Source organism: Salvelinus sp. IW2-2015, linkage group LG21 (assembly GCF_002910315.2).
Source record: "Salvelinus sp. IW2-2015 linkage group LG21, ASM291031v2, whole genome shotgun sequence".
Taxonomy (NCBI): Eukaryota; Metazoa; Chordata; class Actinopteri; order Salmoniformes; family Salmonidae; genus Salvelinus; species Salvelinus sp. IW2-2015.
Window position 1 is genome coordinate 852,964 of NC_036861.1, and position 72,089 is coordinate 925,052.

The 72,089-nt window shown below is 42.1% G+C and overlaps 3 protein-coding genes across 3 annotated transcripts in view; all 3 read right to left on the reverse strand.

Annotated features, from left to right (window-relative positions):
* Nucleotides 1-1,636: 1,636 nt before the first annotated feature.
* LOC139022718 (bMERB domain-containing protein 1-like) lies at nt 1,637-35,294 on the reverse strand. The gene is given in 7 exon segments (XM_070433785.1): nt 1,637-1,787; nt 1,789-1,834; nt 2,457-2,527; nt 2,882-2,996; nt 3,867-3,940; nt 22,214-22,334; nt 35,119-35,294. Coding segments are annotated over 7 exon segments (579 nt in total). The 5' UTR covers nt 35,204-35,294; the 3' UTR covers nt 1,637-1,720.
* A 928-nt stretch (nt 35,295-36,222) lies between these two features.
* LOC111982456 (phosphoinositide 3-kinase regulatory subunit 6-like) lies at nt 36,223-51,807 on the reverse strand. Its single transcript, XM_070433789.1, is given in 19 exon segments — nt 36,223-38,017; nt 40,244-40,350; nt 40,570-40,622; nt 40,962-41,052; nt 41,319-41,389; nt 41,543-41,645; nt 42,157-42,264; nt 43,382-43,504; nt 45,258-45,357; nt 45,774-46,266; nt 46,804-46,901; nt 47,501-47,637; nt 48,592-48,799; nt 49,029-49,098; nt 49,297-49,429; nt 49,987-50,055; nt 50,564-50,655; nt 51,520-51,621; nt 51,747-51,807. Coding segments are annotated over 19 exon segments (2,379 nt in total). The 3' UTR covers nt 36,223-37,857.
* A 12,707-nt stretch (nt 51,808-64,514) lies between these two features.
* LOC111982464 (phosphoinositide 3-kinase regulatory subunit 5) overlaps nt 64,515-72,089 on the reverse strand; it is a 32,617-nt gene continuing 25,042 nt past the window's right edge. The window contains exons 11-19 of the mRNA XM_070433788.1: nt 69,415-70,240; nt 67,600-67,722; nt 67,367-67,498; nt 67,126-67,219; nt 66,664-66,740; nt 66,440-66,533; nt 66,196-66,281; nt 65,537-65,652; nt 64,515-65,357 (exon numbers count right to left, since the gene is read on the reverse strand). Of these exons, the coding sequence (XP_070289889.1) occupies nt 65,210-65,357; nt 65,537-65,652; nt 66,196-66,281; nt 66,440-66,533; nt 66,664-66,740; nt 67,126-67,219; nt 67,367-67,498; nt 67,600-67,722; nt 69,415-70,240 (1,696 nt within the window). The 3' untranslated portion in view covers nt 64,515-65,209. The remainder of the gene's footprint in view (nt 65,358-65,536; nt 65,653-66,195; nt 66,282-66,439; nt 66,534-66,663; nt 66,741-67,125; nt 67,220-67,366; nt 67,499-67,599; nt 67,723-69,414; nt 70,241-72,089) is intronic.

Consider the following 72,089-nt stretch of genomic DNA (forward strand, 5'->3'; position numbering starts at 1 on the left):
TGTTATACAGGAAAGACACAAGTGGAGTCTCGGGCTGAAAAGTTATCATCTCCATGGAGAGGCTTGACACTGAACTGTGGTTCCGTGTTGACACGGACTGCCTAGTAATTACTGACAATTACTGACACAGTTTACAGTAGACCTATAAAGTTTAACATGTTGTCAGTAATAACATGCAGTCAGTAATAACATGCAGTCAGCAATAACATGCAGTCAGTAATAACATGCAGTCAGTAATAACATGCAGTCAGTAATAACATGCAGTCAGTAATAACATGCAGTCAGTAATAACATGCAGTCAGTAATACAGTGTAACAATGTTAGCTGCAGTGAGCTGCAGTTCCACTCAAAATGACTGCTGTTACGGTGGAAACCTTTTCTGCTGATTGGTATACTGTACACTAACCTCTAGTGTGTGTAAAGTCAGCAATGTGGAAGGACGAGTCATTTTGTAGTCCCATAAAAGATATACTTTGAGTGTATGTGTTGAATAACAACAACAACAAGAAGAAAGGAAGCGAGCGATGAGTCATCTGTTGAGCTCTGTCGTTCGGTATGTTCAGTCACTCCTAAAGGCCTCTTCATTGGACATAGTTGTCAAGTCTGTGACTAATGACTTATTTTTAGTGAGTTGCTTAAAGTCTGACGTTAGTGTCATGTTATCATSAAACCATAATCTTATCACGAAACGTTAATTAGCCCATCAGTTGCATGTCTGGCTAACGTTGACCTGGCAGCATGATTAGTCTGCCATCAATTAAAGCTGACTATGAATTAGTGAGCCAGTGGGAAGTCTGTTCAAAGGCAACTACAGTCATTTGAAATGTAAAAGAGTTAGGGAGGCTAAACAGGGCTTAAAGAGATGTATGTATGATGTTCCAMTTAGAGAATACTGTACAGTACATCTTCACTGTTGGGTTTAGTCTCATGCATCATAAATCATCATCTATACCGGGGCAGCAATATGTAACATCTGTCACTGGTAGCAGCGTCATTTGATAGCAATATCTGACTYATGCAAATTACGTTTACATCCAATCTCCATGAAGGGACAGGTTCTAGGTATAAAGGTACCAAAGCCAGTGAGATAGTCCAGAATGAACTGCTCTGAGAGCATTGGTGACACCACTGAGAGGCTGGGAGAGGCAGTAGGAGGGACTCTGACAATGATGAATGAGAATAGTCTGATACAGACGACGGAAGATCATTGCACAGCCTCATGGGGGATGAGCCTGATGCGGAGAGGGGACACTGGGTATAGAACCCAACTAGAAGTGCAGATAGGACTGGAGCCCTAATGATGGAGAGATAGATAGATAGAGAGATAGATAGATAGAGACAGAGACAGAGACAGAGACAGAGACAGAGACAGAGACAGAGACAGAGAACAGCCAGACCAAGACAGAAACAGAGGACCGAGAGAGAAGAGAGAGAGAGAGAGAGAGAGAGAGAGAGAGAGAGAGAGAGAGAGGAGGAGTGGACACGTATAGAACAGGAGAGAGAGACAAGAGTGAAGAAGAAACACCACCCACGACGGGATGCAGCATAGACTGGAGAAAAAACACCACCAATTTATCCTGGCGACATCTCCAAACTATCTTGAACATTCATCACTGTGGCGTTTCTGTCTCGTACTTCAAGTGTTACCGGTTGGAAAGCTGAAAACTGTGATGACAAGGGTTCTATTTTGGCTCCATGGTAGAGCCCCTGAGGGCCCGGCCTACATGATGGAGCAGGTGAAGCCACAGCACTCCTTCAGCAGGGACAGGCCTGTCTTGGTGAAAGACGGAGGTCTGCTGGGCCCTGGACGTTAGCCGTCTGGCTGGAATCTGACCTGGGGAAGAGGAGGTGGAGTCAGTCAGAGGATATTGGGATGTACCAAAGTGGTGGGAAGCACTGGTATATGCTAGTAAGTAGGATCAGACATAATGACACCACACATTCAGACTCCCCCAACAACAGAAGGTAGCAGTAGCATGACCATGCATGCACACACACGTCTGATATGAGGTGAATACACACTGATGAAATCAGAATGTTGCCCTCGGTGCGTGAGCCAGTTCCAAAGATGTATGCATTTGTGGGTGAAAGTCCATAGTTTCCAAAAAGAAATGCTTACAGTAGGGAAGAATGAATTTAACAAGAAAGAGGCGCCCAAACTGTCCAAAAAATCGTCCATCAAATCTAAGGTCACTGACTATTCTGATCATCAAAAGCGAAAATATCTTGAAAACGTTGCAGAACATTAGAAGTTAAGCATTTGATGGAAAATAATAACTCCTACTGTACCCACACACCAGTGTAAAACCACTCTAGCACACCACAGTGCGCACTATCACACGAAGCACACACACCACACCAACACACACACACACACACACATGCACACGGCAATACACACACCACACAACCACACACACACACACACACACACACACACACACACACACACACACCTTTCTTCTTGGAGTTTCTGGGGAACTTGGACTGGAGGAAATCAGCCATTTCTTTGTCCTCCTCCCTTTCCCTGTAGAGGAGAGAAAGATGGATGAGTGGAACTTGAAACGCTMCATTTCTGTCTGTTCCTGCTAGCGATGACTAAGACTCCATATCCTCATGCCCTTTTCTCCCTGGGTGTCTTCACGTGCCTCAAAAACAATCMATTATTACCTCGTATTATATTTGTATTTCTGACAGGATGTCACTGAAGACCAAACCAATAAGGGGGAGGGACAAGACAGACGGAACAGAGTTCTGTAACATAGGTGGTTCAGAACCACGCTCCYGTGAGGACCTGGTCTGAGACCTGACGACATACTGTCGCTAACAGTGTTCTGGTCAGCATGACACCTGGTTTTGAACCCCAGTCGGTCACACTTGCCTTAGCCTCTCAAACTCCACATCGTCAACAAGGAAATCTCTGGTCTCCACCAGCTTGTGGATCTGCTGGAGAAGATCCTCCTCTTTCTGTCTRTCCTCGTTGGACTTGTCATTGTCTGGAACAGAAAGATGTGATGAGTTTGATCAGTTTGGTCATGATAACGTATGATTACACAGTGTCTCATTCCCCAAGTTGAAGATAACACATTGTAATCATTATTGACACATGACATACATTTTGTGCTTGGTGAAGGATTTAATGATCACACTTACGACTGGTTTCAGTCTGTAGTGCTGAAGAGCTGCGCTACAGGGTGATAGAAATTTAAAGGTAATGTTCCCGTGTTAGATGAGACTGCATTCACGGTAAACGCTGCATATGGCTCAATAGGAAATTACCTTTACCTTTAAATTGCTCTAGAGCGCTGAACTTCAGCGATACGGATTGAATCCAGCCTTAATCATTATTTTACAGCACTTACAACCCATGAAAAATCTGAAATCAGAAAATCCACAACAATTTACACATATCACAGGATACAAAGACAATGTCAGTTTCAGTAAGCACAAATTAATTTACCCTGCGTGAGAAAGGCCCCACATGGTCCCAGCTGACTATGAAAGATAGGTATTGTTTGTCGAGAAGTGTTTATGCTTATGACACAACGCCACTTCCTGATTCTGTGTGTACTCTGAACCTGTAGAGGGTGTGGTGTTGGACAGAGGTCAGGAAGAGATTGTCTGTCCAATCAGAGGCAATCTTTACTKCCATTGACGGCAAGTTTTACAGTATGTCTGGAATTTAACCCTCTACACTCCACTGCACCTTAGTCTGCAGTTCAAGACCTTTCAGTAGTTGACCTCTCCATCCAAAACACTATTCTCATACTCATTGCCCTAACTAAAGCGAAGAAAACAATATAAAAAAATAAATAATAATAATAAATAAATAATAGTTGGGCACACAATGTAAACATGCATTATACCTGGTATGGACACCAGTTTCTGGAGCTCCTTCTTGAGGCGAGTGATTTCCTTACACAGCTGAATGTCATCCATCCTAAAGACATAAACATTGAATTATTTTAAAACCCTGCATTATTCAGAATGATTCAGCAAATGGTCCAATCTAAGTTTACATGTATTTATTACATTTTTTTGTCATTTAGCAGACGCTCCTATCCAGAGCGACTTACAGTAGTGAGTGTATACATTTTTGATACCGGTAACCCAGTATCACAGCATCACAGARCCTACAGACATCCATCACTGTCAGCTAACTGAGAGCCTCACCTCCTCTACCTTTCTACTTGTCAGACAGGATGAACAGGGACCTGCGKTGGGCAAGGTGCAGAATCCCACCCATGTGGCTTCCCAAGCTTCAGAGAACAGCCACTAGACTCAACAGGATTCATCACACTTGGACTGTAACGTTGAACTCTAAAATCATTCCATGAGTTAGAGTTCTTTCAGGTGTGTGATAGAATAATTTGTATGTTTAAGATAATGACTAAAGTATTCCACCCTGAAACCATATAATTGTATGAAATGTGTTAGAGTCATAATCCAATAATGAGTGTGACTAGACTTTTTAAAGACTAGGCCATTGTTACTATTTCGCAAATATGAGCAGGGTATAGTTGAGACATTCAAGGAAAACTGAACTGTCGACTTGTGATAACGGTGAAACTAATAACTGGAAAGAGGCCTCCCCACCCTAGGGAGGAGAAAAACTGTTAGAAATGGCTAGGCTTGCAGAAGATGATGAAACATGTTGCAGAAGAGTGATAAACAATGTATGTGAACTTTGGAAAAATACAGCCCACCTAAAGAGAGATGGAGTTTCTACTGATGTGAGTTATTTTGTGTGTGTGTGTACTATAAAAAGATTGTGTTCTCATTTTGAAGACAGAGCGCTCTCTGAATAAAGTATTGATCTATTGCAGACTGAGACTTTGTCTAATTCTTCATTAACCAGAGCCTTACAACCTCTGGGAATTGGTCAAAGCTTGAGTGATAGTTGAGTTCAACCATTGAGATAGCAACATTCTCGTGACAGTGTGACATAAGACTTCTCTGATATTCTCTATAGCGCCACATCAAATACCATTACTGCCTCTGAGCAGCCAGCCTCACATCTCTGATGTTATTTAATGTCAATGGTAGAAAGTCCCCCCCCCCCCCAGCCTGTTTTCAGCTGCCTTTCTCTCTCCCACCACATTATACTGAACCCACTGGCACAGCTTTAAACAGAATGCCTGACTTATTAGATATTTCAGATTCTAAACAGTGTCATCAAAGGCTTAAAACAAGATCCATATATAAAAAAAACACTGCCGAGCTTCCATACAGTCCCTGTGCCAAAACCTCTCTTCTCCAATGAATGAGGAAAGGATTATCTCGCTCCCTCTCTCTCTCTCTCTCTCTCTCCCTCCCTCCATGTAACACTTTCCAAGCATTGCAATACAGGGAGTAGGACAAGGCGCTCTGCTCCATGTGGTTAGACCAGGGATTCTTAAACTTTTTCAGCCTGGGACCCAAATGAGACATTCTGTGTTTTCCTGGGACCCAAGTTCATGAAAACATGCAACTATAGGTACATATCGGTACATTTCATTGAACTTACGTTTAAAACAAATGCAACATAGACAAAAACAAATGACAATGAAATTAAATACCCATCTAAATAGCGATTCATGTTTATTTTTCCCCATTAAAAACACTCTTACATATCTGTCTAGGTTGGAATGGTTGGTGTTAAAATACAATAAATCATTTTCATTCTGAACTGGAATAAATTGATCATATCACAGTGAGCACACACACTGCTCAAACGAACACAAGAACAAAAGCACGCACACACACCACATTCCGCACACACACAACACACACACCACACCACACACACACCCACACACGATTTTCTTTCACACTACGCACCACAACACCACACACACACACACACACACACACACTCACACACACTCACACACACACACACACCTAATGAGAGGTGTGTGGCTGGTTGAAGTTTTCATCAAGAATGTCTATTCTGGGCTCAGTTTTTGACAGTGCAACCTTAAGGTCATGCTCAGCATTGAGTCTGTTTCTGTACTTGTTTTTTAAGAATGCCAGAGTTGAGAAACCTGACTAGCATAGGTATGTGGTGCCAAACTGGATCAGAACATCTGCTTTCTCAGCCAGGCAGGAGAACGCTTCCTACTGTACTGTAGATGAGCAACCCAGAACTATGTGAGTGTGTTTGCCTCAAAAAGTATCTTGCTTCAATCTGTTCATTCCAGAATAGAAATTATTACTTGTATTTTAATAGCAACAGTTCCAACCTATACTTTTTTTCAACAGTAATTTCTACAGTAAGATACACAGTAGGTCTGATAATTTTTCATTTTCATCTGTACTGTTACTTAGGGTTGCACTAAGTACAGTAGCTAACTAACTTGCTTTGGCTAACGTTAGCTAGCTATTAGCTGTGTACAAGGGGATTGTTTGAAAGAGAAACTCACATTTACTGCTATGAGCGATAGTACTCCCTTATATCTGCTTATCATCACCTGTTAGAAAATGACAACAACGCTAGACCAAGGTAAAGACAGTTTCAAGAAGGATATTCGACGGATATTCGCGCTTTCAAAACTCAATAGCTTTCAAACCACTTGAGCCACAGACTCCAAATAATTGTCATGATGTTGGAAAAATTGGCCACAATATTGCACAGGTCTTATTTTCACGCTTTAGACATTAATTAGCTTTCCAAAGCTAATAAACATGTGGAAATGTGAGCAGCATTTTGTATTCCTAGTTGAATTAGTTAGGGAGAGTAAACAAAGTATTATTTAATAAAAATGACACCGAACAAAACAATAAACACTACAAAAACAAACCGTGAAGCTAAAGGCAATGTGCCCTAAACAAAGTAAACTTCCCACAAAGACAGGTGGAAAAAAGAGCTACCTAAGTATGGTTCTCAATCAGAGACAACGATAGACAGCTGCCTCTGATTGAGAACCACACCCGGCCAAACACAAAGAAATAGAAAACATAGAAATTAAGAAACTAGAATGCCCACCCTAGTCACACCCTGGCCTAACCAAAATAGAGAATAAAAGCCTCTCTATGGCCAGGGCGTGACAGCACTGTCATCTGTGATCTTTGTGATATGACTTTCTTTAAGCACGTACTGATGAAACTGTCACTTAATATTTTTTTCTTAAAATCTACAAACGCTCTACATTTATTCACTCTGTGATAGGGTTGGATCCTATATGCTACTTTTATTATTCTCCTCTAAATGGTTCAGTGCCTATAATTTATTCTGTGTGTATAATGGGGCATAAAGGAAATTACCTCTACTAATAAATTACTACTAGATTATAGTAATAAGGAAAACAGCATACAAATTTGGCTTGTGTATTTATTTGCCTATAACTAATCATAATTCCATTATGTTTACATAAAACAGAGAATACTTCAAATTGAGAAGATACTGCCATGGAAAAGACAACTGGGCGGACATAAAGTGGAAAGGAGGGGAAATAACTCACACCATGCAGCAGGACACCTTCAGCTGTTGGGTCTTTGTAATGCAGGTTTGATAGTTATATTTTCAATAATGAATGGTTAGCTGTTATGTGACAATTAGGTCAAAAACTGTATTTTATTTTTTGGTGTAGATGGCCAAGGAAGTTGCACAGAACTTCCCCAACATCCCCTCCCAAATTGATATGGAACCTTCAAAACCACATGGAGCAACTGCGAAAAGAAATGGCTGAGGATTTACTAAAAATGTCTGGTATGTAATGACATTTCATTCAAATGTAAATGTAAATTCTTTATTTTTATGCGATAAAGAACCTGGATGTGGCCCAAAGACTGACTGGGTTAGTAACTTTATTTAACATGTTTATAATCTTTTGACAACAGTGACGGCATGTAAGACAATTTATGATATAACACAATGGATGGCTAATTCGTCATTCGTCATACTGTATTGATATTTGATATTATTTATAACGTGTTACGCTTTGTTTTGTTTTGATTGAATGTTTTGCATGCCAAGGGTGGTTCCATGTGCTGTAACTAGGAATGAAGACAAACGAGTTCAACAGAGTAAAGAACACAAACTGAAAGTGCAGTCTTTGTTGTTGAAAATGTATGCTATACCCCATCCACACTGAAGAGGCTCTGAATGTACATCAACCAGGGATAAAGAAAAAGTAAACACTGTGAAATGTTTCATACTTAATTGAAGTTAAGTGTCTGTTGACATGTTGGAAAAGATTAAAGGTCTACAATTTCTGTTTAATTTGTCAATATTACATTTTTATTCATTGATTTACTGGCCACCATTACTGTGGTTACATGTTAAGTATATGTATTGACCAGCAAACCCACTGCAGTCTACCTCACTAGCTCACTCTTCATCCCTGCTTTGGACAATTAATAGCATGACTATCGTACTTTGCAATTTTCCTTTATGGTTGATATTAACGACGAAAGGAGATATTATCTGTCTCTCTCCTATTGTGTTCCGCTTTTAAATACTGTGGAAAAATAAAAAAAACTGGGAAAATAAGTACTTAGAACTACCAATTAATGTAGATAAATATTAAAGATAAGGGTAAACACAACACTGGACTGAACCCCCTAATTGTCAAACTAATATTAATGTGCAACAATATAGAAGACACATGACCAGAGGTTATGCAATATGGGTGTATATCCACTGCATGCTTCTTAGGTGTGTAATTGACAAGACTAAGGAGCTATTGCAAATTTGAAACTATGAAAAATGCACGTTACACCGTGTGATTTTACAGTACACAAACAAGAGTGTGTAATATAGAAGGGTAGTCAGCGGACATTAGGTCACATGACCAAGGAGCTATTGAAATTTTACATTTGGAAAAATGTATGTAAAACGATGTGAGATAAAAATGGACAAACTAAAGGGTGTGCAATGTGTAGGGGCACTGAGTGGACATTCTGAACCTTGTTTGAAGTCACTAGATCACATGACCACGGAGCTATTGATATTTTACATTTTGAAAAATGCATGTAAAACCATGTGAGATGAAAATGGACAAACTAAAGGGTGTGCAATGTGTGTCTATGCCATCGCGTTAGCTACAACCAGTTTTAAAAGTGTTAGGAGTAATGGTTAAAGAGCTATTGAAATTTTTTAAATTTGATTTGTCACTATGTTGACGGTCCCTAACTGCTGTTGGTGGACGTAAGGAAAACTACAGGCGAATATCCAACCTGAAACTGTCTTTACCTCGGGCAACGCTAGCTGACTTACTTTTCCACTGTCGAAGCACTGTGCCCCGACAAAAAAAGTGGAGCCGTAACGTTATACCCTGTCAGAAATTGTAAATTGAGCTTCGTAGTATTCAATACCCTGAAGAAAGGTGAAGTATGAACCCACCCACACCCGTGTACACCTACGTATCACCTTGCACCGTATTCCCATCATTCTCCTGATCCTCAAACCAGAGCTCAAATGAGACTGATGTTTCTGCAGATATATTTTAACCACAGAATTAGATTGTGATTCTAAASACAGAGGTTAGAGTCCTCTTATCCACGAGAGAAGTCTGTTCAGTGAAATACTGTTTCTTCAATCGGATCCTTCATCTCCTTAGTTGTTGTAATTATGTTCCTATTTATCCTTTGAGAAGCCTTTGCTGCCAAACGGGTTGCGTCAATTGAACTGACTTCAACAAACGTGGAGTGACTGCACGGATGCCCTTTGATGATAATTTAAGTTCGGATAAACTTGCTAAGGCAATAATTAAACTTTGGGCAATTGATGTTGTTCATAACCACTTTTGTAGGTGTTCTGAAATAACTACCTGGGTTTACCGTCATGCTGTGAATGTTTGATCAGGACGTGTCGTTTTCATTTGTTCGTTTTGAGCTACTCATTACTAAGCACTTCCCTGCACAAAACACATTGTGGGCGCATCTCGTTATTTCTCAAAGTTTGTATGAAACCAAGCGAGTGAGAATGGCAAGTCAGTGGCTGACAGCGCATCATCTGCTGCTGAACCACAACCCTGCAGCGTGTGAGTCGCGGAGTGATCTTCAATAAAACTGCAGAAAAAAGATCTCGTAAACAAAGCACAAGGCATCTCCCTCCCACTCGCGCAGCTGGCAAATTGAGCAGAGACACAGCTGCTAAGCAGAGAGCGCACTGAACAGAGAGTGCAGTTGCATTTGGCAAAATCAGTTCCAGTAATGAATGAAATAATTATACATTTACTCTGACACGTCGTGACCCACCATTAACAGGTCATTTAAAAAAGGCTGGGTTAGACAAACATCCAGGTCCTCGTCAGAAGAGAACAAATAAGTAGTGCCGCTGCCGGGAGGAAGACAGAAAAGAGGAAACCACCAGATATTCAGTTCTCTTACTGGCTGTTAGCAGGGTATCAGTGTTTACACATGCACTTACTTGCACACCTGTAGAATGATGCAGGAGAGGATGGCTGATATTTTACGTGCTCCTAACCAACTGTGCTATTTTAATCATTTATAGCTAAGCTAAGGCTAGTTTTTTCATGCAGAAATTTGCATCCTGTTGCACAAACTCAAAAAAGTTCTGGGACACTGTAAAGTCAATTGAGAATAAGAGCACCTCCTCCCAGCTGCACTGAGGCTAGGAAACACTGTCATCACCGATAAATCCACTATAATTGAGAATTTCAATAAGCATTTTTCTACAGCTGGCCATGCTTTCCACCTGGCTACCCCTACCCTGATCAACAGCCATCCACCCCCACAGCAACTCGCCAAAGCCTTCCCCATTTCTCCTTCATCCAAATCCAGATAGCTGATGTTCTGAAAGAGCTGAAAAATTTGGACCCCTACAAATCAGCTGGGCTAGACAATCTGAACCCTCTCTTTCTAAAATTATCTGCCGAAATTGTTACAACCCCTATTACTAGCCTGTTCAACCTCTCTTTCGTATCGTCTGAGATTCCCAAAGATTGGAAAGCTGCCCGCGGTCATCCCCCTCTTCCAAGGGGGAGACACTCTAGATCCAAACTGCTACAGACCTATATCTATCCTACCCTGCCTTTCTAAGGTCTTCGAAAGCCAAGTTAACAAACAGATTACCGACCATTTTGAATCCCACCTTACCTTCTTCGCTATGCAATCTGGTTTCAGAGCTGGTCATGGGTGCACCTCAGCCACGCTCAAGGTCCTAAACGATATCATATCCGCCATCGATAAGAGACATTGACTGGAACGAACTGCAAAAATCACTGAAGCTGGAGACTCATATCTCCCTCACTAGCTTTAAGCACCAGCTGTCAGAGCAGCTCACAGATCACTGCACCTGTACATAGCTCATCTGTAAATATCCCATCCAACTACCTCATCCCCATACTGTATTTATTTATTTATCATGCTCCTTTGCACCCAAGTATCTCTACTTGCACATTCATGTTCTGCACATCTACCATTCCAGTGTTTAATTGCTATATTGTAATTACTTCGCCACCATGGCCTATTTATTGCCTTACCTCCCTAATCCTACCTCATTTGCACATACTGTAAATATACTTTTTCTACTGTATTATTGACTGTATGTTTTTTTGTTCCATGTGTAACTCTGTGTTGTTGTATGTGTCGAACTGCTTTGCTTTATCTTGGCCAGGTCGCAGTTGCAAATGAGAACTTGTTCTCAACTAGCCTACCTGGTTAAATAAAGGTGAAATATATACAGTATATATATWTTTTTTTCAAAAGTTGTTTGTAACTTATTTTTTTACTTATTTTGTACATAATGTTGCTGCTACCATCTCTTATGACCGGAAAATAACTTCTGGACATCAGAACTGCGATTACTAACCTCGAACTGGAAGAAGCTTTTTTCTTTAACATGTCCGACGCAAAGGATATACTGCTTTCTCGGCAGCAGGCCCAAATCCCTGTCATTTGTGTGAAGAAAAGACAGAGAAAAAAGAAAAGACGGAGAAAAAGGAGGCGGAGGTCGGTCTGCCTTCTGGGAATTCGTAGGTGAGCGAGTAAACCCCCAACTGCCATCTGTTCTATTGGCCAACGTGCAATCATTGGAAAATAAGATCCTACCAACGGGACATTAAAAACTGTAATATCTTATGTTTCACTGAGTCGTGGCTATTATGACGACATGAATAACATACAGCTGGCGGGTTTTACGCTTTTTCAGCAGGATAGAACAGCGGCCTCTGGTAAGAAAAGGGGTGAGGTTTTAAGTATATTTGTAAACAACAGCTGGTGCACGAAATCTAAGGAAGTCTCAAGGATTTGCTCGCCTATTTACCAAGAGAGTTTTCATCTATATTCTTCGTAGCTGTCTATTTACCACCACAAACCGATGCTGGCACTAAGACCACACTCAATGATCCGTATACGGCCACAAGCAAACAGGAAAATGATCATCCAGACCCGGCGCTCCTAGTGGCCCGGGGACTTTAATGCAGGGAAACTTAAATCCGTTTGACCTMATTTCTACCAGCATGTTAAATGTGCAACCAGAGGGAAAAACCTCTTGACCACCTTTACTCCACACACAGAGACGCGTACAAAAATCTCCCTCGCCTTCCATTTGGAAAATCTGACCATAATTCTATCCTCCTGATTCCTGCTTACATGTAAAAACTAAAGCAGGAAGCACCAGTGACTCGGTCAATAAGAAAGTGGTCAGATGAAGCAGATGGTAAGCTACAGGACTGTTTTGCTAGCACAGACTGGAATATGTTCTGGGATTTTTCCCATGGCATTGAGGAGTATGCCACATCAGTCACTGGCTTCATCAATAAGTGCATCGATGACATCGTCCCCACAGTGACCGTACGTACATACCCCAACCAGAAGCCATGGATTACAGGCAATATCTGCACTGAGCTAAAGGGTAGCGCTGCCGCTTTCAAGGAGCGGGACTCTAACCACGGAAGCTTATAAGAAATACCGCTATGTCCTTCGACGAACCATCAAGCAGGMAAAGTGTCAATAAAGGACTAAGATTAAATCATACTACACCGGCTCTGACGCTCGTCGGATGTGGCAGGGCTACGAGCTGCCCAGTGACACGAGCCTACCAGACGAGCTAAATTACTTCTATGCTCGCTTCGAGGCAAGTAACACTGAAACATGCATGAGAGCATCAGCTGTTCCGGACGACTGTGTGATCAAGCTCTCCGTAGCCGATGTGAGTAAGACCTTTAAACAGGTCAACATCCACAAGGCCGCAGTGCCAGACGAATTACCTGGACGTGTACTCCGAGCATGCGCTGACCAACTGGCAAGAGTCTTCACTGACATTTTCAACCTTTCCCTGACTGAGTCTGCAATACCAACCAGTTTCAAGCAGAACACCATAGTTCATGTGCCCAAGAACACTAAGGTAACCTGCCTAAATGACTACCGGCCCATAGCACTCACGTCTGTAGCCATGAAGTGCTTTGAAAGGCTGGTCATGGCTCACATCAACACCATTATCCCAGAAACACTAGACCCATTCCAATTTGCATACCGCCCCAACAGATCCACAGATGATGCAATCTCTATTGCATTCCACACTGGCCTGTCACACCTGGACAAAGGAATACCTATGTGAGGATGCTATTCATTGACTAAAGCTCAGCGTTCAACACCATAGCGCCCTCAAAGCTCATCACTAAGCTAAGGACCCTGGGGCTAAACACCTCCCTCTGCAACTGGATCCTGGACTTCCTGACAGGGCCGCCCCCAGGTAGTTTGGGTAGGTAACAACACATCCGCCACGCTGATCCTCAACACAGGGGCCCCTCAGGGGTGCGTGCTCAGTCCCCTCCTGTACTCCCTGTTCACTCATGACTGCATGGCCAGCCACGACTCCAACACCATCATCAAGTTTGCCAATGACACAACAGTGGTACGCCTGATCACCGACAACAATGAGACAGCCTATAGGGAGGAGGTCAGAGACCTGGCCGTGTGGTGCCAAGACAACAATCTATCCCTCAACGTGATCAAGACAAAGGAGATGATTGTGGCCTACAGGAAAAGRAGGACCGAGCACACGCCCATTCTCATCAACGGGGCTGTAGTGGAGCAGGTTGAGAGCTTCAAGTTCCTTGGTGTCCACATCACCAACAAACTATCATGGTCCAAACACACTAAGACAGTCGTGAAGAGGGCACGACAAAACCTATTCCCCCTCAGGAGACTCAAAGGGTTCTACAGCTGCACCATCGAGAGTATTCTGACTGGTTGCATCACTGCCTGGTATGGCAACTGCTCGGCCCCCGAGAGTAGTGCGTATGACCCAGTACATCACTGGGGCCAAGCTTCCTGCCATCCAGAACCTCTATGCCAGGCCGGTGTCAGAGGAAGGCCCTAAAAATTGTCAAAGACTCCAGCCACCCTAGTCATAGACTGTTCTCTCTGCTACCGGAGCGCCAAGTCTAGGTCCAAAAGGCTTCTTAACAGCTTTTACACCCAAGCCATAAGACACCCAAGCCAAAAAGTGTATTTTATTTTAATTACTACAAAGACCTACTTTGATCTTCACCAATACAGCCAAGAGACTGCTTCTTAAGAAAATACTAAGTCTAAATAAAGAGAGATGTACAAGAAGCTAATATTTTAAGAATTGGCTGAAGAACTTGTAAAGGTAGATTGCAAGAAAAATGTCTCATAGACAGTTATTTCTCTCCTTGTGAACACATCAACGTTGTTTTAGTTACGATCCTGAACCTACGTAGGAACACACTAGGAAGTAAAGTGACCCTGGCCCGTATCCACAAAGCGTCTCAGAGTAGGAGTGCCGATCTAGGATCAGTTTAGTGTTTTAGCTCATAATGAGTAACATTACATGGACAGAGGGGACCTGATCCTAGATCAGCACTCTGAGACGCTTTGTGAATAAGGGCCCAGGTAGGTATATATGTGCTCTCAACCAGCAGCCAATTTATCCATTGACAGAGGGTCATAAATCCATAACAGTAACATGTAGGAGCCTTGCTGCCTGTCCCAATCTAGTTTATACCCCATGTTCCAGTCATTAGGTCCCATTATATTTACATTTACATTTAAGTCATTTAGCAAACGCTCTTATCCAGAGCGACTTACAAATTGGTGCATTCACCTTATGATATCCAGTGGAACAACCACTTTACAATAGTGCATCTAACTCTTTTAAGGGGGGGGGGGGGTTAGAAGGATTACTTTATCCTATCCTAGGTATTCCTTAAAGAATACCYAGGTGGAGGTGCTGATGCTGAAGCCTTGTTTTCAGATCGCTGTGCAATCTGCCAATCACTGATCTGATCCTCCTTCACAGGCCAATCATGACGTCATCCCAACGCTGAAACACACAGGATGGGGGGAAATCCCAGATGTGAGAAACCATGGTAAACACAGATCTCAACGTGCCAATCACCATGGAAACCACGGGTCTCAAAGTGCCAATCACCGAGGATACATCAGGTTGACCTCTGACCCCTATCCTGGTAGGTTAACTCAAAGCAGCCTGGGTAAAGGCTGAAGCAGACTGAATATAAACGCAGACACATAGTCATTTCCTTACATGCCACACGTTGTCAACCACTGGTCAAAATACTAATATTCCTCTAGAGCAGGGGTGGGCAACTCCAGTCCTCGAGGGCCTGATTGGCGTCACACTTTTTCTACATCCCTAGCAAACACAGCTGATTAATCAAATTGCATTCTAAACTGAAGATCATGATTAGGTGATTATTGGAATCAGGTGTTAGCTGGGGCTGGGCCAAACTGTGACACCAATCAGGCCCTCAAGGACTGGAATTGCCCACCCCTGCTCTAGAGGCTGGAGAGGGGTGTCAGACAGACAGGGTACATCATCCATGACTAGGAGGATGAGACATCAGACCATAGTGAGTTCTGGTCTCCTGCCACATGACACATTTCCATTCTGAGGAAGTGATGACTCATAGGTCAGTGTAGTGACGTACTGTAGAGCAGAACATTATTCATACTGTAGTGTAGATAGAGCAGAACATCACTGCTGAGTGAGGGGGTCAGCTACAGTGTCATCATTAGTAAGCTACATCATTGTTAATTCAGGGCTCAGTGGCAGCGGTATAATTAGAATGTTGTGGACATGGCTACTGAGCGAGGGGTCAGCCAGGTGACATCATTAAGAAGGGACAGCACTAGCTACTTAGTAACGGTGCTTTCAAGACAACTGGGAACGCTGAAAAAAACGAGGTCAAATCATGACGTCCTGTGGTCTTCAGGTCGGAAAGTTGGATCCAAGTCGGATCTCGTTTTTTCAAAGTTCCCTGGTTGTCTTGAACCACTGAAGTCTGAAGTCAGAGATTTCCGAGTTCCCGTCCTAGTAACATCACTAGCTACCGAGGGAGAAGGTCAGTTTAGTATCATTATCAATAGGGAAGATTATAGGGAAAGTTGTTTTTCACTACAGCTGAGAGGGACAAAGTCCTAAGGTTTATAAAAGCATCTGCTAAACAGCATATATTATGTATTGTTATATTACATGCAGTAAACAGTTCATTGTCGGTTTACAGGTTGCCTAGATGAAGCTGAATCTTGACCTGTACAGTTTATAGTTTGAACCCATGCTACTCTATTCTTCATCTAAGACAAAGAGAATGGCAGGGCACTGTTCGTATGGTTCCCCCTGTCTGTAGGACAACTGTAGCCCTCTGCTAACCCAGTTTCACAGCATTACAGTTGGGTTGCTGAGCCTAGACATCCATCACTGTCAGCTAACTGAGAGCCTCACCTCTCTACCTCATCTACCTCTCTACCTGTCAGACGGGATGAATAGGGACCTGCGGTGGGCAAGGTGTAGAATACAGATGATGTATGACCTGAGAGGAACCACACTATTCTATTTAAACAGATTATACTCCCTTCTATTCTATTATAATGAAATCGTTGAGGCAACTTTGCTTCTATTCTTTGTTATTATTGTTATGAGTGGTGTGTTGAATGGGTTTTCTATAAACTTGATTTGATCACGGATATAAGATGCTACTCATGTTCCTGAATTGGCAACATACAGGCATTATTATACTAACTACTTACACTTTATATGCTCAGTCATACTCATTAAGGCCTAGTCTGATTAGATTACTGTGTATGAAATGAATCACAGCTCTTTCCCTGTCTTTGTGTCACAGTAAGGAAGGCGATGTCACTATAGTGCATTCTATTGGGTTATGATGATGGTGGGTTAATTGGGTTATGATGATGGTGGGTTAATTGGGTTATGATGATGGTGTAGCACCAGTAAAAATGCAGTATAAACATGCCTGTGTATAGACATTCCTGGATTCCTCTCCTTCCATTCTTCTCTATTGGATCACCTTGTCTCTTCTAACAGTGTACATAACTGTGAACACACATATGTGTCCCTGTGTTGAGTTTAACCCTGACCCAAAAGCCTGGAAGGGATGAGAGAGCCAAGGCTATGGGTTCGTAGCTTCAACCCTGCAGCACACACACACACACACTTACACTCACAAACTGATTAATGGACTGCTGAATGTTTTATTTTTTGCTCTCTTGCTTTGTTTGTTATTTTCCATATTATGTCTATCTCTGAGAAGCTACCCAGGAAAGTGCTGAAAATAGCCCATATTAATAGAGGTAGCCTTAGAAATAAGGTTCATGTGTCACGATCGCCGCCATCGTGGAAATGACCGGACCAAGGTGCAGCGTGGTGAGCGTACATTTTTCTTTATTATAAATGTCGCCAACAAAACAAGAAACACCAAATACGAACGTGAAGCTTACTAGGACTATACAGGCCACTAACAAAGACAACTACCCACAAACATCAAAGGAAAAAAGGCCGCCTAAGTATAATTTCCAATCAGAGACAACGATAGACAGCTGTCCCTGATTGAGAACCATACCCGGTCATAGAAACAAAGAACATAGAGTTTCCCACCCGAGTCACACCCTGACCAACCAAACATAGAGAATAAAAAGATCTCTACGGTCAGGGCGTGACATCATGAAATCAATAACTTGCTAACATCAGATAACATTCATATATTAGCCATTTCTGAAACTCACTTAGATAATTATTTTGATGATACAGCAGTAGCAATACAAGGATATAACATCTATAGAAGAGACAGGAATGCTTATGGGGGAGGTGTTGTTATATATATATATATATATATATATATATATATATATATATATATATATATATATATATATATATATATATATATACAGTGGCAAGAAAAAGTATGTGAACCCTTTGGAATACCCTGGATTTCTGCATAAATTGGCCATAACATATGATCTGATCTTCATCTAAATCACAACAATATACAAACACAGTCTGCTTAAACTAATAACACCCAAACAACTATACGTTTTCATGTCTTTATTGAACACACCGTGTAAACATTCACAGTCCAGGGTGGGAAAAGTATGTGAACCCTCAGATTTAATAACTGGTTGACCCTCCTTTGGACTAATCGTTTTCTGTAGTTGAGTATCATACCTGCACAACAGGCAGGAGGAATTTTGGACCATTCCCCTTCACAAAACTATTTCAATTCAGCAATATTCTTGGTCATGCCACAGCATCTCAATCGGGTTGAGGTCAGGACTCTGACTGGGCCACACCAGAAGTCGTATTTTCTTCTGTTGAAGCCTTTCTGTTGTTGATTTACTTCTGTGTTTTGGGTCGTTGTCCTGTTGCATCACCCAACTTCTGTTGAGCTTCAATTGGAGGACAGATATCCTTACATTATCCTGGAAAATATCTTGATACACTTGGGAATTCATTTTTCCATTGATGATAGCAAGCTGTCCAAGCCCTGAGGCAGCAAAGCAGCCCCAAACCATGACGCTCCCTCCACCATATTCTACAGTTGGGATGAGGTTTTGATGTTGGTGTGCTGTGTCTTTTTTTCTCCACACATAGTGTTGTGTGTTCCTTCCAAACAACTCAACTTTAGTTTCATCTGTCCACAGAATATTTTGCCAGTAGCGCTGTGGTACATCCAGGAGCTATTTTGCGAACTTCAGACGTGTAGCAATGTTTTTTTTGGACAGCAGTGGCTTCTTCCGCGGTGTCCTCCCATGAACACCGTTCTTGTTTAGTGTTTTACGTAKMGTAGACTCGTCAACAGAGATGTTAGCATGTTCCAGTGATTTCTGTAAGTCTTTAGCTAACACTCAAGGATTCTTCTTAACCTCATTGAGCATTCTGTACTGTGCTCTTGCAGTCATCTTTGCAGGACGGCCACTCCTAGGGCTTCACATACTTTTTTCAACCTACACTGTGAATGTTTAAATGATGTACTCAATAAATAATTTGTGTGTTATTAGTTTAAGCAGACTGTTTCTCTATTGTTGTGACTTAGAGGAAGATCAGATCATTTTTTTGACCAATTGATGTAGAAATGCAGGTAATTCCAAAGGGTTCACATACTTTTTCTTGCCGCTGTAGTATTTGAACTTAGATCTGATTAAGTGACATACAGTTGAAGTCGGACGTTTACATACACCTTAGCCAAATACATTTAAACTCAGTTTTTCACAATTCCTGACATTTAATCCTAGTAAAAATGCCCTGTCTTAGGTCAGTTAGGATCACCACTTTATTTTAAGAATTTGAAATGTCAGAATAATAGTAGAGAGAATAATTTATTTCAGCTTTTATTTCTTTCATCACATTCCCAGTGGGTCAGAAGAAAACATACACTCAATTAGTATTTGGTAGCATTGCCTTTAAATTGTTTAACTTGGGTCAAACGTTTCGGGTAGCCTTCCACAAGCTTCCCACAATAAGTTGTGTGAATTTTGGCCCATTCCTCCTGACAGAGCTGGTGTAACTGAGTCAGATTTGTAGGCCTCCTTGCTCGCACACGCCTTTTCAGTTCTGCCCACACATTTTCTATGGGATTGAGGTCAGGGCTTTGTGATGGCCACTCCAATACCTTGACTTTGTTGTCCTTAAGCCATTTGCCACAACTTTGGAAGTATGCTTGGGGTCATTGTCCATTTGGAAGACCCATTTTCTTTAATAGTAGCCTCTCTAATATCAAGTGTCAGCAACCACTAGCAACCTCTAGTGTCAGCAACCACAGCTAATGAAGTTACTAAAACCCTTAACAAGGAGTTGCTTACTAAAACCCTTAACAAGGAGTTGCAGTCAATTTTGGAATGGGTGGCCGGTAATAAACTGGTCCTGAACATCTCTAAAACTAAGAGCATTGTATTTGGTACAAATCATTCCCTAAGCTCTAGACCTCTTCTGAATATGGTAATGAATGGCGTGGCTGTTGAAACAACAACAAACCGTCATTGTCAAAACATGTAGATTCAATGGTTGTAAAGATGAGGAGATACTGACTGCATCATTTCCTCTTTTTATAAGAAACATTCATGTGTTGAAAATTCCTAATTGTTTGCATAGTAAACTTACACACAGCTCTGACACACACACTTACCCCACCAGACATGCCACCAGTGGTATTTTCACAGTCCCCAAGTCCAGAACAAATTCATGAAAGCGTACAGTATTATATAGAGCCAATCCCTTCCATCTCATATTGCTCAAATGAACAGAAAACCTGGTTTCAAAAAACAGATAAAGCAACGCCTCGCGGCATATTTTACATTTATGTAGTTCTGTCCTTGAGCTATTCTTGTCTATTAATGTTCTGTATTATGTCATGTTTCATGTTTTGTGTGGACCCCTGGAAGAGTAGCTGCTGCTTTTGCAACAGCTAATGGGAATCCAGATAAAATACCAAAAAAACAATTGTATCTTCCTCCCACCCACACACAAAGGTCCCTGCACAGACCCCCAGCAACCTCCCTATTCCTTCTTCTTCTTCAGTGTCCTCCTTCTTGGCTATTTCCTCCTCCCACACTTCCAGCGAAAAGACTTCCCTCTCTCTAGGGCTGTGGCGGTCACGAAATTTCATCAGCCAGTGATTGTCAAGCAAATAACTGTCGGTCTCACTGTAATTAACCGTTAATTAACATAAACACATCTTCTGGCTTCCACACATAACCTACAAGCCACTGATGCAGACCTTTGGAACATCTATATTTTAAAAAGTAAAATAAATACATGTAATATAGCCTACACCTTCACAATAAATCCATTATTTATTTTAGACAGGTCTAAAAAAGCATGATATGAAGATAATGTAGTCTAGTTCAGAAGAACAGAATAGCATACTCTGAGTTGTCCTTATGTTAGGTCCTGATGTGGCTATGCCAAATGGGTGTAGGCTAAACTAGTTAATTTAGCAGACAAGATTTCCTTAGAATTCCGTGGCATTATATTTGATATTATTTTATTGAATGAAGAATACAATTGAACACATATTTTCTCCAAACGATTTGAGGGAGTGCGAACATGCGACTATTCTGTTTCTTATGCTGGGCATCATTCACAAGTGATAATATATAATTCACAAGTGACAGGCTAATATTGTCACCCATCAGACTATTCTTGATTTAATCTTGTGTTTACATATAGTAAATAATATATGTATGAAATTTGTTTTGATTAAGAATGGACCATTATCATGCACCTGTCTCGAAACAGGGGCAGTGGGAAAAAAATACACGTCTATGCACTTAAAGAGCGAATGGAGGATGCTTTTCCTGTGGTTCATTTCCAGACAGGCAGCCTATACTCCTGTTGTAAAGATAAACAATGTGCTTAATATTAGGTACGTTGAGAAATAAATATAGTAGGCCTAGTCTATAGAAAGCTGAGGGGAACCTCCTCTTTTTAGTAGAGGCCATCACTCTGTTTTCTCGTACAATTGCAAAGTCTATAAAAATGTTGTGGTAAATGAGCTCATGGGCTCTCATGAAGTGTTTGATTAGATTTTTGGTTACATTTGCGTTGATGTCAGAGTGATTCAAGGGACAATAGAGTGCTGAGTACCAGGCAGTTAGAAGGTTGATAGGCTACTAATGACCATCAGCAGCATCAGAGCTTGGAGAAGCCTAATTACCGTGACTAACCGGTCACATGGAATATGATGGCCTTCATGACTCGTGACTGCCGGTGTGGCGGTGATAAAGTCACCGTAACAGCCCTACCTCTCTCTCCCCCTCCTTCATTCCTTCCTCTCTTTCCACTCTCCCTCCCGTGTAGCATCCCAAGCTTCAGAGAACCGCCACTAGATTCAACAGGATTCACCACACTTGAACTGTATTGTTACACACACACACAAGCACAAGCACACCACCCTGCTATTCAGAATAATACATGACAATACACTAGAGATATCTAGACTAGAGATATCCAGATTAGAGATAACAGACACAACATACTCACATGTATCTGAGTTCTGACTCTCTTCTGACCAGCACATCTCGAATCCTGTCAATCTTGAACAGCTCTCCCTCGATGTCATCTATGGTGATGGTGGAGTCTGCCATGGAGACGATGTCCTCTTCTGATCAGAGAGAGGGACAGACAAACGTTCCGTTTTTCTATTAAACTTTTTCCAGTTCTACATTTTGGAATGATATGGATATGGTAGAATAGGTAGGCAAACGTGTGCTCACGCGAAAACATGCACACACACACACACACAGTCGCACATGCACACGCACGCACACAAGATAAAGCTCGCATATGCATAAAGATGGCTGTATGACACATGTCCTACTGTAGCATCATGGATAAGGTAGCTTGGGACAAGATCATCTCCTTTGTATGCTGCCAAGCAAAACATTGATTTTGTCTGGTTCAATGCAGGCTAAGGAATTCAATTAGGGTTTGTTTCAGGCTTAATCAAATACATACAGTTGAAGTCGGAAGTTTAAATACACCTTAGCCAAATACATTTAAACTCAATTTTTGACCATTCCTGACATTTAATCCTCGTAAAAAATCCCTGTCTTAGGTCAGTTAGGATCACCACTTTATTTTAAGAATGTGAAAATGTTCCAGAAATAAATAGTAGAGAGAATGATTTATTTCAGCTTTTATTTCTTTCATCACATTCCCAGTGGGTCAGAAGTTTACATACACTCAATTAGTATTTGGTAGCATTGCCTTTAAATTGTTTAACTTGGGTCAAACGTTTCAGGTAGCCTTCCACAAGCTTCCCACAATAAGTTGGGTGAATGTTGGCCCATTTCTCCTGACAGAGCTGGTGTAACTGAGTCAGTGTTGTACGCCTCCTGCTTGCACACGCTTTTTCAGTTCTGCCCACACATTTTCTATAGGATTGAGGCCAGCTTTGTGATGGCCACTCCATAACCTTGACTTTGTTGTCCTTAAGCCATTTTGCCACAACTTTGGAAGTATGCTTGGGGTCATTGTCCATTTGGAAGACCCATTTGCGACTAAGCTTTAACTTCCTGACTGATGTCTTGAGATGTTGCTTCAATATATCCACATCATTTTCTTTCCTCATGATGCCATCTATTTTGTGAAATGCTCCAGTCCCTCCTGTAGCAAAGCACCCCACAACATGATGCTTCACCCCCGTGCTTCACGGTTGGGATGGTGTTCTCGGCTGCAAGCCTCCCCCTTTTTCCTCTAAACATAATGATGGTCATTATGCCAAACAGTTCTATTTTTGTTTCATCAGACCAGAGGACATTTCTCCAAAAAGTACGATCTTTGTCCCATGTGCAGTCGCAAACCGTAGTCTGGCTTTTTTATGGCGGTTTTGGAGCAGTGGCTTCTTCCTTGTGAGTGGCCTTTCAGGTTATGTCGATATAGGACTCGTTTTACTGTAGATATATATACTTTTGTACCTGTTCCTCCAGCATCTTCACAAGGAACTTTGCTGTTCTGTGATTGATTTGCACTTTTTGCACCAAAGTACGTTCATCTCTAGGAGACAGAACGCATCTCCTTCCTGAGCGGAATGATGGCTGCGTGGTCCCATGGTGTTACACTTGCGTACTATTGTTTGTACAGATGAACGTGGTACCTTCAGGCATTTGGAAATTGCTCCCAAGGATGAACCAGAGTTGTGGAGGTCTACACTTTTTTTCTGAGGTCTTGGCTGATTTCTTTTGATTTTCCCATGATGTCAAGCAAAGAGCACTGAGTTTGAAGGTAGGCCTTGAAATACATCCATAGGTACTCAAATGATGTCAATTAGCTATCAGAAGCTTCTAAAGCATGACATCCTTTTCTGGATTTTCCAAGCTGTTTTAAGGCACAGTCAACTTAGTGTATGTAAACTTCTGACCACTGGAATTGTGATGACAATCTACCTGTAAACAATTGTTGGAAAAATTACTTGTGTCATGCACAAAGTAGATGTCCTAACTGACTTGCCAAAACTATAGTTTGTTAACAAGAAATATGTGGAGTGGTTGAAAACGAGTTTTAATGACTCCAACCTAAGTGTATGTAAACTTCCGACTTCAACTGTACACAGCAAAAACTGAAAAACAGAGAGATATGCTTCTTTAAAAAATAAATCTAGCTGGTGCCTAGCACTTTTGCTCTGATGAGAACAATTCATTAAGTCACAAAATCCACGCTTTGGCAGCAAGTTGGAGGCCTCTTCCTCAGTCATTGTTATGAGAAACGTCGAAGGTAAAACAAATTCAGCCTTTGAGTACCAAGACCTTTTACCAATTTCCCAGCGTGTGAGAAGCACAGGTAGAAGAACTGTGTTCCTTGTAATTACTGTTGATGGTCTGAACCCACGGAGACTCTGGGGAACCATTTGAGAAAAGAGTTGACTGTCTGAGTGCTCTGGTGCAGACTGGCTCACACAGTGAGTGAGTGAGTAAATGAGAGAGAGAGAGAGAAAGTTTGCGCACGATTGAGTCTGCCTCTGTGTCCTACCTCCCTCACCCCCAGTGGGCTTTGAGCGGAATATAAATCACCAAGAAAAATACGTCTAAGTATGAACAGCTACTTATGGGGTTTTACAACAGTGGCCAGACATCAGCACAAGGAAATAACTAACAGAATGACATTATAATAAATACTTCTGTTTATGTCAATGTGCATTTCTTGAATTTATGCTGGGCACACCTTGCCAGGCCATTTCTTTAAGTTGCTTTATAACATTTACTTGGCTTTTTACTACTTTGGTAACCAGAGTGTAATTACTACGGGTAGTATACCATCCTTTACCACTATTCCATGATTCCATCTCACCTGCTGTTACACAATGTGATCATAGATAACGTATTATAAGCATCGCCACATCTCAGCCGCTATATCGAACCCGTTTGTCTGTCTGCCCCGAGCTGTTAACATCAAGCTTTGTTTTCCCTCAGAGTCCCAATAACTAGTGTGAGATGGAGCCAGTTCAAAGCATTTCAGCTTCAGACCCACTGCAGAATTTCAATCGAGCCAAACACTCTGCCATGAAATCAAACATTCCACTGCGTCCACCTCCCCAACTCCCTATTGCTTTCACAGATTTATGCCTACTAGTCGCACAAAAGAGAATTATACATTTATTTTACCATCTGATCCTAGATCAGTATTTCTTGATCAAACGTTCAACTGCATCCACCTCCACAACTACCTATTTCTTTCGCAGATTTACACGTACAAGTCACAGTAAAAACAGATTATACATGGATTTAACTTTATTTACTGATCCTAGACCTGTCAGAAAGATCAGTAATTCCTTGTTGAAGGCGTATTGAGGTATGCTGATGAGTGTTCTGCGTGCCAAAAGACTGTGTTAGCTTGCTGAGCTAAAGGAAGTCAGAGGTTCAACAGTTCAGTCAGTCTGCCTTTTCTTCCTCCGAGTCTCTTCTGAGTCTCGTCTGCTGGTGTCTTGGTTCCCTAGCGGCTCTGCTAACTAACTCTCCCCCGCTGTTGAGCTGCTCTGTGTGGAGCCCGACTAACTGAGACACCACCTGGGCTGGGGATTGAGAAACCTCACACCACCACTGACTGAACAGAGAATCTGATAGTCTCCCTCTTCCTCCTGAGGGATGAGACTGTCTACTTTGATACCCTTTACAATTGCAAATACATACAAGATGTGTGTTTTGTCTGAAAGTCAATTGAAAATTAAGCAGAGAGAGAAGGGTGGGGGAGAGGGAGAGAGAGACATCCTTTTGTCCTCCTCACACATAGGCTATCCCCAGGGATGGCAGGCTAGACTGGGCTTGATGTGCAGAATCCTTCTCCTTGTTCGGGCGGCATTCGGCGGTCGACATCACCTGTCTTTTAGCCATCGCCGATCCACTTTTCATTTTCCATTTGTTTTATCTTTGTTTTCTACACACATGGTTTTTATTCCCCAATTACATGTTCATTATTTAACCCTCTGTTTCCCACATGTTAGTGTGCGTGTTTATTGATTGTTCATGGCGGTACTTGTCGGCTGGTTATGTTTGCCGGGTTATGTATTTACGGCCGTTATTTTCGAGTGGCCGGTATTTCTCCACATTTCGAGTGGCCGGTATTTTGAGTATTGTCTGTATACTGGTGCTGTCGTGGAATTAAATACCTTGTACACTCATTTCTGCTCTCCTGCGCCTGATTCACTGCACCAGTTAACCACCGCCTGACACTCTGGTCCCTGTCTCCAGTTCCACGTCTCATCATCCTGCTACTCTGTCCTGGATTCCCCACTCTACTACTCCCTTGGATTCCCCTCCGGACCTGCCTACCTTGTCCCAACCCCTCTCACTCCAGCCTCAGCCTCCACACCTGGTTTCCTGCAACCCGCCCAAGCTTCCCCTGACCTGCACCCCATCTTCCCCCTGTGTTTTAATAAATACCTTGGTTACTTCATCCCAGTCTCCTCGTCTTAGTCTGCTCTTGGGTTCCCCTGTTCCACTCCACGCAACATGCATGGGTAAAATCACTGGGGAAGCCAAGCACCTGTCCTCTCATTCCCCMAAAAAGCCGTAATACAACCTATATAGCATGTACAGTAACAGACAGTTACATGACCTACAAAATGGTCAAGCTAGTTAATGTTTCTGACATTTTCGGAACACTAAACAACTATTGATTTAGAACCACAGAGAGTTACCGCAAGTCACAATTTTGAAAACAGGAGCTGCCTCCACTATTATAGCACCATTTCAACTTCAACATTTCAACATCAACTAATCACCTCTGCTTAGTCTAATCGAGTGACAACTAAAAGATACCAAAAACAATTTAGTCCAATCAATGTAAGCTAAATATGATGTGGCTGTCCATGGTTCTGATTTCTGTGTGTGTGTGTGTGTGTGCATGTTTGGGTAAGTAGAAAAACATGTTGACTCACCCTACTTGTTGAGAAAAGCCAATGCCATCCTCCTCTCTTTGATGTTGACGAAATGGTCGATCACTCTGTCATACAGTACATTATTTTCATTTTTGTTGTCCTAGGCTACCTGGCTAGAATGCTTGCTCGCTAGCCTAACTTCCATTGATGGGAAACTTTGGCTAGTTAACATTAGCCTTCTACATCTAGTTACATATTGAACGTGTATCAAATCAAATCAAATGCTATTTGTCACATGCACTGAATACAACAGGTGTAGACCTTACAGTGAAATGCTTGCTTACAAGACCTTAACCAACAATGCAGTTTTAAGAAAATACCCCGCAAAAAGTAAGAGATAAGAAAAACAAATAATTAAAGAGCAGCAGTAAATAACAATAGCGGGGCTATATACAGGGGGTACCAGTACAGAGTCAATGTGTCAATGTGAGGGGGCACCAGTGTCGAGGTAATTGAGGTAATTATGTACATGCAGGTAGGGTTATTAAAGTGGCTATGCATAGATAATAACAGAGTAGCAGCAGCGTATGGGGGGGGGTGCAAATAGTCTGGGTAGCCATTTGATTAGCTGTTCAGGATTCTTATGGCTTGGGGGTAGAAGCTGTTTAGAAGCCTCTTGGACCTAGACTTGGCGCTCCGATACCGCTTGCCGTGCGGTAGCAGAGAGAACAGTCTATGACTAGGGTGGCTGGAGCCTTTGACACTTTTTAGGGCCTGACACCACCTGGTATAGAGATCCTGGATGGCAGGAAGCTTGGCCCCGGTGATGTACTGGGCCATGCGCACTACCCTCTGTAGTGCCTTGCGGTCGGAGGCCGAGCAGTTGCCATACCAGGCAGTGATGCAACCTGTCTCAGGTCAGGGGCACAACAATGTATGAATTCATGGTTGGATCAGAATTGCCATTATAATCATTGACCAGTACGGAGAAAAAAGTAAAAGCACAAGTACAAATCCCTATCTCTATCCATGGCTAATTTAGGAAAGGGCCAATTTTAGCTAACTGGCTAGCTAGCCAAAGGAGGACAACAACACAACGAGATGCAGCAATTCAAGTTTTTCTATCAATGACGTACACTTTTTTTTGGTGCGCCAGGACCATTCACAGTTGAGCTCGCTCAGTTTAGCTCAACGCTGATTGGGAGACCAGATGCTCGCTGGCTTACTTTGCATTCAATGCTACGGGTGGCAATAATATCATACTCATTTGGACCAGACAGCATAGTATAGATGGCCTACACATAGAGAGACAGTGGGGCGCCGTTTTGCTCGCTCGGATGCTTTCTCCTGTGAGTTATATTCAGCCTCTTGCGAAACTATTGTATTTTTTTATTTATTTTTATTTTGGGAAGCCTGTCTTCCCTTGGCATCCATGAATACACGCCACTGCTGACTAGGCTCTGTGACCTTAGGCTGGTACTGAGAGAGTTAAAAAGCTAAAGAAAAGAGACTTGATGACTATCAGCAGTGTACAGTGGGGCAAAAAAGTATTTAGTCAGCCACCAATTGTGCAAGTTCTCCCACTTAAAAAGATGAGAGAGGCCTGTAATGTACACTTCAACTATGACAGACAAAATGAGAAAAAAAAATCCAGAAAATCACATTGTAGGATTTTTTATGAATTTATTTGCAAATTATGGTGGAAAATAAGTATTTGGTCACCTACAAACAAGCAAGATTTCTGGCTCTCACAGACCTTCTGGCTCTCACAGACCTTCTTTAAGAGGCTCCTCTGTCCTCCACTCGTTACCTGTATTAATGGCACCTGTTTGAACTTGTTATCAAGTAATAAAAGACACGCGTCCACACCTCAAACAGTCACACTCCAAACGCCACTATGGCCAAGACCAAAAGGCTGTCAAAGGAACCAAAGAAACAAAATTGCTAGACGACCAAGGCTGGGAAACTGAATCTGCAATAGTAAGCAGCTTGTTTGAAATATCAACTGTGGGAACAATTATTAGGAAATGGAAGACATACAGACCACTGAATAATCTCCCTCACTGGGGCTCCAGCCCAAGATCTCACCCTGGGGTAAAATGATTCACAAGAACGCGTGAGCAGAAAACTCCAGAACCACACGGGGGGGACCTGTGAATGACCGAGAAAGCTGGGACCAAGTAACAAAGCCTACCATCAGTAACACACTACGCCGCCAGGGACCAAATCCTGCAGTGCCAGACGTGTCCCCTGCCTTAAGCCCGTAACATGTCCAGGCCCGTCTGAAGTTTGCTAGAGAGCATTTGGATGATCCAGAAGATGATTGGGAGAATGTCATATGGTCAGATGAAACCAAAATATAACTTTTTGGTAAAAACTCAACTCGTCGTGTTTGGAGGACAAAGAATGCTGAGTTGCATCCAAAGAACACCTACCTACTGTGAGCATGGGGGTGGAAACATCATGCTTTGGGGCTGTTTTTCTGCAAAGGACCAGGATGACTAATCGTGTAAAGGAAAGAATGAATGGGGCCATGTATGTGAGATTTTGAGTGAAAACCTCATTCCCATAGCAAGGGCATGAAGATGAACGTGGCTGGGTCTTTCAGCATGACAATGATCCCAAACACACCGCCCGGGCAACGAAGGAGTGGCTTCGTAAGAAGCATTTTCAAGGTCCTGGAGTGGCCTAGCCAGTCTCCAGATCTCAACCATAGAAAATCTTTGGAGGGAGTTGAAAGTCCGTGTTGCCAGCAACAGCCCAAACATCACTGTCTAGGGAGATCTGCATGGAGGAATGGGCCAAAATACCAGCAACAGTGTGTGAAAACCTTGTGAAGACTTACAGAAAACGTTTGACCTCTGTCATTGCCAACAAGGGGTATATACAAAGTATTGAGATAAACTTTTGTATTGACCAAATACTATTTTCCCACATAAATTTGCAAATAAATTCATTAAAAATCCTACAATGTGATTTTAAGTGTACCTATGATGAAAATTACAGGCCTCTCATCTTTTTAAGTGGGAGAACTTGCACAATTGGTGGCTGACTAAATACTTTTTTGCCCCACTGTATATTCACTCATATCCCTTTGGCATCTGTCAGCATTGTATTGTGTACAAGCCTGAGACTCCCAAAGAGCCAAAGCAGTCAGCTTTCTCAGTCAGGCACAAAGGATGCCTACTTAGCTATATGAATCTTCACAGAGCCGCTCAGCTGTGCTACTACAGTATGCCACACTTCCTGATGTGACCCGCTATGACAGCACTTACGTCAAGACAGCCATGGCACTTTTACTCCGGAGGGAGGGGTGGTCTCATCATAAAGACTGATTAGTGGACTCTTAAAAACTTGCCAATGTTTCGAACTCCATTCAAGTAAACCTGACAACACTGCCAACATCTCCTGAAGTTCAAACCTCTTTATAAGTCTATTGTCTTTAGTGTCTATTCCCATCCCTCCTCTGACATACACTTCCCCCCTGTTAAGGACAACACCAGTGGCACGTTGGGATTTCAAAATGCCACAACAGGTTTCCCAAAAGCCATCAGTAGAGGTTCACTGTGTACCCAGCCTCCGGCGCCCATTACCTTGACAGCCATCATCACGTCTGGGGCTGAGAGGTTGGTCGGGTCTGGCGTAACTAGGCGGCATGTTCACACCCCTGCACTAAGGGAAAGAGATGGGAGTAGGGCTGGAGGGGGGTCATTCCTGGAGCTAGAGCTAGGGTCACTGTGAGAGTGCCTAGCAGAAGTGTGTGTGTAATATTGTGTGTGTAATAGTGTGTGTGAGTGTGTGTAGAGAGAGAAATTAATAATAGAGATACTGGAAGAACAGTCATCCAATTCCTCTGCAGAGCTTCTCATGTTGAGACAATTTCGGTGTTCCAAACTCAATTAAAAAGTACACTACTACCTGGTTTTCAACCTCGCTCTGCGGAATTAACTTTCAAAGTTTGACTGGCTCGCTCTAAGTCCATGTCTCTCACCCTCCCTAAGAGAATGTCTAGCACACTGTCACTGCCAATTGGAGGACACTGCTGGATCTGTTAGCCGACCGTTACATGTTAGCATTCAGCATCCACATAGCATATGCAACATAGCATAGAACAATGTAGGTGACTCCTCTGAAGTCTAATTATTTTATGCTTCGAAGAGAGCTGCCACAGCGCAATTTAAACAGGGCCTCAATTTGCTGTCTTTCTTCTCCTCCCTCTATCCCTTATTTTTTCCCCCTCCATCAGCCTGGGTGGTTTTCTTCTTAATGAGGTAGATATCACGCAGTGACGGACTAACGGACAGGTCAGTCTAAATGCAGGGAGGGAGGAGGAAGGGTAGAAGGAGGGAGGAGGGAGAGAGGATGGGAAGACCGGAGGGAGAGAGAAAGATAGAAATAAAGAGAGAGAGGTAGAGGGGAAAAGATGCTTGCTCCTTTCTCTCCTTTCAAGGAGAAAAAGGGAGAGAGCGAGAGAGAGAGAAAGAAAGGAGAGATTCAGATTCCTAATTTTGAGGAAGTGCAGTAATAGCCTACAGGTACTTTGATTGAAGAGAAATAGAAGATAATGACTAAAACAATAAAGTGTTTTAGTTACAAAAAATATATAAATTATTCTCAACAAACAAACACTTTCCTATTCCTTAATGCCAGGGAGGAGGGAGAGAAGGGTAGAAGGAGGGAGAGGGAGAGAGGATGGGAAGACCGGAGGGAGAGAGAAAGATCGAAATAAAGAGAGAGAGGTAGAGGGGAAAATGCTGCCCCTTTCTCTCCTTTCAAGGAAAAAGGAGGAGCGAGAGAGACGAGAAAGAAAGGGAGATATCAGATTCCCTAATTTTGAGAAGTGCAGTAAAGCCTACAGGCTCTTTGATTGAAAGAGAAATAGAAGATAATGACTAAAACAATAAAGTGTTTTAGTTACAAAAAAATATATAAATTATTCTCAACAAACAAACACTTTCCTATTCCTTTTGTTGTTGAAACATGAAAGCGAAAGGAGAATGACTCTGAGAGTATTGTTGATGTAATGATATCAATAGTGTGGGAACGGTGTGTCCCCAGCCTTGCAAAACTGACACTCACAATGTTCTCTTCCATTCTCAATGTCCTATTAAGTCTCATCAGCGGGCCATCATCTATAATTTGGGGTGCAATTTACAAACTTTAATGGCGTACACCCTGTGACTGTACACATTATTCTAAAATGTCCACGCACACGTTATTGAAAAAACTCACTTGTTATGGCTTTACATCACCTGCCATCACATCGTTGGAGAGTTACTTATCCAATAGAACCCAGAGAGTGTCCTTCAATGGAAGCTTCTMTAACATCAGATATGTACAGTGTGGTATCCCTCAGGGCAGTTTCCTTGGGCCGTTACTCTTCTCAATTTTTAAAAACGATTTGCCACTTGTCTTACAAGAAGCTACAGTCAGTTATAGTCAGTGTCAGAATGGGTTATTAACAATAAACTGGCCTTAAATACATCTAAAACCAAAAGTATTGTATTTGGTTCAAAGCATTCTCCTAGACCTAAACCTCAAATGAAGTTGTGCAAAAGTGAAGTGGATAAAGCTGAACTCCTAAGAGTAACATTGGATGGTCAGTTATCATGGTCAAGTCATATTGACAAAGTTGTTGTAAAGATGGGGAGAGGTATGTCTGTTATAAAAAGATGTTCTGCGTTTTTGACACAACTGTACTACAACAAATCAGATCTTGATTACTGTCTGGTAATATGTTATGGTGCAGCAAAGAAAGACCTATCAAAGCTGCAGCTGGCTCAAAACAAAGCAGCACACCTTGCCCTTAACTGCACACACAGAACTAACGTCAACAACATGCATGATAGTATTTCATGTTTGAGGGTTTAGGAGAAATTGACTACTTCTCTTGTAGTCTTTTTAAGAAACATTTGTGTGTTGAAAATGCCTAACCATTTGAATAATCTATTTGCATACACTTCAAACAGACATACACTGTACATACCGCACCAGACACACCACTATGGGTTTCCTCACTGTACCCAAACTAAAAACAGATGTAATGCGTCACTCAGTTACAGTGCCTTCGGAAAGTATTCAGACCCCTTGACTTTTTCCACATTTTTGTTACGTTACAGCTTTATTCTAAAATTGATTAAATAAAAGCAATATCAGAAATCTACACACAATACCCCATAATGACAAAGCAAAAAGTCTTTTTGAATTTTTTGCAAATGCATTAACAATAATAAACAGAAAAACCTTATTTACATAAGTATTCAGATCCTTTGCTATGAGACTCGAAATTGAGCTCAGGTGCATCCTGTTTCCATTGATCATCCTTGAGATGTTTCTACAACTTGATTGGAGTCCACCTGTGGTAAATTCAATTGATTGGACATGATTTGGAAAGGCACACACCTGTCTACATAAGGTCCCACTGTTGTAAGAGCAAAAACCAAGCCATGAGGTCGAAGGAATTGTCCGTAGAGCTCCGAGTCAGGATTGTGTCAAGGCACAGATCTGGGGAAGGGTACCAAAAATATTCTGCAGCATTGAAGGTCCCTAAGAACACAGTGGCCTCCATCATTCTTAAATGGAAGAAGTTTGGAAACACCAAGACTCTTCCTGGAGCTGGCCACCCGGCCAAACTGAGCAATCGGGGGAGAAGAGCCCTCTAGAGTTCCTCTGTGGAGATGGGAGAAACTTCCAGAAGGACAACCATCTCTGCAGCACTCCACCAATCATTTTTTTATGGTAGAGTGGCAAGACGGAAGCCACTCCTCAGTAAAAGGAACATGACAGCCCGCTTGGAGTTTGCCAAAAGGCACCTAAAGACTCTCAGACCATGAGAAACAAGATTCTCTGGTCTGATGAAACCAAGATTGAACTCTTTGGCCTGAAAGCCAAGCATCACGTCTGGAGGAAACCTGGCACCATCCCTATGGTGAAGCATGGTGGTGGCAGCATCATGCTGTGGGGATGTTTTTCAGCGGTAGGGACTGTGAGACTAGTTAGGATCGAGGCTAAGATGAACGGAGCAAAGTAAAGAGAGATCCTTGATGAAAACCTGCTCCAGAGCGCTCAGGACATCAGACTGGGGCCAAGGTTCACCTTCTAACAGGACAACGACCCTAAGCACACAGCCAAGACAACGCAGGACTGGCTTCGGGACAAGTCTCTGAATGTCCTTGAGTGGCCCAGCCAGAGCCCGGACTTGAACCCGATCGAACATCTCTGGAGAGACCTGAAAATAGCTGTGCACCAACACTCCCCATCCAACCTGACAGAGCTTGAGAGGATCTGCAGAGAAGAATGGGAGAAACCCCCCAAATACAGGTGTGCCAAGCTTGTAGCGTCATACCCAAGAAGACTCAACGCTGTAATCACTGCTAAAGGTGCTTCAACATAGTACTGAGTAAATGTTCTGAATACTTTTATTTTAAATTTTATATTTAATTTGTATTTATTTTTTATTAGCAAACATTTCTAAAAAACTGTTTTTGCTTCGCCATTATGGGGTATTTTGTGTAGATTGATGATGGGGGAAAAAACGATTTAATCAATTTTAGAATAAGGCTGTAACGTAACAAAATGTGGAACTAGTCAAGGGGTCTGAATACTTTCCCGAAGGCAGTGTGGGTATAGAGCCATGTCGTCATGGAATGCTCTGCCACCAGAGGTTACTCAGGCAAACGCAAGTTTAGCTATGAAAAAACGGATAAAAAAAACATATTCTATCACAGCACCTCTCCTCTTTCTAAAGATCGAATTGAACTGTACTGTACTGTATATGTATATGAATAGTGTGTCAATATAATTTGTATTGTTTCTTGGTGTCTTTCCAATATAGAACTCTTATATTCTTTTTTATTTTGGAAGAGTTAGCTGCTGCATGTGCAGTAGTTGATGGGATCCTAATGAACTAAAAATAAGCGCGCTAGTTACAGCTGTTGACTGCCACCTGTAGAGGTGCATTACGAAACAAACATCAACATCTGCATGCAACTGCAAGCGTTTCCCCTGTAATAAATACTATTGTCTTCACTTTCTCAGGTCAATTATGCACACACAAACAGTTCCATTTATTTACCTGTTTTGGAATTGTCTGTATTCCATTTAGTGCATTCCAGAGAGCCGTACTGATGTGATGATCCGTGTTTATTTTCCTTTTCCATCTCTCAACCGYGGGTTCGATTCCAAACTGGTCAAGGATGCGCTGTCAAACAAATACAATGCTGTGTCTTGGAAACCGAAGGAAAACTAACAAGAGAAGGCAACAGGAGCAGTCTATGCGCACAGTCTTTCATTAAGTACCAAGCTGCATGGCAGAGAATTGTGTAAAAACGCTTCCACAACGTGCTGGTGTTGTCACGCTCTTGCCGTTATTTGAGTTTGCGGTGTTCAAGCCAAGGATGATGTTTCCAATACCTACTGTAAACTCGAAGATATACTTTTATATTAGACCATGGCGCCATCTAACGTTAATCGGTGGTACTACATGCATTTCCCCCACAGTATCCCTCTCGTTCAACAGCACTGTACTTAAAGGGATAGTTCATCCAAATTCCACATTGGTTTCTTTACACTGTAACGTTGCGTTCAAGAAAACTCAGAACTAGGAAACTCTGAAATGTCCAACTTGGAAACTCGTTGTAGAATGATGAGGTCAGAGTTCCCACTTGGAAAGTATTAAAAGCAACCAATAGGAAGCCCTACACAAAAAACATACACAAATTTTAACTCTGAGGTTCGGAGTTTACGAGTTGTCTTGAACGCAGCATAAGCAGTCTGGGGACAAGGTATGACAGCAATCCATGCTTTGGTTTTATTCCCATGGCACCGTTTTAACATTTTTCACACATCAAGTCCAAATCATCTAAAAGTATCTCAAATTTATTGTGAAGCTAAACAAAGTCCCTTCTAGATGATTTGAAGATGTGGAAAAATGCTAATATCAGTATATATATATTTGTGCCATAAATGCTAAAACGTTAGCAGTGGAACAGTGCCAGGGAAACTAAACCAAAGCATGTATTTCTGTCATACCTTGTCCATGTATGTCTGTCATACCTTGTCCATAGACTTATTGCTTACAGGGTAAGGAAACCAATATGTAATTTTGTAATTTGGGTGAACTATCCCTTTAAGAAGAAAAAAATCAGCTCATTCATATTTCATTTCAGAAAAAGTCAGATTCAAATTTGATCTCTTTTTATATAAAATATACAGTAATTATATAAAAATACATGTATTTACACTACTATTAAACAAGTAATTGCAATGACACCATACTCCAATGATTAGTCTTACATACATAACATTTAAAAAATAGACAAGTGTGCAAAAAGGTCTATTGACGATTGATGATGCATTACAAAAATACTAGCTGGCGATCAGAATACTCTTTAAGACCCTCGTTTTTTTTCAATGGTATTATGACAGTGGCTTTTATAGATGTGGCCACTTAGTCATTCAGTCAGTCAGTGTCTTTCTCTCTCTCTCTCTCTCTCTCTGTCTGTGTGCCTGTCTTTCTGCCATCTACATACTTTTTATGGGTGCATATATGATAACTAGTCCCCATCACCTCATGATTTATTGTAAACCAGCCAATGTCTGACAGCAGTGACTGTGTTCCATCACCTTCAAGTTAGGCGTGATAAATTCATTTGAAACAAGCAAAGGGCTCAGAGTGTAACTTTCATTTTAGCATAGACCTCCTAGCATGGTAATAGTCAACCACACTGGATATTGCACCACTTGTTAGTATAGCATACAGAACAAAGTCATAAGCAGAAAGCTACCAGAAATTGAAACCCCCCCAGTCGGTTTCCTGTCACGCAACATGTTCTTTAGGGATCTTAAAATAGGTGCCTGTTCTTTTGTGTCATGTTTTWACTGAAGGCTTGTGCACCGTGCATTCAAACCTTTATTGCTAACTTACAAGAACTTAGGTGAGCTCAGAGAGCAGACGTGGCCTGTAATAGGCTATATGCACCTTTAAATGGAACCTGTTTTTTAAAGAACTGGTTAATCCAACAAGTGACTGCTTCAATAGCTTCTGTTGTTAGCTCACCAAGACATCAAACTATCTTTAAGTTGTTCTTCTGCCAAGCTTAGTAAGGAAAATGACCCTACCAGGGTTATTCAGTGTCAGAACTCAAAGAGCAGCAGGTAGTGTTTACATGGCAAGCAGGGTTGGGGTCAATTCCATTTCAATTCAGTCAATCCCGATGGGAATTTCAGTTCACTACATAACTTTACTGAATTGAAATGGAATTTGCCCCAACCCTGACGTCAAGGGATGGATGAGTCTTCCCTTAGGTTAGATGATTGGGAGGGTGGGCTACTCTTCTGACGGACCAGATTTTGAACCCAGGTTGTCAAGTTTATGTTAGTCCTCTGAGCTAAAGCTTATCTTGGAGCTAATACCAACTCAGCTTCACTCTCATGCCTCACATACACTCTCATAAAATTGTCAATTTTAGAGGCAATATTGTTCTTTGACTATGCTGTCAGTCAGAGATATGCCTATGGGAACAGTATATGATAAAACTGTCACAAGCAGAAAAAACTGGAACGAGATCCAATACCCATGGCAAATTAATTTGTTTGTTGACAAATCTAACACTTGTCAAACTCAACTGGTTTTCTAGTCAAGGTTACACCAGTTACCCTTAGCTGCCACCCAGGTTCTCTTTCCACATCCCTTCAAGGTACACTGAGGCGCTGTTGTGAGTACTAAGCGCATCCCTGATCCTCATACGATGTAGATGGTCTCAACGTTTCAGTCTCTGTACAGTGGAGTCCATCCAGATGGTTGTGAGATCAGTCAGTTGATGATACCAGCGAAGGTATTGATTGGTAGAGGAAGTCCTTTGTTCATGTACTTGCTGAGGCCAGCGTCTCTCTCCTCTTCCCCCAAACTGAACTTGGACCGCATGGTCTTCTGGACACAGTATCCAGGATCAAGACAGGGAGCGATCTCTATGCTGGAATTGAATTAATTGATAAAGGACATGTTAAATTATGAGAGTTAGATAAGTATGTTTGCCAGTTTCTGGGGGCTTTAGTGACATTGAACATTGAATGAGGATTATAATATTACACTTTTTAAAAGCATATATGTGCATTTAGTTATTTACATATAACATACAGTTGAAGTCGGAAGTTTACATACACCTCAGCCAAATACATTTAAACTCAGTTTTTCACAATTCCTGACATTTAATCCTAGTAAAAATTCCCTGTCATAGGTCAGTTAGGATCACCACTTTATTTTAAGTATGTGGAATGTCAGAATAATAGTAGAGAGAATGATTTGTTTCAGCTTTTATTTATTTCATCACATTCCCAGTGGGTCAGAAGTTTACATACACTCAATTAGTATTGGGTAGCATTGCCTTTAAATTGTTTAACTTGGGTCAAACATTTTGGGTAGCCTTCCAAAAGCTTCCCACAATAAGTTGGGTGAATTTTGGCCCATTCCTCCTGACAGAGCTGGTGTAACTAAGTCAGGTTTGTAGGCCTCCTTGCTCACAGACACTTTTTCAGTTCCGCCCACAAATTTTCTATGGGATTGAGGTCAGGGCTTTGTGATGGCCACTCCAATACCTTGACTTTGTTGTCCTTAAGCCATTTTGCCACAACTTTGGAAGTATGCTTGGGGTCATTGTCCATTTGGAAGACGTTGAGATGTTGAGATGTTGCTTCAATATATCCACATAATTTTCTTTCCTCATGATGCCATCTATTTTGTGAAGTGCACCAGTCCCTCCTGTAGCAATGCACCCCCACAACATGATGCTTCCACCCCCATGCTTCACAGTTGGGATGGTGTTCTTCGGCTTGCAAGCCTCCCCCTTTTTCCTCCAAACATAACGATGGTCATTATGGCCAAACAGTTCCCTTTTTGTTTCATCAGACCTGAGGACATTTCTCCAAAAAGTTCGATCTTTGTCCCCATGTGCAGTTGTAAACCGTAGTCTGGCTTTTTTATGGAGGTTTTGGAGCAGTGACTTCTTCCTTGCTGAGCGGCCTTTCAGGTTATGTCGATATAGGACCGGATTTACTGTGGGTATAGATACTTTTGTACCTGTTTCCTCCAGCATCTTCACAAGGTCCTTTGCTGTTGTTCTGTGATTGATTTGCACTTTTCGCACCAAAGTACATTCATCTCTAGGAGACAGAATGCGTCTCCTTCCTGAGCAGTATGATGGCTACGTGGTCCCATGGTGTTTATACTTGCGTACTATTGTTTGTACAGATGAAAGTGGTACCTTCAGGGTTTGGAAATTGCTCCCAACGATGAACCAGACTTGTGGAGCTTACAATTTTGTCTGAGGTCTTGGCTGATTTCTTTTGATTTTCCCATGATGTCAAGCACTTGAAGTAGGCCTTGAAATACATCCACAGGTAAACCTCCAATTGACTCAAATTATGTAAATTAGCCTATCAGAAGCTTCTAAAGCCATTACATAATTTTCTGGAATTTTCCAAGCTCTTTAAAGGCACAGTCAACTTAGTGTATGTAAACTTCTGATCCACTGGAATTGTGATACAATTCTGTCTGTAAACTATTGTTGAAAAAATTGCTTGTGTCATGCACAAAGTAGATGTCCTAAACGACTTGCCAAAACTATAGTTTGTTAACAAGAAATTTGTGGAGTGGTTGAAAAACGAGTTTTAATGACTCCAACCTAAGTGTATGTAAACTTCCRACTTCAACTGTATATACTGTAACATCACACAATATATATTATTTATACTGTTACATGACACAATATATATAACATATACTGTAACATGACACAATATATATAACATACTGTAACATGGCACAATATATATAACATATACTGTAACATGACACAATATATATAACATATACTGTAACATGGCACAATATACATAACATATACTGTAACATGACACAATATATATATATAACATATACTGTAACATGACACAATATATATAACATATACTGTAACATGACACAATATATATAACATGTGCATATGTAACTAAACCACATACAGTATGACTAGCGCTAATCAAATGAGGTTAGACCAACATGCTTCAGAAGAAATTTCAACCAGCAACCTTCTGGTAACAAGATCATGTGTCTATCCACCAAACCACTGTCTGACCTGTTTTCATGTATTTMAAGTTTCCATGGTAGCCCCGTAGGCAACAGCTACACCAACAGCTCTCACCTCTGTACGTCTTTGAAGGTCCTCCTAGAGTCTTTGTCCAGGGTCACAGTGAAGGTTTTCATCTCCAGGGTTCTGATCTTAATGTTACAGGTACGAATCTTGGCCTCCTGTGGAATTAAGTCTGTGTGTTAGGTTTGGTTTTAGGTTTATGAGATCATGAAGCGATGTGGCCACCAGGCGTAGTCAAGCGAACCAGGCCTTTGTGACGTTAAGAACAAGATGGAGACCCAAGAATACCAAGAGGATTAAGCAAATATGTTATGTTTCTGAATTTTATAACAACCTTCACTAATAGACATCTGTGTGTCGAAACGGTGTAAACTCACCATGGTGTTYTTGGGTTTAGTTTCGTTGAAAGCTACTGTAAGACAGTTCAGATCTGAGGACAACAACAAAAATGACAACATAGTCCAGGCTTCAACAGATATACAGAATAATATGGGAAGAGTAATAGACATTTCAGAACTTATTTTAACATTCTCATAATTGTATCAATATGCAACAGCATGATCATGCACTACTGTTTTACATTGTGACTTTGCCCACTGGTTGAATCAACGTCGTTTCCACGTCATTTCCATGAAATGATGTTGAACCAACGTGGAATAGACCCATAGGGTGACAACTCAGCTACTACTGATCACAATACAGATGAATCTAGCAATTAATTACATGAATGTAGAAAATATCATTGTGTGTGATATGTAGTGTTGTATACCTTCAGTTTCATTGGAAGGGATGGCACTAATCTGAACACCTGAGGTCCTCACTGACATACCCTTATCTACGTCTCTACCACTCAACGACACCTGGAGAGGAGGACAGAGACACAGGTCGGAGGTCATAGAGAGAAGCTAACAGCTAAACGACAAATACAGGTTATATGATCTCTCGTCAGGTCAGGCCACTCTCATGGCGCAGTTCAAAACTCTAAACAGAGACAAACGGACGTTGCGTAAACAGTATCAATCCCAAACACTAGAGCATAACATTAGCTTTATAGCCAGATGCAGCACTTTTACATTGATGTATATTGATGAGGTCATGTTAAAAACACGGTGGAACTTTCGCTGACCTTTTTGTAGTTGACAGAGACGACAGCACCACACACGTCTCCTGTGTTCTTCTTCTGCTTGAGGGTTGTGGCTGAGAGTGGGAGGACAGACGTGTTCAGACCGGACGAGTGACATATACACGTGCACACGCCAATGCATGCACACACGTACACACACTTCAAATCAGTTTAAAAAAACATCAGATGCAGAGAACGTCGATCGGCGTACACAGGCTAAATGTTACCTTTCAAAGTAGTCGGGGACTGTTTGAACTCGGGGAAGTCCAGCTCTAAGTGGGAGAGAAACACGTCCTCCACTGAGTCCTTGGTCAGGTTGGAGAAGCAGATCTAGAACATAAGCAAGAGGATGACAATCGTGGGTCAGTTGGTAGAGCAAGGCGCTCGCAACGCCAAGGGGGTTCGGTTCCCGCTGGGGCCAAACGTACGTCAAAAATGTATGCATTCATGACTGTAAGTCGCATTGGATAAAAGCGTCAGCTAAATGGCATATATTATTATTATTATGATATATTACCATTCAGATAATGTGCACTCTGGTATTTGGTGTTTTTGGTCTATGAGTGAGGACTGATAATCATGAACATGCTAGAGTGCTAAAGATAATCTATGCTCAGTCCATCGCTGCAGACCTACTGTCATTACGTCACACAATCAACAACAGACAGTGGTAGAGAGATTCGATAGTGCCTAGGCGATAACTAGACCTGTTTGTGAAGCAAATGGCTACGCCTGTGTCCCAAATGGCCCCCTAGTCCCTATATATTGTGCACTGATTATGACCAGGGCCCACAGAGCTCTGAATAGAGTACCATTTCAGATGCATCCTATGTCTCCTCACCTTGACAGAATAGATGGTGAAGTAAACAGGCTGCAGTCCGGTCCGCACGTAGTAGGAAATGACATCAGACAGGAAGGGGTTAGGTTCTGCCTGCTTGCTGCTGTTGGACTGCTGGAGAGAGATGGGATCATGTTAGTATGGAGCCTGGGGTTGACCAAGACAGATAGGGGTACACATAAAAGTAGCCTTTTAATACAGTGAATGTTCATGTTTTGGAAGGAACTCGATTTCATTCATGTAGAGACAGGAGAGGAGCGCTTCTTTGGTTTATAGTTAATCCACAAGGTGCTCTTTGATCATGCGATGAAATACAATAGAAAAGCCTTTGTGCAAACAAACCTCCAGAAGTAATCAAGGCAGTATCATGTAGTGGAACATTTTTAAAAGCCTTGATTGTTTTATGGCTTATGCATGACAAGAATAAAAAACCTACCTACGCGTTGTAAAAAAGGCTTTTTCATTCTTCCACTACATGACTGCATTGATTACTTCGGGAAGTTAGTGTGGTGCACAAAGGCTTTTTTACTATGCAGCATTAACTTATTTTTGTTCTATTTCCCTCRCATTGTAATTCATTACAGGTCCGTATTTGTTGGAAACTACAGCATTAAACAATGAAAACCTGACCCTGTGTCCCTGCTACGTTTCACAATCTTTTACCCCCCAATACTTCTCTGTCTTTCCCTATACTGTGTCAAACAGTTTCTCTTCCCTCTATCCAGCTAAATGCTAAGATGACCCATAACAGCAAAACTATTTGCATACAGTACTCATAGGTTCCTAGTTTCGATAAGAGCCCACAGATGTTTTGTTGTTGCTTCCTGTAAGCAAGCAACTACTGTACAGTACTGTGCAATGTCCTTTTGTTTGCTAATCATTCAAAACACCTAGAAACATGCAAACGGTAATTTGTTKACTTTTTTATATGGTACAGAGTACAGACCGGTTGCAGAGCATAAACCACATTCAACATAACCACATAACTTTATCTACTGTAAATCAGACCTACTGTAGATTAGACTAGTATCGTGTTTCCTCTTAAAATCCAGAAAGCTACACTTGATTGAGCTTACCAGGCTAATGAAACCAATGGAATAGTCCCGAAAGTGCAAACCCTGTCAATCTAGCATTCCAGGCAGGCTCAATCAAAAGTATCAGAAGAGAACAGAAAATACTCTTTGACGCTGTCATTTCAACATAACGTAGAAACAGTGGGTTACTGTACCATTTTGGCCAGCTTGGGGATCATGGAACCCAGACTGTTGATGTTGCAGTCGTACCATGGATCCACCATTCCCAAGTAGGAACCCAGGGCACAGGGGTTTTCCAGGGATGGGGAGAGGTTTTCCTGATAGAGAAGTACAACATGGTTTATTATAGATACATTACTGTACTACACTGTTAGGGTTACTCAACCACAGCCAAGTTCAGTGTAAAACCAGAGAACGACATTACGGCCTTTACACTAGTGGGAATTGGCCTATATGGATAGGGCAAAATGTAAATGTTTCTTACAGAAGAAATATGAAAAACATATGCATAACCACGGTAACAATTGAAAGGGAACAGTTTGGAGATTATGGGAAAATGATAATAACAAAGTCGAAGACACAGTTCAACTGACGACTGAATCCAGAAATTACACTGTTGATTTTATGTGTATTTTATATTTACTGTACTTTTCGCCGCATTTGTTGATMACAAAATCTTTAAATACTCTGAATACATTCAGTAACATGATAAGAATATTCCTGGAAAATGTGAGGTAGGTGCAACATAAGACAAACACAATTGTCTCCAAGTGGCCACACACCTCTCCAAAGTGTGCACAGTTCTTAAGTTATTTCAATACATTTTTATGACTCAAAGAACAGTCTTCAACTACAAGGTGCTTTTTTTTTTTAGCTTTCCTAGCTGTGCCGTTGAGGAAGTAGAACAAGCACACTTGTAGTTGTTGTGTTTGGAACACAGCCCTGCATCCCCGCCGTCACACAATTACTGTTCTTGCTAACACAATCCAAAAACGGACCATTATAAATCAGTGTTAGGCAKTCACAGGGCAATTCAGAGAACATATCGTCATTTTGGTGCGCATAAAAAGGACTATTCAGGTGCATTCAGGTGCATGTTCCGCTGCGGATTTTCTTCATAATACACACAYATCCCACTGGGCACAGACGTCATTTCAACGTCTAGTTTTGATTTACATTTGGCTGAGTTGTCAATGTGAAATCAACCAAAAATATCACTGTCATTGGATTTAGGTTAAAAGCAAAACACATTTCCATACGTTGATGACTTTTTTCAAATCCAATCAGTTTCCACGTTGATTCAACATCATCAAATAGATTTTTTTKTTGTTGAAATGACATGGAAACAACATTGATTCAACCAGTTTTTGCCAAGTGAGATTCTGTTCAGAACAACTCAGGATATGACGCCATGCTTCTACATTTGCATTGCTTGCTGTTTGGGGTTTTAGGATTCTGTATAAGCATTTCGTGACATCTGCTGATGTATAAAGAGCTTTATAAATAAATGTGATTGATTGATGTCATCTTGTAACTKTACATCAAACATAGTGATCATAAATGTTGACTGTATATTGCAGGAGTTTTATGATATGAAAATGTGAAGTGCACATTTGGACATCTCATCTTTAAAAATACATAATTTACAGCATTCCCTCACTCAGACAACAAAAAATTGCAAAAGTTGTCCAATTAGTKGGAGGCATGTGGGCAACTTCTTGTCGCGYGCGKTGCTCAAGTTCAGAACGGCTGTCAGTCAAAACTYATACAGCGCTGTGGAGCGCAGAGCCTGAGCTCTGACATCATTTACAGCATATTACTGTACAGCCACTGCGTTCCAATGCAGGCACTTATCAGTGTCCAAATCTGCCATTTCAACCCGCATATCATTCTTTTGATGTTATCATTTCACATACTGTGTGTGGATGTGTGTGTGTGTGTGTGTGTGTGTGTGTGTGTGTGGGTGGGTGTGGGTGTGGGTTCACAAACTGAAACACTGATATGAGTCATATCTTTGTCTCTTGACAGGTTGTAAACTTATAGAGTTGAGGTGTTAGCTTGTGGTCTTACTTTGACAGGACAGGTGGGACTGGGATCCTCACAGACAGGGATGTAGTAAAACTGGAAGTTGACTTTCATGGTCAGAAAGAGACGACGCGCTTCCCTTTTCCTGCAGAGTGAAACCAATGATAAACTAACCCTCAAACCATGCTACACAGGACACCAAAATGGGTRTAATAACCAGTCTTGAGTTAGTTGGGAATAATCCCATTGTATATTTCTGACACATTAACTATAAATGTGTCATGGTTTCAATTCAACTTTCTTCTTCCTGACTAGRCCACGGAAATKGACAGTTAGTTTCCGATTCCGTTTTTTGGACATTATGAAATAAAWCATTTTCAACAGCATAGTATAGGGCTAACCAAATTGAGATGTTGTAGGTGGAACTGTCTCCAAAAASTATAMTATGATCATTTCTAACAGAAATCTATTATATCCAGTATCCATTCTAATATATCCAATATCCACTACAAACTACATGCAGTCTCCCAGACTACATTACCCATGATCCTGGTCCCTCACCTGAGAAAGTAGAAGGCCTTAGCCAGCTTCCCCAGCACCCTGTCGTCCCCCATCACCACGATCCGGGCCGTGAAGTGCCTCTGCTGCTTGGAGAATGACGGGGTCCCGCTGCACCCCGCCTTCCTATGAAGTGTCCCCCCTCCCCCGCCTCCCCCTCCCCCGGCCACACTCCCGCTCTCCTCCAGAGCGTCCTGCATCAGGGCCATATTGTCCGTGACTGAYGGCCTCATCTTGATGCCTCCTCGCCGGGTTAACCTGGCCTCCCCCTCCTCCGAACCACCAGAGGGTTCCACCACTGAAGGCTCAACCCCAGGGGGAAGGTCCCTCTCGATGCCGCTGTCGGTGGACATCACGGAGTGGCGGGGCATGGCGGAGGAGGAAGTGAGGTCGGCGGCGAGGTCGGCGAGGTCAAAGTCTGTCTCCTGGTCCTGGGTGAGGCAGAAGTGTTCTGACGACATGGAGCTGGAGCGCACGCACTTGGCCAGCTCGCGCCCTGGYGGAAGAGGTGACATCAGAGAAATAGGAATTAGATGACATATGTACTRCATCTCTATAACATGAATGTCAATACAGGTCAACATGAAGCAGCGAGACAAGAAAGCGCTATAGTATTGGACGTTTGCATCGGGTGAGAACACAGTGTGCTAGAAKGAACGATTCATTTAGGATTATCCATAACCATGGTAGCAAGTGTTCACAAACATATTCTATTCTTATTTACAATAAAAGTGACTCCAAAATGACACAATACATTATTTACCATTCATTTCTATYGGGCACAAAATAATCTGATACACAAGCAAAAACGAATTGCAAATGCAGAGTAACAAGTTGATGTAGTCATTGCGTACTAGGAATATGGGATCGAAATCTAAACTTGAGACTACTTTATTTATAAGAATTTTTAGGGGTGTCAATAATTTTGACCACTACCYTTTTGCGAGAAAAAAMMMGATTACTCTTATTAAACAGAGTTCATATAACAGAGTTCTCTCATTGGTGTGTATAAACAACAGATCTGGCCACTCACAGATCTCCTCATCCTCCCGCCACAGGTGGAAGCTCATCTCCGGGTTGGGAAGCGGCATGTCACACAGGCATCCCCCACCACCGGAGGACAATGTGTCTAAACCAGGAAGAGCCCAAACTGTCACAATGACACCAAAAACAACACAACACCCGCTTACTTCCTGGTCCCCCTCCCCTACACTAAGTATATGGTCTCACAGCTGCCTGAGAGACAGTGTAGTGTCCATTTGAAGGATAGTTGTTATGATGAAGAAGAAAAATATAGATTGAAAGGGAATACAGTGTACATCCGTCCTAAGGGGGGGGGGGCCTCTGACTCGACAGATTTAGACATGGAGGAATACAGTGTGGAAGATCAGCTGACCTATACAGCGATCTATTAATAACGTTCCCTGAGTCAGTGACTGCTGCACTGTACGGTATGTGTCAGCTTGAAGACACACTAACACATGAAAAGGACAGGGTTGGCAGTATTTCTCTGAATACGCCTCTATGGAAAAATGTAATAACTACTTATATACACGTACCAGCTGTAATACTTGAAGTGTCGTCTACATTAACGTTACCCCTCCATTTCACTTGTAAACAGAAATCAAATGCTAGTCTAAAAGAAATGGAGATAATGTCTGGATGCTTTTTAGATCAGTGTTTTGGTTTCAAACAGTCAAAAGATGACCCCTCTATGATGATCCTGTACCTGATGTGTCAGTAGGGTGAGGATCTCTCTGTAGAGTTGTCCCAGTCTCCCCCTCAGCACCACCCCTTCCCCCTTGGTGCCCTCCTCCACACTCTGCTCCAGACTGGCCACCACTTCCTGGAAGTACGGTTCCACGTCCTGCCAATTTCCTGCCACACACACACAGCGCACAAACAGACCACACAAAACAGACACACAAACAGACACACACACACACACACACACACACACACACACACACACACACACACAACACACACACACACACACACACACACACAACACACACACACACACACACCACACACACTGTCTATGAATAGAAACAGGTGAAGGCCATCAGCGTCCAGACAAACACATCTGGGTCTGAGTTTGACACATCCTGTTGAGATGAGTGTTATATTAGGACCAGTGTGTGTAAGTGTGTGTTTTAATGGGAATGGTGCAACCTCTGTTAGATCATGGAAAAGCACAACCTAAACAACATACTATTGAGTCATATAGATCATTTCTGATTAAGTGTGTTGCTGAATATGACTGAGATGGCCATATATGAGCGCACCAGAGAGACCGTTACTTTCTGAGCTTTGCTTTGGTGGGAAATTGAAACTGCACAAACCACAAAGGGGTTTGTGCAATACATTGAAATAGAAACTAGTGTCAAACACAAAGTGTATTGATTTAGACAGCTTTGAACAAAACATGGAAACATGTGCGAAATGACACGACAAAACCAAAGTCCAAACTGAGATTAAACATCTAAATAAATATCAAGACCATAAAAACAAGTTTCTTTACTCGAGAACAGAAGTCAAACCCAAAAGGTTTCTCTACTGTGTAAAAGTGCCGTGCCACAAGTAATGTGGCTAGAATGTACATGTAACAAAAACAATGTGGTAAAAAAAGTTACTTTTGTTCTCCGAAATGGGATGGATGGACAAATAATAAAGCCAAAAAGAAAGAAAGAAAGTAAAGTGGAGGGTTTACCAAGAACTTTGACCCGGAGCCCATCATCACATACGTATTCGGAAAGGACCAGACTTATAGAGAAAGAACGTCATAGCGAAACTCAATGTCAACACAACCACCAGCGCGACCAACACACACCTTCAGTGCCTGTGCCAGTTTAGGACCGTGGCACAGCTCCCTCCTAAGAGCAGCCTGGATGGAGTGTTGGACCACGCTCCGCATGTGGTCAAGGGGATTCAGATACCCCCCTGACCCCGAGGCCTCGATGTCCCCCCTCAGCGCCTCACCGTGGGGGCCGGAGAAGACCGCCGGATCGGCGAACACAAACACCCTAGGAGACCGTAGGAGAGATTGAGTTATTGCCTTTGGTTATCCTTGATTAACCAGTTCCCTAATTGTTTGGTCGGCAGTTCACATGCAACCTGCTGTTTTTACAAGCTACTTTATCTACAAAACAGCATGTCATTCTATACCATAAGGAAAAATGGTATTCTACACTGTGCTGTGCTTCTCTCTGTGTCACCGTGTGTATGCAACATCAAGTTAGGTTGTTCTCTCACCTCTCCTGAAAGGGATGGTAGTCATTCTTCAGGCTCTGCTCTGCAACCACCATCCTCTGATACAGCACTCCTGTGGGTCAAAAAGATTTACTATCCAAGTAAAACACATGACATTCTCGTACTACAGCCATTGAATACGTTGAAACAAACATCCCTCTTCATTATAAAGTGTATTACAGTAAAGTCTACCAATAAAGTCTTATCTAATACATAATAGAAAATACATCACTCGACAGGTTAGACGAAGGATGTATGTTGGTTTCAGTACCTGGCGTGTAGCGTTCTGTCTTCATGCGTCTGGTGTAGCTGAGGCCTACAGTACAGTAGGGCTGGGGGAGGGTAAGCAGCCTCTTACAGAAGTCATACACCCGCTTGTACAGGTCGTCAGGAAGGTAGGCTGACTGGAACATACACAGATATACGCACAGTTAGCACTGTCAGTCAGTCACAGCTGTCCTCGGACTTACCTGAACCACCAAACACAATTGGTATGGTACATACACACAACCCTCAAATACAGTATAGTACCATTTCCCTCCATAAATAGCTGCACAAACTTCCCAAAACTTCAATATACAACATATACTGTTTTAAATTGCTCGCAATCATTAATGGTTTGTAATATTCTATTATTTTCCATCCCATTCTATTCTACTATAAAGAGCCTATGGCTCTGGTAAAAACAAGAACTGTCTCTTTAAGAAGACACCAACAGATAAAGAAGAGATAAAGGTCTACGACAGTACAGAGTCCTGACCTAGCCTGACCAGGAAGTGTAGGAGACGATTAACAGGAAATAAGGCTTCATCAAATCTGAGATCATCAAAACAGTGGTGGGAAATGATCCAATCCCCCAAATGAAAGCTTCTCCCCAGCCAACCCTGAGATTGGTCTGTAAAGATGCTGTTGTCATGTCTGACAGGTGTTTCCTTGTGTAATGTAAGCTCCGGGAACCTACCTGGATGACAGCATAGATGAGTGTGTGGAGCAGGGGGATGATGTGTGTCCGACAGTCTACCCTCTCAGCCTGCAGACAACAAGAGACAAACACACAAACTACTGTGTTAGTCAGTTACTCACTAATATAAAGTTTATCTGTAAAAGATAGCTTATCTGTTACCACCAGGGGCGGACTGGGACCAGAAATCGGCCCTGGCATTTCTAACACATTGGACAATTATTTGAGGCCTCCACACCGGCCAATTACTAGCAAGTTAATTATAATTTTGTGTAAAAAAAACCCAAGTTTGACAGACCCACTGGGCTAAAAATAAACCATTCCATCTAGTGTTTGCCCGAAATGCCAGATGGCCAATCCGCCCGTTTCCCACTAGACATAACATTCATGTTTCACATTGTTGCACAATGTCCTTGACAATCTCAGTGTTCTTTTCAAATGTATTTGGGTAGCAATCGTTGATTGTCTTATCATGTCTCTTGACACTGCAGTGAAAACTAATAATGAATGGCCCAGAGACTTATATTTCTCCATATAAGGCCCCGGAATGGCCTAACGGAGCACACTGATGACATACCCTTTCCAGCTCCTTGACGACGACTCTCACCAGAATGAGACTGTTGGCAGGATTGTTCCGAACCTTCTTGTGCAGCGTCCATCTTAGCATCCCTTCGAATAGAAACACACACTCAGCACTTGCAAACATTTCCACAGATGGCACTAAACAGCACTCACACTCTCTGTTGTTTCCATATACATAGCGCTACACAAATAGCTGGTGTGACTCAGTGCCAATGCTTTGTTCCATTGCACAACGAACCCAAACTGTGGATAAAACTAATAGCTGACTAAGTGCAATTTTCCGATTATTGGCAGGCAGTGGTTATGTGTCATTCTCATGTGGTTTGGGCAGATTAATACGGAACATTAAAGAGGATAAACTCCTTCCGGACGGTGGAGCAGAGAGGCAAGTCAGGGACCTTTAGTCTATTTTAAACCTAGATGCTTTGTATGTAAGGCATAGGCGGCTGGTGGCACTTTAATTGGGGAGCTCAATAACGATACATATGGGTACCCTTATATCACAGGAGGCTGGTGAGGGGAGGACGGCTCATAATAATGGCTGGAATTGAATAAATGGAACGGTATCAAACACATCGTTTCCATGTGCTTGAAACCATTCCATTCACTTCCTTCCAGCCATTATTATGAGCCGTTCTCCCCTCACCAACCTCCTGTGATATAAGGGTACCCATATGTATCGTTATTGAGCTTTGGGTCAGTAATGTGGGGGTTACTTGATGTTGATGTTGAGGTTACTTGTTATGCATCTAGCTAGCACTACCAGTTGAAGCTAGCCAGTTAGCGACACCTCTGACCAAACCAGACTGGAAATGTGCAACAAAAGCAGCCTGACCTGAAACGGAACCATGCTCACTGGAAAGCGAGCCGGTTCACTACCTCTCAGCTCTGCTCAACTCAACAGTGTGTAAACCCCATAAAGAGTCTAGTGGAAACTACTGATGGGTTTACCTTTATTGTTCACAGAGGAGGGGAGCTGGCTCTCCAGCTCCCTGAGCACGGCCTGGACACTGCGGTAGATGTCCGACTCTGAGGCCAAGGGGGCGCAGCTGCCTGGAGAGTCAGGAGTCAGAGGTTAAGAGTTAATGTTAATAAAAGTCGTACAGCAAATGTTCCATTTTGGATCAAATGTACATGCATTCCACTTTCCAAATGACACCCTATTCCCCATATATTACCTATAGGCTCCATGCTGCTCGGGGGGCTGCTCGAGCTATCTCAGGCTGCCTTGTTGGTCATGTCTCACATGCATGGCGGGGCCACGGCCTGGTATCTATAGGGACGGCACAAGAAGAAAGTCAAAGCTGTTAGCGGTACCCACCGGAGGCATGACATGGGCATTTGAGGGCTGTTATTCTTTATTTAACCAGGAAAAAGGCTATAGGCTTAAATGATGCACTGGACATTCTTGTGGCACAGAGGTGTTACTTAGGACTTGTGAGTAGAGCCAGTGTAGAGTGTAGAGCCAGTGAATTGACCACGAAACACACACACACACACACACACACACACACAAACACACAACACCGAGCAATAAGACTGGACATAATGAGTTTCAGCAGCAGGTGCCACGGTCACAGTCACACTACTGTTCCAATAGAACAAGGCTGATCGTTCTCATTGCCTCATAAACAACCTCTTTCTCTGCTTCTCTTTCTCACAGTCTAGTTTATCGCCGCGTGAATAGAATTATACCCCGTCCCAAGTGTTTCGGTTTTTTGGCTTTAGTTAGAGATCAGTCATCTACCCACCTGTTTCTCACCATCCCCCATAACAAAGACTAAAATGACTGGGGATGTACGGAGGTCTATGGGACAGCTTCACACGTCAAGTATAAAACGACCAAATCATGTCAAAATGAAAGTTCCCAACAGTGAGAGACGATGACTTCTTGATATTCAGATCTGTGATGAGTACACTTACAGTATAAAGTTGGAACCTTAGCCAAATACATTTAAACTCAGTTTTTGACAATTCCCGACATTAAATCCTAGTAAAAAATTCCCTGTCTTAGGTCATTTAGGATCACCACTTTATTTTAAGAATGTGAAATGTCAGAATAATAGTAGATAGAATTATTTATTTCAGCTTTTATTTCTTTCATCACATTCCCAGTGGGTCAGAAGTTTACATACACTCAATTAGTATTTGGTAGCATTGCCTTTAAATTGTTTAACTTGTGTCAAACGTTTTAGGTAGCCTTCCACAAGCTTCCCACAATAAGTTGTGATGGCCACTCCAAAACCTTGACTTTGTTGTCCTTCAGCCATTTTGCCACAACTTTGGAAGTATGCTTGGGGTCAACTTTAACTTCCTGATGAATGTCTTGAGAGTGTGCTTCAATATAGCCACATCTATGCCATCTATTTTGTGAAGTGCACCAGTACTCCTGCAGCAAATCACCCCACAACATGATGCTGCCACCCCCTGTGCTTCACGGTTGGGATGGTGTTCTTCGGGCAAGCCTCCCCCTTTTTCCTCCAAACTAACGATGGTCATTATGGCCAAACAGTTCTATATTTTGTTTCATCAGACCAGAGGACATTTTCTCTAAAAAATGATCTTTGTCCCCATGTGCAGTTGCAAAACCGTAGTCTGGCTCTTTTATGGAGGTTTTGGAGCAGTGGCTTCTTCCTTGCTGAGCGGCCTTTCAGGTTATGTCGATATAGGACTTGTTTTACTGTGGATATAGATACTTTTGTACCTGCTTCCTCTCAGCATCTTCACAAGGTCCTTTGCTGTTGTTCTGGATTGATTTGCACTTTTCGCACCAAAGTACGTTTCATCTCTAGGAGACAGAACGCGTCTCCTTCCTGAGCGGTATGACGGCTGCGTGGTCCCATGGTGTTTACACTTGCGTACTATTTTTTGTACAGATGAACGTGGTACCGGTCAGGCATTTGGAAATTGCTCCCAAGGATGAACCAGAGTTGTGGAGGTCTACACTTTTTCTGAGGTCTTGGCTGATTTCTTTTGATTTCCCATGATGTAAAGTCATAGAGGCACTGAGTTTTGAAGTAGGCCTGAATATCATCCGAACAGGTACTACGCTCCAATTGCAACTCAGAATGAAGTGTGTCAATTAGCTTATCAGAAGCTACTAAAGCCATGACAAAATTTTCTGGAATTTTCCAAGCTGTTTAAAGGCACAGTCAATTGAGTGTATGTAAACTTCTGACCCACTGGAATTGTGATACAGTGAATTATAAGTGAAATAATCTGTCTGTAAACAATTGTTGGAAGAATGACTTGTGTCATGCACAAAGTAGATGTCCTAACCGACTTGCCAAAACTATAGTTTGTTAACAAGAAATTTGTGCAGTGGTTGAAAAACGAGTTTTAATGACTCCAACCTAAGTGTATGTAAATGTCAGACTTCAACTGTACATGCAGGACGCATCATCACAAGACAAGATAGATAGAATCAAATCAAATGTTATTTGTCACATGCGCCGCATACAATAGGTGTAGATCTTGCTGTGAAATGCTTACTTACAAGCCCTTAACCAACAATGCAGTTCAAGAAATAGAGTTAAGAAAATATTTACAAAATAACTCAAGTAAAAAATTAAATTAAAATTAAAAAATAGAACAACAACAACGAGGCTATTTAGAGGGGGTACTGATACCGAGTCAATGTGCGGGGTACAGGTTAATTGAGGTAGATTAACAGTGAACTAGTGAAACTGCTGTGGAGTTATAAACATTACTGAGCATAAAAAGGTGTATTACTGTAACTTGCCTTAGAGATAGAGGATATGGGAGTAAAATAAATTACAAGTATATTTCCATTTGAATTAAATTGCCAAATAGAATATATTGCATTGTTTCTCCAACAACTATACCAACAACTTGACTTTCACGACATGCCTCAGCTAACAGCATACTAAGATGTTTAAAAAAGTGAAACATTCTCAGCATAAATAACTGTATCACTTCCTCAGTTTTGAATAAACTGACCCAAAATAACACAGCTGAATTGAATTGTCACCTTACTAGTCTATAAAGTGGCACCAAATGTTCTGTTGAGACATTTCCAATCCAGTCAAAACATGGAAAGAAACGACTATCTGACAAAGCATGTAACGGTTCCCTAAGCCAGAGGCAGAGTGCCTCTCTCTCCATGTTAGTTCTCATACCCGAAAGTTCACAATTAGTTTGCAGCTTCAAGTTCTATCCCAGACACATCCACCATCCAGTACCTACCGACCAAAGCACACAAAACGGATGAACCGCCAAAAACAAATCCCCATACCTTTTCCCTCACAGAAAGGTTCCTCTTTTCAGCGATACACAAAAGGTTCCCTTAATTTCCGTCACACTGGCTCAGTGTTCAACGTGCTGCTGCAGGGTCTGACAGAAAGAATAGTGAAGTGGAGTGAACTTCCTCTAACTGGGAGGTAGTGACAAGGTGGTGGGGGTGGTGACAGAGAGAGTGGCAGTGTTCTGAGAGAGGGGGAGAGAGAAAGAAGTAGCAGTGTTCTGAGAGGGGGAGAGAGAGAGGTAGAGGGGGAGGAGGAAAGTGAGGTGGAGGTTTGGAGGAGGACGTTTGGGGGCAAGGTAACAGCAGCAACCTGTTTGAACTGTGTTTAATGTTGCATTTTCGCTCTCTCTCGCTTCGCTCGCGCTCTCGGACTCTATTTTTGTCTTTCTGTTTTCTTGTATCTTTTTTTTCTTTTTCTTGTATCTTTTTCTCAACTTTCCCCCCTCTCTTTCACGCTCTCCCTCAGGCTGCCCAGAGGTTGTTCCTGAGGCTACAGTAGAAAAATTGAGGTTTAGTTGGAGGGGATTTAACCTTGATCCCTGCAATAAAGCACGACACAGGGAATGACAGCAACACGGATAACAGCGCTGCCTCAGCAACTCAGCAACTGCCTGGGTGACCACACGTTTCCTGTTCCTGATGCACCCCTCACTCACTCTCTTCCTTTCTCTCTCTCTCTCTGACTCGGTCTGTCTGTCTCTCTCTCTCTCACTCTTTCTCTCTCTCTCACTCTTTCTCTCTCTCTCTCTCTCTCTGACTTGGTCTGTCTCTCTCTCGTTCTTTTACAACTAGTTCCTTACACTCCCTCGCCTTTCTCTCTCTCTCTCTCTGACTTGGTCTGTCTCTCTCTCACTCTCTCTCTTTCTACACTGTCCTTCACCCCCTCGCCTTTTCTCACACTCTCTCTCTCTCTGACTTGGTCTGTCTCTCTCTCACTCTCTCTCTTTCTACACTCTGTCCTTCACTCCCTCGCCTTTCTCTCCAATCCTCCCTCACTCTCCCTCCCCCTCACTCTCTCTCTTCAACACCGTCTCTCACAGACATACTAACATATATATATATTTTAACACCTTACGTACGGAGGGAGGACAGGACCTGAGACATTTCCTCTCTGTGTGAATGCGTAGGGTTGCACCACGCTCCACAGGCTATATTTAGGTTGGAGTGTGTGTGTGTGTGTGTGTTTGTGAGTGCACGCGTGTGTGTGTGTACGTGTGTGTGTATGAATATGTGTGAGTGTGTGTGCCCCAGAGGTTTCATTCATGCGTTGCCAAATGAAGAGCCTAAAAATAGCCGGTCAATTCAAAAATGTCAGTTTCTGCACTAAGTATTCATGTCYTTGCAAACTGAGGGAGGAAAGTGTAYGTGTAGCAACAATGAGTAGTGATCCGCAGACAATTCTAGGTCTGTATATCGTGTAGATTTGATATGGGTGTTGCAAGTGGCACACAACTAGAGCTCTGCCTGTGGATGAGATTTGGAGCTTTTTGATAAGAGTAGCCAAAACCAATGGTAAAAGCTTGTACTTCAAGAAAGAAGTACAAGACTGAAGTCCAAGTTTGCAGAGGGGAGTGCTCTACCACCACAAAAACCCAGGCCTCAAGTGGACATGAACACTCACAAACAATGAGCTACAATACAATCAAACATACCCTTATCAGACTGTATAATTGTACATGGTACATGGCTAAAAACAGATGTTATATTTAAATATTTGTATGCAGTAATTCACTCTTTAAGGGCACTGCACTCACAATGACTTGACTTATCATAACAAAGACTAAAGCAAAGCAAGTTGTATACATCTGATAGGTACTGCAGTAGTGGAGTCACTCAGGGCTCAGTAATCCGACCCATCCGGTTTGATAATCTCTCTGCCTGGTTACAACCCTTTCCCGTTACTTCAGTCACACCTGTGTTTACCCAGCTAACCACGCCCCTTTCACATGATCACATACCTATATACACCCTACAGTACATGCAGGGTTACTCAGGTGATTAGGGTTTCATACACGCACACGCACACACTCACCCTATAAAAACTACTGTGCAGGACTATACAGGTGTAGAGTCTATGGCTGAGATTTAATTTATGACCTGGGCAACTTTAGTCTAATAGGCCTAGTCATTGTAATCCGTTTACGGGCAAAACGTTATGCAAACATGCAGATTATAGAAGTGTCTTTTCCTGCTCCTTTATTCAAATCAAATCAAAGTTTATCAAAAGTCTAGAAAAAAAATCTAATTAAAAAAATATTCGAAAACAATAAATCAATTAACAATTCAAGCAGATATATTAGAGTGAGCAGTTTCAGAACCTTGAATCTAAATATAATTACGTGGTGTATAGACAGTGTAACATTTGGAAAAGCAAATGGTATGTACAGTACAGTGTTAATTTCGTCAAAAAAAAGGGACAAAAATATTCATCAAACACCTATTTTTCAGTGGCAATTGACGAGACAATAACTGACTAAATAGTCCCAGAAAAACTATAACTACGTTAAAAATATTTTTCATTTCAGTTGACTAAAACGAGACGAATCTCTGTGACTAATAAGTGACTAAATCTCTGTGACTAATAAGTGGACTGGACAAGAGTTTTTGAAAAAATGTAGAGTTTTTCATTGATAAACACAATTAATCTTAGCAGCACAGATGCTCGGCGCAGTTCTGTTCAGCTGCCACACCCAGCGCACACACAGCCTACATCAGCTGCTGACCTGTGGGGGAGCAAGCGACGAGTGTTGGCAGACGCGCAGGCGACTCTGTTGCGTCCTCGTAGCTAACCACCGGCCTTCTAGTTAGCTACCCTTTGCCTGGTTAAGAAACACAAGCTGCTTTACGAAACTAGCGATGATTTCCTCTCCTTTGAGTATAGAAAAGTAGGCTGTCTATGAATTTGTAGTCTCGCTCAACCCTCCCACTGCATTTCATAGCCAGGTTCTGTAGCCAGTGTAGCCAAGTCGCCCTCTTTTCCTCAGAGAAAATGGCTTGAGAGACTACCGTTCAAAAGATACTGTATGACCCATAATCCCGGTGCAACAATTTTTCTTCTTCTTTCTATTGTGCATTGGCGGGCTGCATTTTACATTCATAAAGCATATCGCTGGCCGTTCTAAAACAAGGCTACTTGCGGACCAGACCGTTAACCATTTGTTTAGGCTACACCTTGTCATGTTACCTCATTAGCTAGCTATAGCTAACAACCTGCGGCACGTTCAGCAGGATGGAACGTTCAGATAGAAATATGCTATGCTAGAATTTCTATGACTAAGACTAGACTATATAAATAAAAAGAGTGCCGAAATGAACACTGGTACAGTAGTAAATATATTAGGATGAGCTACGAGAATAAAGTATATACTATGTATACACAGTGAGTAGACAACAGTATATAAACAGCATTTGAAGTGACCAGTGTTCAATGTCTCTCTATTCAATGTCTCTCTATTCATGCACCTTGGTTGGGCTGCAAGGTAGCAATGGACGTGTAAAATATTTTCTGCTTTGACTATGTTGGTTGGTTACATTCCCAATCAGCCAGTGGCAGTACCCAGTAAAGGAATGAACAGGGTTGGCTGGTATGCTCCTGCGGATGACAACAAGGACCCAGACATACCACAGCCTGGCAGTGTAAAGTAAACTAACTTCTTCCAGCCCCTGGAAGAAGAGAGAGTATAGGAATTGGAGGGGGTGGGGGATGAGGTGTGTGTGTGGCTTGAGGCTTGAAATCCCAACGTTAGGACAGTGAGCAGCAAAACAATATATATACACTGTAGGCTCACATGTACCTGTGTACAAAACCTAGGGAGATACCTTGAGAACTAGTCTCGTGTAGAGTCGATATTATGTCACAGTTGAAAAACCAGGCAAGCACAGTGTCAAAATATTCCGGTAGAACATTCCTTTCATGACATAAGCAAAGAAATTTCCCAGCTAAAGTAACTCTTAAATTGTGTTGCTACAGTATGTTGTTGAGCAATGCCTCACGTCACAAGCAAGTTGACGTTTATTGTCAAGAGTTCTGTCCTGGAGGCAGAACTGAGTGATTTCCCCTAAGACAGGCCAGCTGCAAAGTCAAACTTCAAAATATGGTACAAATTAATGGGGGAAAAATTGCTTTAAGGCTAAGGTTAGCAGTGTGGTTAAGTTTAGGGTTAAGTTTAAAAACAGATTTTATGACTTTGTGGCTGTGCCAGCTTATGACCACTCTGCAGAGCTGCCTCCAGAACAAGATTCATGACGAAAAACGCTAACCCACACGTCACAAACTAACACTACAAAGTTTTTTKGGTTGGGAACCAGTCCAGTAACAAATGGTGCAAATGTTGTTCTTCGATCATTTCCGTATAAAAACAAGGCACCRTGTACAGAAAAACAWCTAAAAGGGACACCATTGAAAACCAACAGTATYTCYCTCCATCAAACTCAGCAGTAATCTACATCCAACCCCTCTGACCCAYAACACCTTACGTAACCATAACCCAYACAAGATMAACTGGTCAATGATTCTCCTCCACCAGTGGCAGATGTACCTGTAAGAAAATAAACATAGGCTATGTCCTAAAAGTAGTGCATTCTACATATAGGGAATAGGGTGGCACTTCAGATGCACCCTCTATGCTGCTGGTGTGAGGGGGGGGGGGATATCAATCAAGGATATTTCCTGCATTCACAGCAGGAACAATGTGAGGAAGTGTTTCAAGACCACTGGACTCTCGCAACCCTCTGGCCCTCTACCATAAGCTCCCCCATCACATTTGCGTCAGACCCACGCATGAGCATGCACACACACATTCAGGAGGCAGGCACGCACACACACACACACAATTCTGACTGGACACAACGGGGCTAAGGGGAAGATTTATACCCCATGTGCTAAAACCATCAGGCTTGGATGGAGGAAGACCGGAGGAAGAGGGTGGGTAAAGAGGGGGTCTCCGGGGGGGTCTGTTGGTGTGAATTGGGTCAGCCCATGTACAGAGGGTCACCTAAGGATGTCGCTCCTGGGGTGGTTGTTGTTTGGGCACCAGCACTCAGTGGCCAACTGTATTGTACAGTACTGTACACACACATGCATGCACAAATATGCACATGCACGCATGTTCACACAAGCACGCACAAAAACGACTGTAAACCTAACCAAAATAAATACGACACTTTATAGCCATGGCAACTATTCAACTTCCACAAAAGACCTACAGTACAGAACTTACTTTTGATCCTGGTTTATCATGTACTATGCTTTTTACAACCATTTACAACACATACTGTTCAAGGTTTTGAAATGATATAATTTGCACGATATCAAAAGTGTATGGCCTCCCTCTTATCAAAGTGATAAGAACGTTGCACTTAGCGGTTTCCCATTCATCCCTTAACGGGAAATATAATGCTTATCAAGCAAAAATCCAGGTTTGAAAACAAGGTTGTTACCATAGCTACAACTAGAGCCCTGTGACAACTCAGTAACAAGGGTGCTTGTGGATTCCAGGCTAGTAGTGTTGTACATTGCCTCAGCACAAATGGCATTTTTCCATTGAATGTCTAAGGAATGGTTTTGTAGATTCTAGTAGGGCTGGTTTTGACATATAATGACCACGTACAGCAGCAGTGTAAGACATGTTATAATGACCACGTAAACATTTATCTAGGGAGGTTGTTTGGTGTAATGCAATCTATCCGCCACTGGGACAGGATGTACGCAGGGCGCCAGACTAGACGTGGTCGCAACACACACACACTTGGCAGGGAGCATGTCGAGCCATTGTGGAGACAACCTCCCAGGAGGCTTTGCACACGACGATGCCAAAAGTGTGGCCTTTGTTTTTATATTCTTCTTTAGGAAAACAAACAGGTAGTGTGTTGTTGAAATACAACTGAAGTGTGTCTGAGCTGAAGTGTGTCTGCGGTTTGCCTGCCACCTCAATGTGATCATAGCGTCAGGCTTAGACTGTGAGTAAGGTAGCATTTCAATTTACAATTCTTCAGTTAAACAAGGAGGCAAAATATTGATTTCTAATGCCAGACTCTTAGCCTGGGTGCCAGTCTGTTACTGCTCTCCATAAGGAAACCAGGCACAGTGGAACAGACTGGCACCCAGGCTACCATATTCCCAAGAGGGCCACTCTTGATTTATATCAACATAGGCATGCCATAAACCTAGAGTGTTTGGATCCAGTGACTCCTGGGTTGCTACTTTATAACCCCATTGAGACAGAGGGCTTTACCTATAATTACACTGCCTAAGCTCTCCTCAGCTATGTACACTACCAGCATCCCATACAGAAGACCCAAGCCAATATGTAATACCATTGAGGGTCCATATTCAGGGGTGGCCAGGGTTTATGGGCACTCCCATAGCAAATCAGAGCACCGCTATAAAGCACTTAAAATATAAACTTGGGAACCCACATAAGTTCACGGAATATGAACATTGATCCAGCAATTAACACTTTACCCATACATTAAAGCTGCAATATGTAACCTTTTGGGCGACCTGACAAAATTAACATAGAAATGTGAGTTATAGATCTGTCATTCACATTGAAAGCAAATCTAAGAAACGGTAGATTTGTTCTATGTGCACTATTTCTATACTTCCTGTTATTAAGTTTCATTTTTGCTCTTTTACTTTAGGTTTTGTACACCAGCTTCAAACAGATGAAAATACAATATTTTGGGATATGGAAAATATATTTCACAGTGGTTTAGATGGTACAATGATTCACTACAATATACTTGCTTGTTTTGTCACATAAACTGAAATTAGGCGAACTATTCAAATTAATCCATGTTGGTGCATCCCACCCTTTGAATTTTAGCAACCAGGAAATGGCAGAGCGATTACTGCATAGTGCATCTTTAAGTTGCTCTTATACCGGTGTAGTAACACAGTAATTAAATAGCTGGAAATGGGCACCAACACTCGATGAGTAATTCGAACCATGCCCAAACAACATCACCAACAACCAATCACGCATCTAGCCTGGTCCCAGATCTGTTTGTGCTGTCTTGTTGACTGTTGACCATATGAGTTGGCAAGACAGCATAAACAGATCTGGGACCAGACCACCACTCATCCCAGAACTACCCAGAACGACCAGGAAACCTGAATCTAAAACAAGGAAACTTGAGGAAATGCACCCTGGACAGCTGTGCTTTAGACTCACCAATACAAAACACACATCGCCCACAGAGCCAGAGCTTCAATCAGGCATTGTGTTATAATACTGTTGTTATCTCAGGAGAGAAAGAAAACTGTTGTTGTCCTTTGTGTATTCCAGTTAGGGCGTAGTGTGTTTGAAAAGGCATGATGGCAAGTAGCTTTTTTATAAAGACTAAAAATAGAACATCGTCTTCCCATGTCCACTCTGTTTATCCCCTCTATGTATCATATTCCTTTCATTCACAACTGTCTATCAATACACAATGAAATACTGAATGCATAGTTCGTGAGTGGGATTTATTTATGAGTCGCTATCGAACTGGTTAGGTTACAGTGGGGCAGATTCTGAACTCTCAGTTACCTTATCTAAGTGTAGTACCACACTGCCACACTGATAAAGAATTAACCTGATTCTCATTCACTGGAAAACTTAAACAGCAACAGTAAAAGAGTGGAACCAATCAAAATATGCAGTAATCTTGTAATGAGATAGGACGCTCTTGAAAAAAGGATTTCAAATCTCAATGAGCCCTTCCTGGTTAAATAAAGGTTAAATAAAAATGAGTTTATGTAACTCTCAACCTCAAAATACAAAGGCACACTGAGAACAATCCATTGTTGGTATTAGAAAATAGCTCACTTGTGCCTGATGACTACTGCTTTGAAATATGCATCAAAGCTTTGCTCCGCTGGCACCATATCAGAAAAAGAGTTAAACATTATCTCAGTAGTGAGTTTAACAGTGTAACATTATTGCAGTATTTAGGTTACAAAACTGTGCAACTTGAACATAAAACATGAATCATGCAATGGTCCAAGAGCAATTATCTTACTATAAAACCATTCAAAATTAACAAAACAAAAACGCCATACATTTAAGAGAGCTTATTTCTGTTGATAAAATCACTATTTACCTGCTGTTAGGTTCAGCAAAGAAATCCATAAGCTTTCTGAGGGTGATTGAACTCTGCTCAGGAAGTACAACTTCACACGTTGCTACAGTTGCAGCTGTGACAGCAGCWCGCGGGCTAATACAGTATGACAACGCCCACCGAGGATTTATTCAACCAATACGATGTCTCAAATGTTTCCCTGGCGATCTAGATTGGCTAAATCCTATCAAATAGGCCTACAACATATACTTACTTGTATGTTGTGCTAGTTGAGGTTTCTCATCTTTGAATCGATTTTTAACACAGTTGATATTCTGTTTAAGTCAGCCTACTGTTACTTACCCTATCTTCAAAGCCACCCAGAGAAACAAGTTTAAAAAATGTAGGCGATCATTTTATCTTTTTTCATTATTTATTTCTTGTAGGATTTCTCATATTATACAAACAATTTATAGAACATTGATAAGACACAAAATAAAGACTAACATAAAAATTGGTACCATATGGAGAGAACAGAAGTGCCAGACAACACTATTTTGTGATATGTTGTTACATGTACAGTACCTTTCATTTCTGTTTATTGAAGTTAACTATATAGCAATATACACTGAATGTACAAAACATTAGGAATACCTGCTTTTTCCATGACATACTGTAGACTGCACTGTTGGTTAAGGGCTTGTAAGTAAGCATTTCACGGTAAGGTTTACACTTGTTGTATTCGGCGCATGTGACAAATAAAGTTAGATTTGATTTGAATCCAGGTGAAAGCTATGATCACTTATTGATGTCACTTAAGGAGTCAGGTTAAAGAAGGATTTTTTTGTGTGTGTGTGCCATTCAGGCGATGGGTAAGACAAAGTATTTAAGAGCATTTGAACAGGGTAAGATAGGTGCCGGTTTGCATGTTTCAAGAACTGAAACGCTACTGGGTTTCACACAACAGTTTCCAGTGTGTATCAAGAATGGTCCACCACCCAAAACACATTCAGCCAACTTGACACAACTGTGGGAAGCATTGGAGTCAACATGGGCCAGCGTCCCTGTGGAAGGGCTTTCGACACCTTGTAGAGTCCATGCCACGACGAACTGAGGCTGTTGCGAGGGCGAAAGAGGGTGTAACTCAATATTAGGAATGTGTTCTTACCGTTTTGTAGACTCAGTGTACATGTGTAATGTATTAATCTGTGGTGTTTTCCTGACATCATAGAAAAACTGGTTAGGTCACAGTCAGGATAAACCCAGAGCCCTACCCATGTTTAACACAAATATTTCTAAAATACCAACCTCACCCTTTAAGCAATTTGACTGTGCATTCTATTCTGCTATATGATTGATATTTTGATATTGTGCTATATATTTTCTGTGCAAAGCTGTAGACAACAATAAATTAGACAACTGATTAACAAAAAGACTGGATGAGTATATTCAGTAGCACCATAGACTGGTCTATGACACCATGTCAATCTACCCTGGAATATCTATGTTCTTTCTGCGTCCCTGCGGTCATCAGTATCAGCTAAACCAAAATTATATATCTTATGTCAAATACAGTGTCAAATAAACATGACAGGGTGCTACTTAGTATGATACATCTTATATTATGAACAATGGAATGTCAAAATAGGATTATTTAATACAATGTCAAATATATACATTCAAATGTAAAAACAACATTTAACATCATTGCTATTGGATGAGTCTGTGGAGTCCTGAGAAAAGGCTGCTTTTCCTCCCTCATTATCCTTCATTATCCTATCATTATCCTGACATAAGTTACTCTAGTGTGGGAAAGTGAACACAATAGACTCCCCTGCTGGTCTAAAGAAGAAGTCACTGTGATATTTCAGAAATGTCCCATTTCAGGAAACCGTTGCTCATTGCAGTGCAGGAAGAGAGGACTTCAGTGCTTCCAAATACCTTGCGCCAATGCCCGTGTAGCTACAGTGTAATGATGACGTTATTTTGAGGGAAGAAATATATAGTATACAAATGTACATCATTTACATAATCCATAGTGTCCATTTTAGCAACTGGTTATTGAACCTGGGTCTCCTGAATGTCACAAGACTGTTAGCCCAACGGACGTCTGTAGGTCTCAGGCAATGTTAGTCATCACAGGAGGGTGGTTCGCTGAACCATCCAGCAGCTATACTGTCCCTTGGCTCCAAAAAGAATCTCTTCCATTCATTTTAGTCTGGTCCACAGACTCAAGGCTTTTCATCTCCACTTACTCCCCCTCTGTTACCAGCTGTCTAAAAAGTGTCAGAAATACATTAAAGTATATATATTTTTAAGGCTGGTATTCCCCTGTCAGGGCTGTGCCCCACTGAAGGTGGCTATGGGCAGGCAGAGGAGGGAGCAGAAGGTGGGGTGGAGAGGCTGGATCTGGGAGGACAGGCCCTGGCCTAACCTCCAGTCTGTAGAGCTGTCAGGCTTGTAGCATACAGATACTTCACACCTGGGAGAGAAGGAGGGAGGGAACGAGACACTGTGGTCAGAGAGTGTGTGTCTGTACGTGTGCATGTTTAACTTTACTTGTGGGGATTGTGTGGATGTGTGTAACTAAGAACAGTGTGTGTGTGTGTGTGTGTGTGTGTGTGTGTGTGTGTGTGTGTGTGTGTGTGTGTATGCCTGTACCTGGTGACACCCTGGAAGATCTTCTTCTCATCCTGGTCCAGACACACAGCGAAGGTGGTGTTACCAGTCCCACTGACCTGCACCTTGTCCACCTTCACCTCAGTCATGCTCAGTTGCTGTCAAGTAGAAACTGACCATTAGAAGCAATACAAGTATATTTTGGGACTCCAAGGGTCGCTTTTCCAGACACAGATTAAGCAGTCCTGGATCAAAAACATGATCAAAGGATAATCTCCAGTGAAAGCGTTCAGGACTAGGTTAATCTGTGTCTGGGAAACCAGCCCTAACCACATATAAAAAATAATTATTAGTGGCTATATTCAATAATCAATAATCATTGATGCTATATTTGCCTGAGCTACAGGATGCAGTGTGTCATATTAACGTAAGATCAAGTGAACAGGAAAAGGGTTGGACAACAACAACAAAAAAACTCTAGTGAAAGTCGTGCCCTGTTAAGGTAGAAACTGAGACGTGTCTGTGAAAGTGTACATTGGGTTTCTTATCGGGTTGATCTAGAAAGAAGCTCGTTCTCGGGATACGAGAGATGTTGCTCCATTTATGGAGTCCTTATAGAGCACCGTGGTTTATGTAAAGTTGTTGATGTACGCTGTCTAACCGCAAGTCACACCGACTCGCTCTGACAACATCCTGCTCACCTGATTGTAGCCCTTCTTAGATTTGTTTGAGTTTTGCCTTTTCAGTACTTCTGTCATTGTCAACTGCAAGCACTCCATCTTTGAATCTAAACCGTGGGGGAAGGAAGGGATCAAAACACGATGTCTGCGTTAATGAAACAAACTTTCAAACCTAATTGATTTGGTTGCTCTCTAACATGCGTGAGCCCAAAAATGTCCAACTCATGAATGAACCCAGAACATTATATTGCTGTAGTTAAATCACCTAGTTCCTCTGGATTCTTGCAGGCTTTGGTCAGGTTGATGGAGGTGCAAACTTTGTCTTTCTGCATCCATTGACTTCTCCCACTGATGACCACCTGAGAGAGGAAAAAGAAGGACAGAGAGAGAGATACATCAGAAATGTATCAGATAATGCTGATTCATTATGCAGTTGACACGGTCAGTATGTTTCTAGAAGGATGAACAGCTGCGGAACACCATCTTTACCCTGTTGTAAACCACCTCTAACATCAGAGGGACTGCCTCCCGGTCGCCATCGATCCCAAACCTCTTGCTTGCGGCACCTACAAAAAGGACAAACATAGAGCTTTCCTATTAGGATACAGCCATAGAGTTGAACATGATGATGAAGATGAATAATCAATCATTGACGATGAATATGAAGAATGATGATTTATACATTTAGTGTCACCTCGTTTTTTAATAAGCAAAAAGCGGTGGAAGAGATTCAGTAATGTAACATAGAAGAAAAACGACATGGAGGAACGAGACAAACTGAGTTTCTGAATCATTGATTGAAACAGCAGATGTTCCCATAGCCATAATCCATCCAGACCTCGGACTCCCGGCTGAAGTCAAGACGCATATTTTCTGTTTGGAAAATCTTACCTGCCTGTTGTTAATTATGGGCTGGTTGCTAGGAGACGGGCCTGAGGCAGATGTACGTACCCATAGCCTTGATGGCTCGTGTACCCGCGGTGTGGCCCAGCTCTAGGGAGTGAATGAAAACCTCTGTCCTCCTCTCGCCTCCAGCTAACGTCATCTACAACCCCAAGGACATCAAACACTCAACACACACATTTATAACATGGAGGTTGAGTATAGGAGATGTGCAGTGTGTGTGTGTGAGAGAGAAAGAGAGAGACAGAGAGAGAGAGAAAAAGGACAGGAAAGAGAATCCAGGCCTCACCTCAGCTTGGTAGAGCTGCATCAGTGCAGGCTTGGCGGCATGGCGACAGTAGTACAGCACCAGGTCAGCCAGGATGGGCAGACGATCCTCATAGGAACTATCATACAACTCGGACTCTATCTTAGAGGTTTGCTGCAAGACACAGTAAACAGCATTGACTGTGTGTGTGAGACAACACATCAATTTTTCAATCATATTCATCATTTGATATGTCACACAAAATGTGGTCTTACCTGACACACCACGTTGGCTGGTAGACTGAGCAGGCTCAAGGTGTTGCGTTCGTACCAGGGGTCCAGCATACCAATAAAACGGGCTATGTCGTTAGTGCTGTCTTCTGTGGCCAGATTGTTCAGCTCCTAAAAGAACAATACGTCAGTCTCTCTTMATTTTAGCTGCAGAGTAGTAATAGTATTGCATGGCCACAGAAACATTGCCTGACGACTCATCCTGAATTTAATTCCGCTGCTCTATCGCAGGGTTTGCCAAACTCGGTCCTGAGGGAAACGGTCTCCTAAACAGCTATCAACCCATTATCTAGAATTGAGGTTAAGCATTAGAGATTATGTTTCTTATGGTGCACCAGAAACTGTAACATGGTTTGGGTCAACCTCATCAGGAAGTGAATTGAAGTTCACCACTATACTATTAACCTAATTAATGATATCACTGAAGCCCTTGACAAAAAACAGCACTGCGTCTCACTTTTTATTGATCTCTCTAAGGCTTTTGATACAATTGATCATGCTATACTGAGGCAGAGATTGTCAAGTGTAGGTCTTTCGGAGAATGCAGTTGCATGGTTTGCTAACTATCTGTCTGATAGTGCACTCAAGTTGATAGGCTCATGTCTGTTAAATTGTCTGTCTGTAATGGTGTGCCCCAGGGCTCTGTACTTGGTCCCCTCTTATTCACTATTTATATAAATAATTTAGACAAAAATGTACAACTTCGCTTTTATGCTGATGATACTGTTATTTGTTGTGCCTCGTCTCTCACAAAAGCTTTCCAGAACTTGCAAACTGTTTCATATACTGTTCAACATACCTTACCTGTCATACCTGTCAATTGAAGCTTATCCTCAATACTGACAAAACTAAACTAATGGTGTTTTCTAAAGCAAGATATAGATCTCTGAACCTTTCACCTATTACTACCTGTCAGGGCAATGAGATTGAGACTGTAATCTCATAAATATCTTGGAATTTTAATTGACGACAGCCTCTCTTAAATTGCATATTCAACAAGTTACAGAAAAATTTAAGCTGAAGTTGGGATTTTATTTTAGGAATAAGGCCTGTTTTTCTTTTGAAGCCCGAAGGAGGCTAGTATCAGCTACATGTATGCCTTTACTAGACTATGGGGATAATTTATATATGCTTCCGCTCAGTGTTTGAGATCAATTGACACCCTTTAACATGGCACATTGAGATTTATTTTAAACTGCAAAACCCTTACGCACCACTGCACTTTATATTCCAGGGTTGGCTGGCCTTCTCTAGTCACTCGTAGGCTCAGTCACTGGTATACTTTTATTTACAAAGCCATTTTGGGTTTACTACCATTTTATTTGGGCATTTTTATTGTTCAGAAATGTGGTGGGTACTCTCTTCGTTTGCAGGACTTTATCCTGCTAACTGTTCCAACTGTCTGAACAGAATTTGGTAAAAGGGCTTTTATGTACTCTGTGCCATCGGGCTTGGAACGCCTTACAAAATACTTTTATGCTGGAAGAACTTGTCCCGATTGGTGTTTTTAAATCACTGACGAAGGATTTTGAGGCTGATTCCCTGATCTGTTAATGTTTTTAATTTGCTGTTTTATGATTTTGTTACACTCTTGTGAATTCTTTGGTTTTTATTAGATTACTTGTGGTTTTTCATGTTGTCTGTCTGTAATTGTGTAATGACTTGGTGCTGCCTATCTTGACCAGGACACTCTTGAAAAATAGATTTCAAATCTCAATGAGCCCTTCCTGGTTAAATAAAGGTTAAATAAAATTTWAAAAATCTGATAGGGCCACTTAAAAAGAGCCACTATACTATAACAGTTGTACTCACTGTACTTCCTCTCCGTGGGCTAGCCGACTGCCCTCCGGGGCTAGGGCACCTCACAACACCGTCCCTCTTCACGGGCACAAAGAAGAACTGCAGCCGGAAGGCTCTGCTGAGGCTCGGGCAAGCGTTCTCTCTCTGGCGTAGGTTACTATAGGCCCTCGCCACCTTGCCCGCCACGTGGTCGGCCCCGAACACTACCACCCTCAGGGTGGTGGCATTACTGTCACCCTCCTCGTCACTGCTCAGGATGGGCCTCCGGCGGAAGCACACGTGCTTGAGGGCCTGGGAGGTACAGGGGGTCTGGAACAAGGAGTCTGGGCTGCGTAGGTGCACCTGCTGCGGGAGGGAGTTGGAGCGCTTTGAACGAACCGCGACCAAGTCCTTAGCATCTGGGCTGCCGAGGCTCTTGGCTCTGGTCAGGGACTGCGTCTTTGTCTTGAAGAAACGGGAGAAGTGCTGGCTCAGACGGGCCGAAGCTTTGGTTGACTTGCCGGACGATGGGCTCCGTTCCAACGGGGAGGGGCTGGAGGTGGCGTCCTCGGGGTCTTCGTAGAAGTCGCTGTCGATGCCGGAAGTGACTGAGAGAACGGAGGGGGCGTAGGATCCGGAGGCCAAGGACAAGGTGGAGTACATGGAGTCTTTAGAGGCAGTGGAGAGGGAGGAGACGGTGGAGAAGGTAGAGGCTCGGTGGTCCATGCTGCAGCAGTTGTACATAGACATGGCGGAGACAAACTCCTCCTCTCCTTCCTCTCCCTCTTCCAGGTCGAACTCTGCCCCTTCCTCCTCCTCCTCCTCCTCCTCGCCGTCACCCTGACCACTGGAGGTCTGGAAGCCGGTTAGGTCATGCTCGTTCTCCAGGATGGTGTTGAGGATATCTGAAAATCACAAGGACACAKTCTATCAGTTGCATGTACTGTAAAGCACCGTCTACAAATGTATTTATCACAATCCAAGTCGAAACCATCAAACAGAAAGGAAAGTTAACCTAGGTAGGAGAAACCTAGAGAGGAACCAGACTCAAGGGGGATCCCATGACAAGCCATTTCATGAGAGAGTGAAGACCAAAGTCCTTTACCAAAGTTGTCCTTGTCCCAGTGAAACATGTAGCACTTGGCTGTGGGCAGTGGTAGAGTTTGCAGCATTCCTAAAAATGGCCAAGGAGACGCTTGCCCGAGCCTCAGCAGAGCCTTCCGGCTGCAGTTCTTCTTTGTGCCCGTGAAGAGGACGGTGTTGTGAGGTGCCTAGCCCCGGAGGGCAGTCGGCTAGCCCACGGAGGAGTACAGTGAGTACAACTGTTATAGTATAGTGGCTCTTTTTAAGGGCCCTATCAGATTTTTAAAATTTTATTTAACCTTTATTTACCAGGAAGGGCTCATTGAGATTTGAAATCTATTTTCAAGAGTGTCCTGGTCAAGATAGGCAGCACCAAGTCATTACACAATTACAGACAGACAACATGAAAAACCACAGTAATCTAATAAAAACAAAGAACCAAGGTGTAACAAAATATAAAACAGCAAATTAAAAACATTAACAGATCAGGGAATCAGCCTCACAAATCCTTCGTCAGTGATTTAAAACACCAATCGGGACAAGTTTTCCAGCATTAAAAGTATTTGTAAGGCGTTCCAAGCCCGATGGCACAGATTACATAAAGCCCTTTTACCAAATTCTGTTCAGACAGTTGGAACAGTTAGAGTAAGTCCTGCAAACGAAGAGAGTACCCACCACATTTCTGAATCAATAAAAAATCCCAAATAAAATGGTAGTAAACCCAAAATGCTTGTAAATAAAAGTATACAGTGGACTGACCTACGAGTGACTAGAGAAGGCCAGCCAACCCTGGAATATAAAGTCAGTGGTGCGTAGGTTTTGCAGTTTAAAATAAATCTCAATGTGCCATGTTAAAGGGTGTCAATTGATCTCAAACACTGAGGGGAAGCATATATAAATTTACTCCCATAGTCTAGTAAAGGCATACATGTAGCTGATACTAGCCTCCTTCGGGCTTCAAAAGAAAACAGGCCTTATTCCTAAAAATAAAATCCCAACTTCAGCTTAAATTTTTCGTACTGTTGAATATGCAATTAAGAGAGGCTGTCGTCAATTAAAATTCCAAGATATTTATGAATTACAGTCTCAATCTCATTGCCTGACAGGTAGTAATAGGTGAAAGTTCAGAGATCTATATCTTGCTTTAGAAAACACCATTAGTTTAGTTTTGTCAGTATTGAGGATAAGCTTCAATTGACAGGTATGACAGGTAAGGTATGTTGAACAGTATATGAACAGTTTGCAAGTTCTGGAAAGCTTTTGTGAGAGACGGGCACAAAAATAACAGTACCATCAGCATAAAAGCGAAGTTGTACATTTTTGTCTAAATTATTTATATAAATAGTGAATAAGAGGGGACCAAGTACAGAGCTGGGCACACCATTACAGACAAGACAATTTACAGACATGAGCCTATAACTTGAGTGCACTATCAGACAGATAGTTAGCAAACCATGACAACTGCATTCTCCGAAAGACCTACACTTGACAATCTCTGCCTCAGTATAGCATGATCAATTGTATCAAAAGCCTTAGAGAGATCAATAAAAAGTGAGACGCAGTGCTGTTTTTGTCAGGCTTCAGTGATATCATTAATTAGGTTAATAGTATAT